This window comes from Hibiscus syriacus, unplaced genomic scaffold, assembly GCF_006381635.1.
Source record: "Hibiscus syriacus cultivar Baekdansim isolate YM2019G1 unplaced genomic scaffold, ASM638163v2 tig00000003_pilon, whole genome shotgun sequence".
NCBI classification, from domain to species: Eukaryota; Viridiplantae; Streptophyta; class Magnoliopsida; order Malvales; family Malvaceae; genus Hibiscus; species Hibiscus syriacus.
In genome coordinates this window covers 2,063,591-2,131,600 of record NW_024061753.1, presented here as the reverse complement: position 1 = coordinate 2,131,600, position 68,010 = coordinate 2,063,591, and the positions used below count along the sequence as shown (strand labels likewise).

The window sequence follows — 68,010 nt, the reverse complement described above, 5'->3', positions numbered from 1 at the left end:
AATTACCGATCTTTATCACATCTTTATAACTTTGGTAAACATCTTCACTTATACAGAACCTCATTCTTTACCATCTCTTGTACTTGTATATATATATTTTTTCTTCCTCAAAGCTCCTTTTTAAAACCTATAAATACTTTTCTCATTGCCTTCATCATATTTATATGGTTAAAATACATAACCATATCTAGATCCATATTATACTTAATTAATTCACTTTATCTTTTCTCCCAATCTTATTACTCTATCACCTTTACTCTTATAGCTAGTCAATAACAACTGTTCAATCTAAGGCATAGACCCTAAATTAATCATATACTTTTTTTTTCCAACCAGAATTATCTCAACAATAGTTTATTTAACTTTTCAAATCCACATTCATTCCCGTGCACCATGAAATTTTCTTTGCTTACACTAAACATTTCAACGTCTTCTATCATATAAAATAATCACTTGATATACTATTTCTTTAAGCTCTTCCAAAACAATATTCACCTCAATGCATCTTCTATTATTCCCATTATAACATTTGTTTACCATATTTTAGCTCAACCGCATAGCAACTAAATTACTTCATCTAACTCTTTCCACTTTAAAATAGTGGATATCCTTTAACATTATTAGGTTGCACATTAAATATTTTTTAACACAATCATTAACTTTTTAATCTAGGGTACAACCCTTATCAACTTGATCATATACATTCTTTTCTATCGAAATTTTCCTCAACGATATCTTACTCAACTTTTCAAACTCGGACTTTTACTCACACACCGTATTATTCATCTGTTTTAAAATCAAACATTATAACTTCCTTTATCTTATAAATTGTTCATCGGCATACTCATTCTCAAACTTTTCTATTACTCTTTATATTCTCTGGAACATTCAAATCCTTATCTCATTCACCACATCACATTACATAATTAAAATATATATTGTATTCGAACCTATTTCATATTTGGTTATCATAACCTAACAATATCTTATAATTCCAATACATTTCCTTCACATTTTTTTAGCCATTGCTAAATATTTCCATCTATAATACAAATCCCTTATCATATCCACACTCTTGCTTATACACAACACTATTTACAATTCTAATATTCCTTTTCACATATCACCTCTTCAACAAATCTTTCATTGCTATCATAATCTTCACTTCATTACTTTAATTCTTTAATTATTTTTTTATACTTTTACATTCCTTTCATATCATTTATACTTTTCCTTCTTTATCTTTTTTTTTAACTTTTCTATAAATCCTTAGTTCTCGTCAAACATACAAATCCTTTAACTTTAATACATTCACTATCACACTACTTTATTAGTCAACTTATTTCTTCAATCAAAACGTAAACCTTCATCAGACTATCTATATATATATTCTTTCCAGTCAAAATAATTCATCATCTATTTCTTTCACTTATCAAACCTTCATTCTCACTCATCCATAATACAATTCCTTTGGTTTGAATTCAACCATTTCATTTACCTTTTTATAATCAGCATTGTCTTATATATAACTAAATCATATCATGTCCTTCATACTCATATGCTCTTGTATATCACATATATTTATCCTTAACTATCACTCCTTATCATATTTTCATAAATTTGATAGTCAACTTTACTTGCACAGAACCTTATTCTTTATCATTCTTATACTTATGTTTTTTCCACTTGTTTCAACAATTACCGGATTTCAATACTCATCTAATTTATTTAAAATACTTTTTCTGTTGTGATTTACATAACTTCTAATAGAACTTTTAACCTAATTCACAAAGGTTATCTTTAACCCTGACTTATTATCAATTAAATCTTTGTTTAATCTTTCAAGATCCAACCCTACTGCTAGAGTCTGTCAAATTCTCATCTGATTTGATTCTCTGACGGAGAATACAACTAATTCATATATGGTTTAAAGTTGAAAACCATAATCTTTATCTTTCTTTGATGGTGCTTAACTTTATGAAGCACTAATTTTCTTAATCGTCTGAGATTTTTGTTCTCCAATCCTTTCATTTCGAGCTTTCTCTCTAGAGCTTTAGCACGATTAACCATTTCTCGAAACAAGAACAAATTCAAAACCAGTAACACTCTTTTAATTTAAGGCGCAAGCCCTAAACAACCAATCACATGTATTTTTATTATGCTTCTTAATCAGAATCAACTCAGCAATAAATCTGCTTAACTTATCAAACTTACTTTCATACACATGCACGTGTAATTCCCTTGCTTCAATCTCGTATATTCTAGCTTCATTTATCTTATAAACTGGTCATCGATGTATTTATTCTTGAACTCTTCTACAAACAATAAACACGTCACTTGATCTTTTAATATTATTATGGTGACATTTGTCCACCATACTCTAGCTTGCCCACGTAGTAACAAAACTATTCAATTTAGCTTCTCCAATTTGGAGAAATTACACCTTCTAACATCTTCTTATCATTTAATCAAATGTCTATAACAATAGAACATTTCTCAAATTCACCCTTGAACTCAGGTGTTCTCAACTCTTTTCGATACATTCATTCTATGAATTATAGAAGTATAAAATTAAAAACACATCATAATACTATTTAACATCATGAAACATTCTCTAATCTTGTACGGCACTCCCTGAGGTTTTCGCTATTCTCCCTGCCTGGCCAGGGCAGGTGAATGCTATTACCTTCATTCTATTGCATTGTGCTTCACTTTAGAAGCTCTCATTATCATACATAATATCCATAGCATTTAATTCTATTAGCAAGACAGTACACTCCTTACACTATCATATCAGAAAATTTTTCACTTTGTGTTCGTATGTATACTTTTTAAAACACTTTTGACTTCGTTTTTAGCCTAGAATCGGCTAAATCGTAGCTATGATACCATTAAATGTAACACCCCAACCCGTATCCGACCCGAATACGAGTCTGAGATGTCACATTGACTTTTCAAAACATTTTTCTTTAGGAAATATCAAAACATTTGAACTTATTTTAAGAAAATACGATCATTTATTATTCAATTGTGTTTGGTATAAAATTTTGAGGTAAAACGTATTTATAAACAGTAAATTACGGTATGACCAATACCGTATGAACAGTGAAGGACAGTACCCTGAATGTTAAAATTTCCAGATTATAAATAGGGAACTGATTCCCTTGCTACAGTACTTTCGTAAAATACGTATAAATTCATAAAAATCCAAGGTTTCATCATTATACATTTACCATTTACATATATACGTTTAAAACCTTTCCAAAACTCGATCAGAGCGTATCTAATATAAATCCTTTTTATTACATGCCAACTAAATTCTTTCTAACAAATACATAATTCGATCTACATTTCTGATCTGATCTTCGGTAAGGAGAACTGACATGTCTTGTTCCTCTTTACTTCTCTTTTCGCTTTCCAAACCTACGTGTGAAACAATCACACGCTAAGTCGATGACTTAGTAAGGTATATAAAACATAATTATATGCTAACTGTAATTTCTACAATGCATGAACATTTGATACTACCTTATCATATCAAAACATATATTATTCTCTGTAATATATACATACATACACATATCATGTAACATAACATCATTAACATGTTTATCATTTTTCATTTTATCATCATTAATTTCCTTTCTATACCATATCAACATATAATATAAAACTCTAAATCACACTCATGTATAAACGATTTCCAATCTCATATCATATAAGTCATGTAACATTTCATATCATCACAAGCATATACATCACATATATTATATTTGTGGGTTATCTCTTTAATTAGCCCATGGTACACTTGTGAGAACTAAGGATATGTGAGTGCATTGAGGTTGTGCACAAATACTGTCACCACAGCTCATAAAATTCCCACTAGGGGCACTAAATTTATCCCAAATGACCACTATGTCCCGTAGGACCATTGTATTGTCCCAAAGGACCACTATGTCCCGTAGGACCACTGTAACCCTCGACTCCTGGCATGCCAACTATACCACTAGCTCTCATATCACATAACATGGGCATTATCATTTATCATTTCACATATTCATATAAGCTCATAGCTTTGTTCACATATGCCTGTAATCATGTAATTCATGTCACTTTTCATATGAATTCATATTCATATGTCACATAGCTCATATCACTTTGCATGAATTCACATAAACATATATATCATTCGATTCATGTCTTATTCTTATATCATCATATATATATCATCTATGTTTCATGTCTTATTCTTATATCATCATATATATATCATCTATTTTCATCCCTTAATCTCATATCACATATAACATGCTCTATCCTCTTATGTTCACATGACATATAATGCATACAAATTATATTCACATATGCCTTTACTCATGAATTCATACAAATCATATTATCTCTTGTTCTCATATGTTTCCAATACATCACATATATCAGTAGTGTATTTTTACATAAACATGTAACTCATGTAACATATAAGAATATATATCCATTTCTATATACTAATATTCACATAATATTTTAAAAGTTACTTCTTACCATAGTAACTCCATTATTGGCTCATCGCAAGCCAATGTTCGTTCTATAAGCACAAATTAAATTGCACTCAGCTTAGCCTTACTTTGATTCGATCCTAATCCTTTGATTATTCCGGAACTTGTTTCGGCTCAATATCTACATAAATAGAACATTTCAAAACAACTATCAGAAGCCTAAACCTTAAACTTGATGTTAATAACTTAAACTAGTTTAATGAACCAAATCCCATTTTTTCATTTAGGGGAGAATCTGTACCCCCTGCGTATTCTAGAAAATCCAGAATTTGCTATTTAACCCCAAAAATCATAAACTTTTCACTCAATTCTTCTATTTTAAGTCCCTATCATACCATTAAACTCAACTACCATCACTTAAACCAACTTATATCTATATAAATCATCTTTATCTTCCATATCTCATTATGATTCTTAAAATTAAGAATCATACCAAATTTTCCACATGTTCTAAATTCAATTCTAATACTTCATACTTCTTTATTTCACTTATGACAAGTCAAATTTGAGTTCCACTTCTAATTATAAACTCTATTCCAATATTTCATTCAAAAACTTAAAATCTTTAATCTCTCATATACCTTCCATCTTGTTGTTTTAGAACAAATTAAGCTTTCCTTAAGCTTAATTATCATCTAATAATCATAACCCAACTTTTAAATCAACAAATAACCAAGAAATCAGAAACTTACCTTTGTCTTTGAGCTCTTACGGGAAGAAGAAGAAGAAAAGAAGATGAAGATGAAATAATTTCATCTTTCCACGTTTTTATCTCCTATTAAAAGGGATAAAAATATCTTTAATGTCAAATGACTATTTTTCCCTTTAATTCATTTGATAATTACTAACAAATTTCAGGAAATATCCTCAATTAAATCATTTAACTATTCAACTATTCTACTTTAATCACCAAATTCTGAAATTTTACAATTTGATCACTAACACGTAGTTTGGGATGTTACAAGAAATTTGGATGAGCAGCCCAAAAATTGAAAAATTTGAATAGTTTAGGCCTATTAACAGGAGATTCTTTAAAAAGCCAAATAATGGCCATACAATGGTTAGAGATGGTAGGGGGCAGGAATTCAACAATAGAATGTGGATAAAAAGTAGCCCAACTTGGATTTATCATTACCCTGTCAAGTTTCCTAGCAAGGAATAACTCTTGTTGCTTGTGCTTCAAGTGTAAGTTGGACCAAAGAAAGGATGGTCCATAATGTTAGTGTCCTGAGTGAGGTCTTGAAAGTCTTTCATATCAGGGGTGATATAGTTGCCTAGTAGCTCATGATCAAAACTTTCCTCAGACTGCAGGAAAATGTTGAAATCACCACCCAAGGTCCAGGGGGACTGATTGACAATGAGATCAACTTTTCTAATAGTTTGCCAAAGTTGTCTTCGAGCAATCCCATCAGTACTACCATAAATGGTCGAGATAAAGACAGGGGAGACCATAAAAGATCCTTTGACATATATGCACTGATCTGAGACTTGGATGATAGATAGGTCGATTTCTTTTCTCCAGAGGACCCATATCCTACCATTAGAGGCAAAATCGTAGTTTGTACAAGCATTCCAATTTGAAAATTGAGAGTTAAGTATAGCTTCAGATTTTCCACTTTAACTCTAGTTTCCATGAGGCAAAGAACATCAATTTTATGAAGGTTGGCTCTCTGAACCACTTTATTTTGTTTTAGAGGACTATTAAGTCCTCTAATGTTCCAAAAACTTACTATCATTGAGAAGGAGATGCCCTGGGACCCCCTTGAAATCCATCAGAGAGACTTTTAACCATGTTTATTTGCTCCTTATTTTTAGACTTTAGCTTGTTAACTAGGCCAATAACTCTTAGCGAAGTAACTCGTGGTTTCCTGGAATTGATTCCTATGTTAATAGGTTCATCTTCAACAGAGTTGAGAAGATCGAATCTTTTTTTTATCCTGTGAGGGGAACCTTAGATTTGTCTTTTAAAGGTCTGCCTCTACCTTTTTTAGAAACTACTGGATGAGAATTATTTCCTCTGTCTGAAGTTCCAATTATTTCTGTGGTAGAGTGATCTCTTACACTAACATGGATATAGAGTGGTCTTCAAAATTAACATAAAGATCATTGGTTGGAACAGTAACATTAATCACAACCTGGGAAGTGTTAGCTTCATGGGATGATAAATTCTTAGGTTTTTCAGAGGCTGTGACTTCAACCTCCACAAACTGTGTAACTTCAGCCCCCTTTGAATCATTGATAGTCTGTTCCTGAAGAACCTCTACTCCTCCAGCATGAGTAGAAGCTAAGTTAGGAATAGGATCACCTTTTTTTCTCCAGACTTGAGAGACAGTAGAGGAAGTAGTAGGCTTCTAGGAGTATCATTTTTCATTGTGGCCATAAACTTTGCATTTCTTGCAGGATTGAGGAAGCCAGGGAACCTCCACGATGATAAAAGTAGTTTGACCATCATTTAATATAACATCGATAAATTTAGGGATGACATCCTCTAGCCTAGTTTTTAAAGCTGTAATAGTGTCCATTGAGAGAGGAAATCCAATGGAACTTGCTATGTAACTAAGGTCATTTCGATTGAATAGTTCTAATGGAACATTGTATAAGTGAACCCACACTGAAATCTTAGATAAGCTAAAGTTCAATCTCTTCAAATTAGGCTCCCATTTTCTAAGAATAAGAGGTTTGTTGTGAACATGCCATGGGCCGTTTTCAAGTACCCAGTCTCTAGCATTTTCAGAATTAAATGAGAATAAGTATAGGTTATTTCCAGCTGAACTGACATGGACTGAAGAACCTTGCAACGCTTTGCACCATAAGCTTTCATAGTTCTTCGCAGTGAGGAGAAGCTTGGAGTAACACTGAGAAATTGACCCACAAGGGACAATTTCCATTCAGAAGATCCGGCATCGAAGATTTCTGGAGGGGAAGCACGGTCGGGACTCCATCGAGAAGATTTGGGGGAAAATATTCTAGGTCATGGACTTCAGGACTCCCAAAAAGCTTACGCCAGTCCATCGGGAAAAAATAAAGCAACACTGAAAGAGAAACAACAACGATGAAGATCTTGATAAGGAAATCAGACGACGAGCACCGACGATTCAACAAAATCTCTGGTTCCATTAGCCCTGCTAACGAGCACCCAGAGGATTTCGTAAACGTGCGCCATTTTGGGATGCTTTAAATCTATGATTTTCACCTGGTACATGTTTGTTAACTTTTTAGTTACAATTGAGTGACTTGATTATAATAATCAATTAAATTAGTTGACCTGATTATAAGGATCAATTAATTGAGTGATTTGTTGTCGTTTATTGTATTTGACTAAAATGTTTGTTAACATTTTGCAACTAAGTGATTAATATGTAATTATGCTAATAATGTAATGACCTTTATTGTATTTGACCCTGTATTAAAATCTAAAACCCTAGCGTTGTTGTCGTTGTTTGTCTGCCTGCCTTTTCGCTCTCAAAATACAGGCAAAGAGGAAAAAGAATGGCTCAACTTCAGGCCATTTCATCAACTTCATCAATCAATATCGCTTCTTACGGCTCCAAAAGAAGTAATTTTTCTTTGCATTCCATACTTTATTGATTGTCCCTTCATTTTCGTTGAAGGTTTAGTGTTTTTGAATGAATTTATTAGCTGATGCGCCGTTTTGATTATTTCATTTTGCAGACACCTTGTTCAACCCTGATAACTTGATCTGCTCGAGGAAGTTGTCATCATTGCAAGAGGTAATTTTGTACTAATTTCACATTGTCATAGTTTCCCCTCTTTTTGGTTCTATTTGTTTGTGTTTTGTTCTTAAAATTTGCCTTTGAAAACGTTTTTGTGATATTTCATTGACAGTTAAGTGGAAAAGCTAGCTCATTTCATGGTCATGCTATTGTATGCAACAATGGGTACATTGCTCGATTATTCGACCATAGAGATGACCCCGTTTCTTCTTTTAGGTTTTTGATTGTGTTTCTGCTTGTTCTGTTTGTTCTATCTGTGAGAAGCTTTAGAAGAATTTCTTCCATTTTGCTATCTGTGTTTGGCCTTGTTGTTGGATATTTCGTCTCTTAAATATGTTTCATCTCTGTTTCATAAGCGGCTTCTGAGATGCTTTTGCACTATTGCATTTTAGTTTTGAACTGTTTTGATTATACGAACTTGCAGGGATTCAAGCTGTTTTGACTAGCAACACAGGGACAGGCATTTCCGACCTTACAAAGGGTGTGGGGCTGCGAGGCAAATTAAACAAAGTTGTTTTAGCCTACAGTGGCGGCTTAGACACTTCTGTTATTGTTCCATGGCTAAGGTAGTTCGACTGTTTTATGTTATATATACATATATATGTACATGTACTACTCTCCATTTCTTGATCAAAAGAGTTATTATTGTTCTGGCATTATTCTTGAAGCATGAGTTTTACTATTAGTTTTTATTGATCTTTAGTAAGGATGGGCATGGGTCGGGTTTTTGATCCACCCGACCCGATATATAACTTAAAAACCCGACCCAACTCGAAATAATAAAAAATATTATTTTTATTCAATAAAAACAGTGATTAATTGAAAAAAAAATATATAGAGGGGTATTATTGTAATTATTCCTAAATATATAAGGTAAAATTATAATTTTTTTCCGGGTCGGGTCGTGTCGGGTATTTTTCACCCTAAACCCGATCCGACCTGAACTCGAAATTTTTAAAATAATCCGACCCGACCCGATCAGAACCTGTCAGGTTCAGGGTCCCATGCCCATCTCTAATCTTTAGACATGCTTATGGAACCTCTGGAGTCTGGTTTAAGCGTTTTGCTTCTGCAGGGAGAATTATGGTTGTGAGGTTGTTTGCTTCACAGCCGACGTTGGCCAAGTAAGTGGGAATAACAAGTTTGCTAAACAATTTAATCTACTCTAGGCTCTTTTATAATGTGGTTTATTTGTGTAATGACATCTTTATTATGTTTGCAATTTGTACGTGTTTTAAACTTTTTTCAGGGCATAAAGGAGTTGGATGGTTTGGAAGAAAAGGCCAAGGCAAGCGGTGCCTGCCAGTTGGTAGTTAAGGACATAAAGGAGGAATTTGTGAGAGAGTATATATTTCCTTGCTTGCGGGTTGGTGAGGTTTATGAAAGGAAATACTTGTTGGGGACCTCAATGGCCTGGTCTGTTATCGCGAAGGTTACTACCAATTTTGGTACTTTTTATGTTCTTGTAGTTATACATTCTGTCAAGCTAACGCGAATACAGATCTTATTAAAGTCTCCATAAAATGCTACCTAAGAACTATTATTTGTACTTTATCTGCTTTATTTAGAATCCTTTTTTTCTTTCTTCGAATGTGATTAAGGTTTGTTATTTTAGGGAATCAAATAGGTGCTTTTAAGTTTTAACTGCATTTTCCTTTTCCGTATTCTTTGATTTTTTTTTCTTACCTTCTATGCTTACGTTCTTATTATGACAGGCCATTGTAGATGTAGCAAGAGAGGTTGGCGCCGATGCTGTTTCCCATGGATGCACAGGGAAAGGAAATGATCAGACATGCCTCTCAACCAAACTGGCTAGTATATTATTCCTCCAGGTTCGGTTTGAGCTCACATTCTTTGCTCTAAATCCCGAATTAAATGTTGTGGCTCCTTGGAGAGAATGGATATTACAGGGAGAGAAGATGCTATTGAATATGCTAATAAGCATAACGTGCCTGTTCCGGTGACAAAGAAATCGATATACAGCAGAGACGGGAACTTATGGCACTTGAGCCATGAGATTTGGTAACTAAGCCTTGTTAGGATGTTTTCTTTTTGCCGTGTTAATCTTTCTATAAGCTCCTTTGCTTTACTTAATGCTATTATGTTTGTTTCGCTCCGATATTAATTTATCTTGGCATTGAAGGGAGATATCTTGGAGGATCCAGCAAATGAACCGAAGAAAGATATGTACATGATGAGTGTTGACCTAGAAGATGCACCTGATGAACCACGGTAAGTTTACCATCCTTTTCAATGTTTTCCATGTGTTCTGGATGTCAATCTAACAGCTTACTCGCACAATGTCTACAGATACGTGGAAATCGGAATTGATTCAGGCATCCCTGTTTCACTTAATGGAAAGATTCTTTCACCGGCTTCTCATCTTGCCGAACTCAATGAAATTGGTGGGAGACATGGGATTGGCCGTATTGACATGGTTGAAAACCGGCTTGTCGGTATGAAGAGTCGTGGAGTCTATGAAACTCCCGGTGGTACCATCCTATTCAACGCTGTGCGTGAACTGGAGTCCCTAACCCTTTACCGTGAAACCATCCAAGTTAAAGATTCATTTGCCCTCAGGTATGCTGAGCTAGTTAATGCAGGAAGCTGGTTCGACCCTCTTCGTGAATCCATGGATGCATTTATGGAGAAGATTACCGAAACCACCCCTGGTTCTGTTACTTTGAAGCTATACAAAGGATCTGTTTCTGTAACTGGTCGGACCAGCCCCTATAGCTTGTACAGAGGATATCTCCTCCTTTGAGAATGGGGACATATATAATCAAGCTGACGCAACCGGGTTTATCCGGCTCTATGGTCTTCCGATGAGGGTTAGGCACGGATCTAGAAATTAAAAAATGGGGTCTAAAATTTTAATGTTTATATTCGAAAAATTTTGGGTGCAAAATTTTTTACTTTTTTACATTTTCATTAACAAATTAAATTAAATTAAACATTTTTCTTAAAATAATAGATGTGTAGTGACCCATAGGGAGCCACATACATCCGCCCTTGGAGTTTGGGCAATGTTCAAGAAGGGTATCTAAGTGCTTTCTTTTTGCATCAATGCCTATAATTTCAAGGCTTAATAATGGTGTATTGCCAATGGATCAAGTTTCACAAATCATTTGAATATTAGTTCAAGTTTTGGTCGTTTTGGATTCGGATTGTGCTATTGATTCCATGTATGATCTTTAGATAAGATTTGTCATCATCTTTGGTTTCCATCACCCCCTTGTCCCTACTGCTAATATCTTTTTGGAAAAATCTACATAATTGAAGTCCAATTACTAAGCCCCAATTATTGAGAACTTGTATGATGTAAGCGAGAAGAGATGAGGTTTTGATAAGCATGTTTGTGGCATCAACCCCAAAACGGTATAAAAAATATACAAGAACAACATATTACAAAATCGAAAAACGAGCAAACCAGACAAACTTTGAGTCCGAAAATCATATGGAGAATCGGACTTGAATAGGTAACATTGAGTTCGAATCCGGACATTTATTAATATGTTACAGCCTCCTAAATAAAAGAATTAGAACAAACTTGTTTTGGTTTCTCAAAATGTAATGAACTATACAGAGCTGAATCTTGGTTCAGAGTCTGCATTTGCTTGGATCTGTGCTGCATACTGCAAATGCCAAAGAATGTCCTCAAAAGATGGGCGGCTCCATAGTTCTGGACAAATGCACTTATTCGCTATGGAAATCACTGTTGATAATGATTCTTGTGATCCTGTAGCTGAAACAACTGGGTTCATCAACCTTGCTCGCCCATCTTGATTGCTTAACGATGCCTGTCAAACCAAAGACAATGTAATAAGTTGGCCATCCATGAACTTGTTGATTCCGATCCGAATTTGAAATTTTGAATTTTGAATCCGACCAAAGACAGATTTGACTGTAAAAGTCAACGATCCGGACTTCACCTACTTCAAACTTGAAAAAGATATGAACCCAAAGTCATACAAACTTAGAATGACCTGAACCTGAAATGACCTGAATTCGAATGTCGAACCTGAATACACATCCAAATGACTTGAACCCCAAAATGATCCAACTCAAAAACGGCTGACAAACCGGATGACCTAAACCTAAGACGACTCATTTGACATGACCCAAATCCCAAATAACCTGAACTCGAAATCATCTGGACCTAAAATGACCCGAATAAGTAATTTAAAATGACCTGGATCAAAGTCGAATGAAAAAAATTCAAGATGGTCCGAACTCAAAATGAAATTAACCTGAATGACCTTAAAATTTTAAAACTCAATTTGACTATATCTAAAACCAACTCAATTTACCCAACTGACAGGCTTAATTAAATATATAGCTTTTACATGACGGATGTGAAGCATTTCTGAGTGCAAAAATATTGGAATTACATACCAATTCATGTTGTAGAGTCGCCTCCATTTTGGCAGCAATGGAGGAACCGAGCATTGTCTCTAATAAGATGAGTCCAAAGCTATAAACATCATCCTCTAATATTGTCATTTGCCTGGAAATATAGTTCGAATAGTAAGTATCTCTGCTTAACACTGCTAATATGCTGAACTGACATTGAACGCAAAATTGAGCATGAAGGTAGTGAAGCAAATGAACAAATCAATATCAGTCCTTACCATGATTTATGAGGATCCTCTCCTTTTGCCTGCACGTAAGAATACGGTCATAAGTTTGTAATCATATAAGGATTATTGTGAAGATAACAAGGGATGAAGTCATTAGCTTCGGTCTGAAGATAAAGAAAAGATTGCAGATGTTGAGTTTTGTGAAATTAACCATTTTGAATAACATAATAAGGAGTATTACCGTATCATTGTTGGTTTCCTCAGAGATAATGGAGAGCGCGTAGTCACCCAGTTTGGCCATCCGATGTTGGTTCAGCAATATGTTGTTGGTCTTCAATCTGTTGTGAAAGAAACCAGGGATAACTCCAGTATGCAAGAACTGCACCGCCTTGCAAACACTGATTAAAATCGCTAATCTTTCCGACCAATTCAGAACTCCTCCAACACAATTCTCTACAGTAACATCAAGTCAAATGTGGTAGCAATGTTACTGATTTGGGATAAAGGACCAATTCGTGCCAAATCAACGTACGGGGAACCAAATTTGTAGGTTGAGTTTAATACAGGAATGAAAACCACAATTTGATCCCATAAATAAAACAATCTAAAGTTACACATCAAGTTTGGAGTCCAAGGATATTTACCAGAGAGATGAGAACGAAAATTCCCATTAGAAATGTATTCATAAACGAGGAACACTCCGTTGACACTGCAGTCATCTTGTTTAACTTCAATGCAATGTCCCAAAATGCAAACCAAATGTGGGTGGCGAATCCTTGCAAGCATATCCAGCCTGAGTTTGAGATTTCTAATCCAATATTTCTTTGTTGTTGGCAGGCATCTTATAGCAACATGAATTCCACTCTCCAATCTTCCTTTGAAAAGCTGGGAAAGAAATTTAGTGAGATTTAGCGACGAAAAATTTGTGTTTAATCCGTTCTTGGTCATAATATATGTTACTGTGGTCGATTGCGGTGAAGAACAATGGTAAAAAGAGTCAGAATCACAAAATGATGATCATAATTTCATATTGTAACTGATGTTTAATCTCACAAAATGATGACAGATAATACTAGTGTATTACCTTTCCATATGAACCTTCACCCAGAAAAGCAGAGTTATCAAAGTTGTTTGTAGCTTCCTTTAACTCTTCCAAGGTGAACGATCGACAAGGTGGGAGACCTTGTCCCCCTAACTTTGCATTGTCAGAAATGTACCCTGAAATCAAAATAGTATGCCTTATTCCAAATAACTAATGTCGTTAACATTAAGTACAGGGACTAAAATCATAGTTTCACCCTTTTTTAACTTACTTGCATTGGTTAGGATCTCAGAAGAGAACCCTGTTTTGGACTTTTCTTGAACTGATTTGTGCAGCAAATGTTGCTCCGATATCAGTCGGTTGCAGTAATGTCTACAAACGATTACAAGGGCAATGGCCAAAAGCACAGAGATAACAGCTATGCCTACTATGAGACCAACTGAAACTCCTATGCCTCTGGCATTCGGATTGCTTTGGTTCTTATGAACTTCATCTCTGCAATACGATTCCGGGTGCTGATTATGACGCCGATGATGTTCATTGATGGATAAACAGTTGCCATCGAAGTTGACAACTTTATTGCCTGATTCAGAGTTCAAACATGAAGGCAAACTCCCTGATAGCCTATTGTTCGATATATCAACAAACCCGAGGTTGGTTCCACAGGTTATATTGTAACCAAGTGATCCACTCAGAATATTTGATGCCAAATTCAAGAAACTGATGTTTGGCAAAGAGAAAAGTGGAGCTGGAATTGTACCACTTAGCTTGTTGAATGAGATATCAATGTGTTGGAGGTGAGTAGGATGGACATATTGTGCTGGGATTTCACCGGTGAAGGAGTTTTTTTCGAGTGAAACCATAAACAATCCTTTGGGAATTGTTGGCAAATGAGAATCGAAATTGTTCGCACTCAAATCCAGCAGTCGAAGTCGTGTTAATCCAGTGAGATCCGGTAGTTTTCCTGAGATTTCATTGCTGGAAAAATCAAGACTAATGAGAGTTTTGATCCCTGTGATTGAAGATGGAAAAGGACCCTTTAACGTGTTTTTCTTCAAGCTCAGACTCGTTAAGTTAGACAAAGAATCAAACACGTTGGGGACTGTATCATTGAAGAAATTATGATCTAACACAAGAGTCTGAAGCTTCACCATTGTTGAAACTTTAGGAGGGATTGAGCCATAAAGAAAATTTGAACTCAAATCTAGAGATTCAAGTGAAGATAATCTATGGATTTTATCAGGGAGAGGACCCCAAATCCCCAGAGAAACAAGAGCAAGAACCTTCAAGCGTGGTAACCTCGACAGAGTTGTAACAAAAGAATCCATTGAAAAAGCATCCGACAAAGTTCGATTTGGTACTGGAAAACCATGGAAGTCAGTAAATTCAATGGAAAGCTTATCACCCATGATTTTGAGTTCAGTTACCGAGTTGAACTCACATGAAACGTTTACATTTGGAGATGGAGGCAAAGAGCAGAACAATGTTCTTCGATCATACCAGATATCAAGTTGTTTAGGGTACTCCAAATGCTTCTTTAGTTGAAGAAGAACTTGGGCTTGTGAGTTCAGCAATTGAGAGTAGCCACCCATTATGAAGAAACTCCATGGGAGCCATAACAGTAAAGGAAACAAGCTGTACATCTCCATGAGAAACCTTAGCTAACCTTTAAAAGCATGAAATTCTTCAATGGCAAAGTAACGTGAGATAAGTTTCACTTGTACACAAGTGGTCTTGCAGAGTAAGTGTTGTTCAATGGCAAGGAATCATAAAAAGCTAGAGTTTTTGGAGTGTAAATCCAAGTATTTTTTTGGTGTAGGTGGTGGGTATTCGTCATTATGGGGAAGAAATGTTTTAATCAATCATATCAATAGGCTCAGTCTCATCAATTTCAGCACCGCCTTTGTGCTGCGCCGACACATAAGATAAAAGATGTGTGATTCCAGCTTTGGAGAAGATGATACCCCACACCACACCATTGACAGCTGAATCTTTCAAAGGAACAGTCATTAATGGACTCAGGATTTGACCCCTTCCCATCCCATTCCCTTCTTTTCCATTTATTTCTCATTCATTATTGAACCTACTCCCTCTCTCTCTCTTTCCTTAATCTCCAACCTTGCATGCCGGTTGTTTGCCCAATCAACCCTACATATGACTGTGATTAGATTCGGTTCTTTATGATATTTTAAAGATATAAATTTTTAAAAATTTATAATGATAAAAATAAGTTATTAATTAAAATTTAAAATTTTTTAAGAATTTAGAATTTCTGGAGATAATTACTCTCGCTAATCCCTTTAGACTTATTATTAATTGTGACTCGAAAGTTATTTGATTTGAGTTCAAAAAGTTTTTACAACCTATTTAATAAGGAGAAAAATGAAAATGTGTTAAACATGAAGGTGATAAGTTTGAGATAGTAACTCAATATTTAATATTTAGTATTTATATAACGTAAAACCTTTTAATTTTATATAAATTTATGACAGTTAAATTTGTTAGGATCTGAAGATGCTCGAATTGAACAACCGAAGGAAATTGTAAGAGGGGTGAATTGGTTTTTGATATTTTTAGGGAGTAAGAAGTAAAAAGAGATAGAAAGAATATTGCACAATGATTTATAGTAGTTCAACTCCCTCAATGAAGTTTACATCTACTACTTAAGTTCCTCACTTATGATTTTCCAACAAATCCACTAATTTTTTCTTTCTTTTTCTATGACAAAGAGATAACCTTTACACTTCATAGTTTCTAACTTGGCTAAACTAGAATCAATCACCTTTACAAAAAGTAAAAAGAAGTAAACAAATAAAACCTCTCAAAGGTAGAGTGTTTACAAATTTTGCTCAATAAAACACTAATATTTACAAGAGAATCGAAAAATAAGAATGGAAAATTCTTCTCTTGTGTTTGATTGCTTGGATAGGTGTTCTAACCCATATTCAAGTGTCTTGAACTTCTATTTATATGTTGGAATGAAGTTGTGGCTGTTTCTAGCCGTTGGGGGTTAATTTCTAGCCGTTTGGGAATAAAATCTCTGCAAAATAAAATTGCTCAGTACAGAGGGTATCAGTACTCCTAAAGGGAGTATCGGTACTACCTTTGTTATTTTTAAATCAACTAGCCGTTACTAGCCGTTGGGGCTTGATGGTATCGATACTATGCCTATGGTATCGATACTACTATGTAAAGTAGTATCGGTACCCCTTTGGGTATCAGTACCATTTTTGCATTCTGGAATTTGAGCAATGTTGGTAGTATCGATACTACCTTGAGAGTATCGATACTTCCTTGAGAGTATCGATACTTCCCTTACCTTTGGTATCAGTACTATATGAACATTATCGATATTGTTCATGTGGTATCGGTACTGTAAGAACATTATCGGTACTACTTGTACAAAAACATATTTTATGCTCAATTCCAAGTAAAATGGATTTTAAATTATTTTTGAAAACTTTGAAAAAATTTGAACAAATTCAATTCAAGTCCAAAAACATTTTGCCTTAATTGTTATATCAAAATATAGTTCAACAATCTCTCCCTTTTTGATATAAGAAAACATTTAAAAATTATTTTGGCAAACCCTTAATAAAATATTTAATGAAAAAGATACCAAATGTTGGAAAATATATGAATATGTTCAGCTCCCCCTTTTTTATTAAGAAATTGATTTTTTCAAACCATACTTCTCCCACTTTTTGTTTTATCAAAAATAATTCAATCTTTAAAGTTAAAAAATAACATTGGAGAGTAAGTGGTAAATTTGATATTAAAAGCATTTGAAAAATCAAAGCTCCCCCTCAAAAAGTGCATTCCAAAACAAAATTTTACTTTAAAAGCTTGACACTCAAACAAAATTGAATTTCAACAAAGAATAACAAACATGTTAGTAGCACATGAAATTCAATATATCCAAGTCTAAAGTACTTTATGCAATACCAAATTGAAATTAAGTGCATATGCATAAAGCTTTCCAAAAATGTTATGCATTTGAAAATTTTGATATCAATTGTTAGAGATATATCTTTTGCATTTAAAACACATGTATAAACATTTAAATTTAGGTCAAAAATTTAAAATTTGTAGAATCAAACATTTGAAAAGTTGATATCAATTGTTAGAGAGATATCATTTGCATTGAAAATCAATTTTGATCAAAAATCATTATGATGGACTAAAAGTTATGAAAAATCATTAAAACTTTAAAATGTTCATCATAAAGCATTTTTCAACATACATAAGATTAAAAACAATGTATAATCATTTAAAACCAAAACTCATGCATGTATAAACAAAATGAGCAACCAAATAACTAAAATAAAAACATTAGGCTTAGAAGTTACCCATTCATTTTCAAGTGTGGCTAGAGCATTTGAGTATCATCACTTTCATCACCATTGTTCTCACACCTACAAGAGACATTTATTTGGATTTTGGTATCCAAATTGCTTTGGATCCTTGGACGTTAGTTTCAATGCCCCTTGTTTCCTTGGGAACCCATACTTGTCTAATTTTAAAAGATTTTTCTTTATGGGACAAGTATGTTCCAAATGACCATAAAAATGGTAATGTGAGCATTTTTCCATTTTTAAACATAATGAGTTATTTTTAGAAATTATTTCTTTTTTTTGTTAAGTTTTCAAGCTTAACTTTTAAATCAAAATTTTCTTTTTCTAAATCATTGATTTTGACTTTTTGAAAGCTCTAAATCATTTTTCAAAATTTTATTTTGATTTTCAAAATCGACTTTTACTTTCAAAACCAAATCATTTTCAATTTTAAGTTTTGAAATTAATTTTTTATATTTGGAATTCATGGTCTCAAATTCCAAATACAACTCATTATAAGCATCTTGTAAATCATCAAAAGAATGTGAATGTAAATCATTTGAGTTAGAAGATACCATTGAATCTTCTTTGATGGTCATGAGGCATAAGTTGGCTACTTCATCTTCATCATTAGAGTCATTTTCATCACTCCAAGCTGCCACAAATGTCTTTTTCTTGGATGATCCCTTCTTTTTTAAGAGGGGACATTCATACTTGACATGCTCCGTTCTTTGACAATTGAAGCACACCGGAGGACTCTTCTTCTTGGTAGATTCATGATTCACTTCCTTGGAAGATATGAATCTCTTGAACTTTTTGAAGAGCTTGGCCATCTCTTCTTTTTCATCAACGTCTTCATCCACCTCTTCATTTGAATCTTGATATTTCTCATTGGTGGACTTGAAGACAATGCTTACCTCCTTGTTGTCTTTTTTTCTTCATCATCTTCCTCTTCCTTCACCATCAACTCATGAGTGAGAAGAGAACCAATAAGCTCGTCGAGAGTAAGAGACTTTAGGATTTTAGGTTTGATAATCACCGTCTTCTTCGATTTCCAAGACTTTGGAAGAGAGTAGTCATCTTCCTCACAAGCTTCTAATTAGGGATTACTTCTTCAAATCCCTTGAGAACATTGACAATAACAAAAAAATCTATCAGTCATAGCTTTGATATCTTCATCGGTTTCATCTTGAAGTTCTCGTAGCTATGGTTGAGAAGACTTATCTTGGTTTCCCTCACTTTTTGGTTCCTTCATGAGTGACTTGGAGCTTATCCAAAATCTCCTTGGCATTGGAAAAAGAGGAGACTCTTACATATTCATCCGGGCCTAATGCACAAAAGAGGATGTGTATAGCCTTAGCATTGAGCTGGAATTTTTTCTTCTCTCCATCACTCCAATCGTCCATCTCACCAGGTGGAGTGGAGTAACCCTTCATGATTGAGTTCCAAGCTCCTAGATCGATAGCTTGAATGAAGAGCATCATCCTATTCTTAGGCATAATTTGCTCTATTAAAGTAGGGTGACTTATTGATCGGTTGTGAATCTTCAATGAAATAGGCACCGGAGGTTGAAGCCATCTCTTTGTCGGTTGCATCAGAAATTGGTAGAGCTTCTTCGAGGATCGTCTTAAGGATGTGAGACCTTCTAACGAGTCAAGCTCTGATACCAATTGTTAGGATCTGAAGAGACTTGAATTGAACAACCAAAAGAAATTGTAAGAGGGGGTGAATTGGCTTTTTGATATTTTTAGGGAGTAAGGAGTAAAAAGAGATAGAAAGAATATTGCACAAGGATTTATAGTGGTTCAACTCCCTCAATGAAGTTTACATCCACTACCTAAGCTCATCACTTAGGATTTTCCAACAAATCCACTAATTTATTATTTCTTTTCAAGGACAAAGAGATAACCTTTACACTCCCTAGTTTTTCATTTGGTTAAACTAGAATCAATCCCCTTTACAAAAGGTAAAATGAAGTAAACAAATAAAACCTCTCAAATGTAGGGTGTTTACAAATTTTGCTCACTAAAACATTAATATTTACAAGAGAATCAAAAAATAAGAATGGAAAATTATTCTCTTGTGTTTGATTATTTGGATAGGTGTTTTAACCCTTTTCAAGTATCTTGAACTTATATTTATATGTTGAAATGAAGTTATGGTCGTTTCTAGCCGTTGGGGGTTGATTTCTAGCAGTTTGGGGATGAAATCTCTGCAAAATAAAATTATCCAATACAGAGGGTGTCGGTACTCCTAAAGGGAGTATCATTACTACCTTTGTTATTTTTAAATCAACTAGCTGTTACTAGCCATTGGGGCCTGATGGTATCGATACTATGTGTCTGCTCTTTGTGAGTACTATAAATGAGTGCGGATATATGTTCAAGTATACACAATCGAATAAGTAATAAAGTGATAAGTAGAGTATCGTCTCCACAGGGAATTGGAGGAAATCAAATAGGTTTGTCAAGGCACTTTACTTTGTCACCTAAGTAAAGTTATTGATGGTATATACAAATGAGAATGCTGTGGGAATATTGAATGACTGATGTGGAAATGGATGATGGCAGTGGGGTAGCAATTGATTATGTTACGGTAAATTAAATTGTGATACATGCAAACAAATGGAAATGTCAAGGCAAAATGAAATGCAATTACTAGATTTAAAATATATAGGACTTTAGTTTTCTCACACGACAAGCTGCTATGGGAATAAGAGGTAGGAGTCACTAGGAAAATCTAAGTCTATTTCTCTGAATGGTATTTCCTCTATGCTTAACCTGCCCGATAGAGTCTACAGAGGTGCCATATGTTATCTCTAGTAAGGGACTCGACAGATTAAAGATGCCCTGGCAAAACCGATTGGCGTAAACCCCTGCAGTGATCCTATTGGTCCAGATAACAAGATATGTCTCGGCAATACCTTTTTACGGCAGCATTAACATCTAACCTACTATTTTTGTACAGTTCCTTTTAGTCGAATGAAATCCTAGCCTTATCTCTAAGGTGGATTAGGCCTAGTTACTATCTAGAACCCCTTGTTTATATAGTTCATCCCTAGCTTCTCTCGAAGACTAAAGATATTTTACCGAGGCATTCTCTCAAAACCCTAAGCATCTTTTAAGAAAAGGCTACTCTCGTAGCTCCTACAATCTTAAAGCATTAAATTTCATAAACAAAACAGATTAAAGTACATAAAAACAACCATTCATTGAAATAAAACTTAAACATCCAAGCGAACTCCCACCAAATAGGATTAGTTCATGGTGGGGTTCGAAATAAACAAGCACAAAGCAAGTTTCATTCGTTCCTTACAACCCAATAATAAAATATGAAAGCAAAGAACTAAGGGGATGAGAGAAAGCCTTCGACGTGCACTGCCAGTGCTTCCCTCGGCCACCAAGAACTACTCCCAGCGGATTGGCTCCTCTCGGACGCTCAGACCGCCACTCCCTTAGACTTGTCAAGGAGAAATGCCATGGCAAGTGAGATTGATGGAAAAAAGATGAGACATTCTCTCTCTAACTTTTTAAGCTCAAATCTAGGTGAAACTAAAGTCTCTAACATTGTGGCTTCATCCTCTATTTATAGGGGAAAATTAACCATTGAACTAAGAGTTGACTTTCCCAAACTATGGTTAACTTGCTTGGGAGTCGGGCAAGACATGTGATGATACAGCCTGGGTAGCTGGTATGAGTGACCGACATAATCCCTTTGCAGGTGCCCAAGGACAGACAAGATCTGCAGGGTCAGGCGGCGTGGTCAGCAGGATCGGCGGTTGCAGTGTCGGTCCCTCCAGGCGGATCTTCGAGGTGGATTTCTAGAGCAGAGCTCTCAGACAGTTGGATACAGCTGGCTTTAAAAATATCTTCTCGCACTTTAAGGACTTTCGAAATGCCAGTCGAACTTAGCATTTTTCTTTAGCTCAACAATCTCCTTATGTCACGTCATTTTCTTTCCTCTTTTCCTTTCTTTCAAAACATGTGCATCATCAGACAAGTACCTTTCCCATAAAGCAGCACCGTTGTAAAAATAAAATGCCACGACAAACTGAAATTCACCACATGAAATTAAATGCTTCTAAATGCATCTATATGTTCCTAAATGAGCCTTTAGACATTCAATAACTTAAGTTAAAAGGTCCCAAAATGTGACCTTTTACGGAGTTATCACACCCCCAAACTTAAGCTATTGCTTGTCCTCAAGCAATGGATAGTGATAAGTAAAACAAAAATACCATGACAAGTTAAGAAGCAAAATAGTCTTATGGGATAAAATTTCAGCCCTCAACACATATAGCTTCAACATGCTAGACTTGGTCGAGAAATCTAGTACTGTCCCCTAGGGCAAGATTCTTTGTGTGGGTGTGTGCGTTTTTGTATCCAGTCCATGCTTAGTAAACTTAAAAATTTTCTAAGCAAGCTTTCTTACTTTGCCATGACATTTTCAAAATCAACTCCCACCTTGCCTTTCTTTTCTTTTATTAGTTCTACTATGAGGGGAGTCAGCCCATCACTCTATCATCCCACACTCTAGGTGAAAGGGAGCATACCTTCTACCCCCAAGCTAGTCAGGTAGAGTCATACCGTGACTACTTTCATTCACTCATATGCCATGGCATAGCGGAGTGTCCCTCTACAGATATGCCGAGGCATTTATTCACAACTTCATTTTTTTCATTCATTTTTTAGTGGGTTTTTCATCATTCAAAATTTTATGCTACGACATTTTAAGAATTCTCTTATAAAAAATTTATAAGTTTCTCAAGCATGGAAAACATACAATCATGTGTTCAAGGATTTCAAAGAAGCAAGTCCTAAAGTTAGTTCTATCATCCTCAATTAGTCATGTACATTCTATCCTAGCCATCAAAATTCATCATCATCGGGTATCCTTAACTAATTCTTGAAAAACTATTCAATCAATTACTAATGTCATGGCATTTTTAATTTACTATTACTATTGTGCAGTGATGCGAGAACCCTACTTCCCTCAAACTTGAGAGAAGCATTGTCCCCAATGCTTACTAAAACTAAGGAAAATAAAACTACATGCTATGAATGCAATGCAAATGCAAGGTACCTTGGCTTAAGCGGGTGGTGGTGCAGCGGCGGCGCGGCGAGTGCGCTTTCTCAACTTGGCGGGGCTGGAATGTTCGGAGTCAGACGCGGGTGCGGCTAGAGGAATGCTAGGTCCTTTTGGAACGGCTGGGAGTAGGGGTTTCTAATGTTGAGATGCCTTCCTAAGGCGACGTCGGCTCCTATGCAAAGGAGCTTGTTGTGGCATCGCGAATTGTGACTCCTCGGTTGCCTCCGTAGGCTGTGGTACCTCAAGGTTTTCTTCCGCCAAGGGTTCAACATGATGGGGAGATTCCGAACGATGAGCGAGTTGGAGGTTGGCTTCTTGATCGGCATCGGGTGATACAACATGGATGGGATCAGGGTCCTCGGCCTCAGCAGGCTAGGGACTCTCTGCACCATGCGATTGAGGGGCATCAGTATTTGCGGGATGAGGTATTTCTGCAGATGCCTCGACATCCTCATTCGGTGGCACGAGTATGTCAAGGAAGATAGGAATGGTGAAGTTAGTGTGTGGGAGGAATTCCATCAAGGTACTGGTGAGAAATTCATTTCGTCATTTGGCATAGGTGAAATATGTCATCAGTTTGTCAAATAGCTACCTGATATGCTCTTGAGTGTGCTGGACTGCCTGTTCCAGGGCGTTTGAAGTTGCCTTGGCATGTGGAAATAATGTAGCGCGAGATGTAGTTGCCTCTTTTTCCTTCCCTTTGGCTTCCTTGTGACCCAACAACAGAGGGATTTTCGCTTTGGTGATTCCAGCAATACTCGGTAAAATCTCATCAAACATTTCTTCAGGGACCATCTTTTTACGGCATAAGGCAGTGATGAGATTTGGAAATACCAGGGCACTTGCAGGTCGCTTCAGGCACAAATGAGTCTGCTCCACGATAATTTTCCCTACATCGATGGCTCGCCTGAATATGATTGAATGCAGCAAGAACATCCGCTGGCAGGACACTGTGGTGTTGTGGGAAGTGGGTAAGAGTTTGTGCTTCATGAAATGATTCCACAACTTCACTTGTGGAAGTAGCCTTTCCTGGTCCACGGTCTTGCGACTCATTTGCTGACAATCCCATTGTGTTTCAAGAAGACATAGGTCTTCCAGGATGCCTTGGTAAGTTTCGTTGTCAGCTTCTTGAGTGAAACGAGCATGGTGGTCTTCAGCAACTTGCAATTTAAAATAACGATTAATGGCAGAAGGAGTAATATAAATAGAAATGCCACGAACCATAACGGCATGCTGGTTTAGCTCGGTGATGTTGGAGTAAAACTCCTTCACTAAAGTGGCGTTGACAGCGGCGGGATGCTTGGCAAATTTCTGCCAATTATGCTTGGTGACAATATCGAGGAACTCACTCCCTAAGGCAGCATCTTCCTCTTTAGAGAAGACAAACCCTAACTCGAAAAAGACACGATAATTTTTAATTGTTTGGAACCATTCGCGGGTAGAATCATCCACAAACCGTGGTGGCGAAGATGGTGCAGGAGGGCAGGAACGAACCATCGTTTAAAAGAGAAAAATGAGAAAAGAAGGAAAAAGCTTGAACTTTGGACGGTTATGACGGTTTTAGTCAAAGAGAGAAGGAGAAGATTAGATAAGAAAAAGTTAAAGGAAAAGTGAAAAGGAAATGATGATAAAAACAAAAATGAGATTATGTAGGGGATAAAAATAAGAAATGGTGGGGTCTAAGTGGAAAGAAAACTAAATTTAAAAGTTGAAAAATTTTAATCTTAGGTAAAAGTGAAAAAGTTACCTCCTTTTACTATTCACTTTTGCCGCCCAATTTTCACAAGTTTCCTTCATACACTTCACGTGATGGTCATGCGGGAAGTCCCTTGCAACAAAAATAAAATAAACATAATTAATTAAAAATAATAAAGACTAAAATAATAGTAAAATAAAAATTATTTATGCACATGAGTAAATTTAAATTGTCAGGGCATCCTTAAGATGCCAGACCAGTGTCGACGTCGTGCAAGAGCAGCGTTGACTTGTCACGCGCAGGTGGGATTCCTTGGTAAGCCTTCAGGCGCTGGCCATTGACTTTAAAGATGGATCCATCGTCCACGTTCTTGATATCAACAGCGTCGTAGGGGTAAACGTGGTGAACTTCAAAAGGTCCCGACCAACGTGACTTTAGTTTACCAGGAAAAAGTTTGAGCCTTGAGTTGAAAAGCAGCACTTTCTGGCCCACATGAAAAATGTCGTGGCAAAATCATTTTGTCATGCCACTTTTTGGTTTTTTCCTTGTAAAGCTTGGCATTTTCATATGCTTGTCCTCGAAACTCTTTCATTTCATTTAAATCGAGCAATCATTTCTCCCCGGTAAGTTGTGCGTCGAAGTTTAATTTCTTGATTGCCCAGTATGCCTTGTGTTCTAACTCAACTGGGAGGTGGCAGGCTTTTCCATATACCATCTTGAAAGGCGACATTCCCATAGGTGTTTTGAATGCCTTCCTATAAGCCCATAATGCTTCATTGAGCTTGGGGGACCAATCTTTCCTTCGAGGGTTCACCACCTTCTCAAGGATTTGTTTGACTTCTCGATTGGACACCTCAGCTTGCCCATTTGTCTGCGGGTGATATGTTGTGGCAATCTTATGTCGCACTCCATATTTCTGTAATGCCTTGGCAATTAATCTATTATCGAAATGGGTGCCCTCATCGCTAATGATGGCTATCGGTACTCCAAATCGAGTGAATATATTCTTGTGAAGGAACTTGAGCACCGTCTTCGAGTCGTTCCTCGGCGTAGCAATTGCTTCAACCCACTTCGAGACGTAATCGACCGCAAGCAAAATGTATAAGTCTCCAAAGGAAGATGGGAATGGTCCCATGAAATCAATGCCCCAAATATCGAAAAGTTCTATCTCCAGAATATTTTTACAGTGGCATTTCGTGTCATCTGGAAATGTTCCCAGTGCGCTGGCATCTGTCACACACTTTGCAAAATTCGTGGGTATCTTTAAATAGCGATAGCCAATAGAAACCCAATTGAAGGACCTTTGTAGCAGTCTTCGAACCTCTAAAATGCCCTCCACAGGTTGTTGTGTGGCAATTGTGTAAAATATCACTTTGCTCTTTTTCGGGGACGCACCGTCGAATCATTTGATCGGCATATTATTTGAACAAGTACGGCTCGTTCCAAAAATAGAACTTGGCATCATGCAAAAACCTCTTTTTGCCCTTCCTGTTTAGTTCATAAGGAAAAACACCACTAACAAGAAAATTAACGAGGTCAGCGTACGATGGAATTGTCGTGGCATATAAAATTTTCTCGTCAGGGAATTCTTATTTAATGTCAAAAGTGTCATGGCATTCTGAAATGTTCTCTAGCCTAGATAAGGGTCTGCAACCTGATTTTCAGTACCTTTCATATCAATTACCTCTAAATCGAATTCTTACAAGAGTAATATCCACCTAATCAGTCTAGGCTTGGCATCTTTCTTGTTCACGAAGTATTTTATAGCTGAATGATCAGTGTGAACTATAACTCTGGTTCCTATCAAGTATGGCCTAAACTTGTCAAAAACAAATACCACAACAAGTAATTCTTTCTCCGTGGTCGTGTAATTCAATTGTGTATCATTTAAGGTACAACTAGCATAATAAATCACATGAAAAATTTTACCTCTACGTTACCCAAGCACACCTCCCACGGCAAAATCTCTTGCATCGCACATTAATTCGAACGGTGCAGTCTAGTCTGGGGGAACTACGATTGGTGCATAAATAAGTCTTTTCTTCAGCTCTTTGAATGCGCTATGGCATTTCTGATCGAACACAAACGGTTGGTTCTGTTGCAGCAGGGTGCACAAGGGCTTGGATAGTGTGGAGAAGTCCTTGATGAATCTTCGATAAAATCCAACATGTCCAAAGAAACTCTGAATGTCTTTGACAGAATTTGGTGGAGGGAGTTTCTCGATCACCTCGATTTTGGCCTTATCTACCTCAATGCCCTTTTCAGAAATCTTGTGACCTAGGACAATGCTCTCTGTTACCATGAAGTGGCATGTTTCCCAATTCAGTACGAGATCGGCCTCCTCGCACCGCTTCAGTACCTTTGCCAGATTACCGAGGCATTTTTTAAAGTCGTCCCCAGAAACAGAAAAATCATCCATGAAAATTTCAAGATAATCCTAAACCATGTCAGAGAATATGGCTTGCATGCAAGACTGAAAAGTTGTCGGGGCATTACAGAGTCCAAAAGGCATTCTTCGAAAAGCATATGTGCCATAGGGGCACGTGAATGTGGTCTTCTCTTGGTCCTCTAGTGCGATGGAAATCTGGTTATACCCCGAGTAATCGTCTAAGAAACAATAGAATGCCTTGCCAGCAAGTCGATCCAGCATTTGATCGATAAACGGCAAAGGGAAGTGATCCTTCTTGGTCGCCTTGTTAACCTTGCGATAGTCCATGCAGATTCGCCATCTGATGACCGTGCGAGTAGGAATCAACTCATTGTCTTCACTCGTCACCACGGTCATGCCTCCCTTCTTGGGCACACATTGAACGGGACCCACCCACAAACTATCCAAAATGGGGTAAATCACTCCAGCATCAAGCCATTTGAGAATCTCCTTCATCACAACTTGCTTCATGATTGGGTTTAATCTTCTCTATGGCTCTATGGATTTGCCGTGGCATTCTTCCAGCAATATTTTATGCATGCAGATTGTTGGACTTATTCCCTTCAGATCTGCCATCGTCCATCCTAACGCTTTCTTATGCTGTGACAAAACACTTAGCAAACTAGATTCTTGGTTAGAAGTGAGAGTAGAGGAAATAATCACAGGCAAAGTTTCATCACTACCCAGATAAGCATATTTAAGATGTTGTGGCAAATTCTTAAGTTCTAGGGTAGGAGCATGCTGTAATGAGGGCTTAGGAGGAACAAACTCTTCAAAGTTCAAAGGTTCAAAACGCGTACCTGGGCTAGCCTTGAGAAAGCTAGCCTGTTGTTCCTCGGATGAAAAATCATTAGGCTCTCCATCCTTTAAGTTCTCTACTAGCCCCTCATCAGGTCCCAGTTGAATGAAATTGTCCTGGCAAAACTGATTTGCTTCTCTTGTAATTACTGTATCTAATTCAAAAATGCTTTGGCATTCTTCAGAATCATCCATGTACTTGAGAGATCGGAAGACATTCACAGTGACTTGTTGATTGGTCACTCGTATGGTCAGCTCGCCCCTCTCACAGTCGATGATAATACGACCGGTAGCTAGGAAGGGTCTCCCCAATATAATGGGCGCAGTGGCATCGACCTCACAGTCCAAAATAAAAAAATCGACAGAAAAAATGAACTTGTCAACCCGCACGATGACATCTTCAATTTGCCCCTCTTTTCGAACATGTGAACGATATGCTAATTGCAGGATGACCGAGGTGGGTCTCACATTTCCTATCCCGAGCTTGACGAATATTGACTTAGGCATCAAATTCACACTTGAGCCAATGTTACATAATGTCTTCCCAACAAATTTGTCTCCCATTGAACATGTGATGATGAAGCTGCCCGGATCGTGTCTCTTTGGTGGCAGCTTACTTAAGGAAGAGCAAAATTCTTTTGCCGTGGCAATTGTTTCGTACTGTTCAACCTTTCTCTTCTTGGTAATAATTTCCTTAAGAAATTTGGCATAGGTGGGCATTTGTTCCATCGCCTCCAAAAAAGGAACACTGATTTGCAGTTGACTCAGAATGTCAATGAACTTCTTAAACTGGATATCTTTGTTATGCTTCTTTAGTCTTTGTATAAAAGGAGGTGGGGGTCTAGCTTCCTGTACTGACGGGGTGCGAACAGAAGTTGCCTTGGAATTTTTATTTGCCCCTTCAGTTTCTTCACTTAACGAATCCTCAATCTTTTCATTTTCTACTGGTGCTTCTTCTTGCACTTCTTAATCAGCTTGCTTGGTTACAGGGGGTGTCTCATCCTTCGGTTTCCCCCAAACTTATCTTCAACATTAATTTGTGTACCACTTCGGAGAGTTAGCACGTTGTAGCCCTCTTTGCCATGAGGTTTGGTGACTTCAGTGTCACTCGGTAACTGTCCTGGTTTGCGTTCTTGTAATACCGCGACAATTTGACCAACTTGACTCTCCAGCGCCCTCAGCGATGAACTATGGCTCTGAAGTAGGGCCCCTTGATTTTTGATGGAGGTCGCATGGTCTTGCAGCATTGTTTTTATTGCTGCAATAAACTCTTGCATTGTGGCCTCCAAAGAACTGGTATTTGATGAAGAAGACCCTCCCTTATTAGAATTATGCCATGGCATAGTCGATTGATAACTCTGGGAATCATTGTAATTCTGCTACCGAGCTGGTTGATAGGCATTGTTGGATCCTTGATTTCCCCACGGAAAGTTTGGATGCTGGCGCCATCCAGGATTATACGTGTTAGAATAGGGTTATTGTTACCTCGATTAAAATTGCCCATAAAGTTTATAGATTCTTGATTTTCGTGGCATAATAGACACGCTGAATGGGTTGCCTTCACTTCTCTCACCTCTCTTGGCCTTTGCAAAATTTTTAGCATGTTGGTGATAGCAGCAAGTTGGGTGGGCACATTATCTTTAGAATCTAGCTCGAAAGCTCCGTGTGACTTGAGCCCAGCTACAAGCCATGTGGATGGAAACTGATAATCATTAGTGGCAATCTTATCCAGAATGTCAAATACCTTTGCTGGTGATTTTTCAAGCAGCGTCCCATTTACCGAGGCATCTAGCATCATCCTCGTAGGCGCGTTAACTCTATTGTAGAACATCACCACTTGAGTCCAATCTTGAAAACCATGGTTTGAAAACTTGCGGAGCAATGCCTTGTATCGATCCCAGCATTCATTGGATGTTCATATTCGGAGGATTACGCCGCAATTTTTTTTTTTTGCACAGATCTGTCCACGACTCCATTGAACCCGCTGGAACGCCACTCAACCATGCCCTTGCTCGGTCGCGTAGGGAGTATGAAAACAACTTTAATTTCAGAACATCTTCGTGCACCCCTTGTTGGCGAAAAAAATCACATACCTCCAAGAAGTTACAAATATGTTGCCTAGCATCTTCATTTGGCATGCCCCCCAACTATCCTATGGAGTTCAACATATTGAACATGACAGGTTTGAGTTCAAAGTGGGCAGCCTGAATATCTGGGGCCACGTGAACCTGTAATGGACAATCTTTTACAAAATTCTTTCATTCTTTGATAAAGAAAGGAATAAAAACATTTTCAAACAGAACAATCTCATATGAAAAAGTTTAAAGAATATCAAAAGAATCAACAGCTCTTCAATGTTTCAAAGTTATAGTTCTTTTGACAAGTATCAAGATTTATGGATTAGTTCCAGTTTGGCTTTCCTATTTTCTAAGGTTTCATCTTATTGAAGATGTCACTCCTCTCTTGCTCTTTGTGAACATTATCACATGCCTCACTTTATTGACTTGGTATTTTAACCGGATGCGGACAAAATGACATAACTAGCATAGCCAGTTACTAGACCTTCCAGAATACCTCTATTTCAGTTCTTTGAAATCTTCTATTCTAACCAAAGTAGTGCGAAAATATTGGTCTAAAAACAAAATTTCTGTGTGCACGTGTGTGAAGTTTGACTATAACATGTATTATTTAACAACTTCTTATTTAGTAACCTTTTGTCATTTTGGCTAGCTGAATTCAGCTTTATTGACATTTGCCTTTACTGGACTAGCTGAAGGGTTCATTTCATCACAAAGTCTTCGACTTGACAATCACAATAAAGCAAACACCGAAGTACCAAATACCCGAACAATGTCATATTTTGAACATAGTCTATTCATAAAGCAGGGCTTTTGAGTTTCCTCTAGAACCAATTGCCTTAGTGGAATAGCTCAGCTTTATATGATAATATAACATGGGTATATAACTCCACCCTCTTAAGCTTATTAAGAAGAACCTGTTATAGCCTAGGTGTTTGGTGGAAATCAAAAAATCTCATCGTTAGAGTTCAATTTCCAAGCAACTGACTTAGATTAGATTTGTAAAGATTTCATCCTCGAACCTCAGTAATAGAAGAGTAATCTAGTTAGTTTCACGATGTCACACAAAAGATGACCCATGTTGTACGCTCTTATATGTAAATATCAAGCCTTTTGTTTAATTCCTTGCACTGGAGAATTCTCATATTTGTAAGAAGATGATATAGTGTTTGGGTGTATTTCATCTAAGGTAAGGTCAAGGTCCTTGTTTTACCAGTTTTGAATCTTGATACTTTGTCAAAGATGTATAACTCTAATCATAAAAGAGTTTTTAATTTAGTGATATTCAAAGAACTGCAAGATTGCAAAATTGATTCAATGCTCATAACCTTAAAAGCAACACAATTTTATTCATTACACAAAAGGTGAAAAAAGGAATAAAAACATGTTCAAACAAGATACTAAAAATGAAAGGTACAATGGTAGTAGATAACAACTTCCATTTATTTATCTAATTGTCCTATTACTTCTTGGATATTGGTTGTGTAATCAGACCAGAATCTTTGTCCTTGTTTGCCCCCATTTCTTGATCATTTCTTGGGTAAAACCTTCAGATGTACAACTCTCTACTTTCTCCTTAGCAGTCTTTTTCTCAAATCTCCTCATTATCTTTTCCTTCCCTAACTGTAATTTGGGCTCAAATTTAGTTCCAGAATAATTTTCCTTGGTGATGATAATTGTGTCTTGGTTCTGGACGCTCATTGCAGTTACCATTGGATTAGTATTCATCAGACTCCTTAAATTACCCCATGCCTTGCTTGTTTTCAAAAAACCTGATGTATGTGTTTGAGGTGTCTTTAGGGTTGTATCTGCAACATTCCTTTGTAAACCTATAGGCCAGTCTCGAATTACTTCTTCTTTATGAGTTTTGCCCTTTTTCTTTGCAATATCATCCGCTGTATGAACTTCACTTGCTTTGATCCTAACTTTATTTTTGGGGTTTACTCCTAATTGTTTGATCAAAATGGATTGATTGTTAACATCCACTTTTATAAATCCATGAGTCACAAGATCTTGGATTCGCCGTTTGAAATTACTGCAATTCTCAATAGAATTCCCTCGAATTATCGCATGATATTCACAAGAGACCTTCTCATTATACCAACTAGGGTATGGAGGCAACAAATGTTTAGCTAGACATGGAGCAATAAGCTGGGCTTGAAGTAACTTGGGATATATCTTGCGGTATGAAACTGAAGGAAAGTTGGGTAGAAGCTCTTTTGACCTCATTATCTCTTTACAATTATTTACTTTTCTTTCTTGAAGACCTTTAAGACGATTACTTTGAATGTTTGACTTTTTATCAATATCATAAGAAAGACTATAATTTAAAGATTTCTTTTCCTTGACCAACTTTGAATTTATAAGGAATTTAGGTTTCACTTCTTCAAAATATAGCAACCCTTCTGTTATAAGATCTTGGACTTTTAATCTCATAATTATGCAATTTTCTGTAGAGTGACTGAAATCTCCCGAATGATAATTGTACGAATTTTTGACATCTTGATACTCCGGGCGCAAGTAAGTACTAGGAGAAATGGGTGTTATAAGGCCACTTTCAAATAGAAAGGGTAACAAGTCTGAATATGAGATTGGAATTGGAATAAGATGTGTTCTTCTCTTTTTAGCCTTTTTTAATGTCATTTGATTCTCTTCCATGCTTCTTTTCTTTTATGATAGCTCAACTGATTCTTGGATTTGTATTGGATTTCCACATTCTTCTACAAGTTCCTGATAATTTATTTTCCTTGCCTTGGTTACAACACCAGCGTTTATAATCTCATCCAAATTCTTTGTAATTGGATCCTCTAAGGGCTTTTCTCCATGAATCACAATATTCAACATGTCCATTAACTTGATCATTTGTATTCTTGACTCATTCTGGAACTTTTTCGCTTGATCAATCATCTCTTGTTGGGTTTTTACCAATTGCATTTGAATTTTCTCAATACTTCTCACACGTGTTGATATTACATTCATTGCTTTCAATCTTTTAAAGACTTGCCCTGATTCTTGAATGCACTTTCATAATTGATGATATTAAAACCCCTCACATATTATTTCCATGTCTTCATGATTGACACATGTTAAAACACCATGCAAAATGTGAACATAATGCACAAATAAAAATGCAAATGCAAATGCATGTATGAATGAAAAATGTATGATTCAAGAGTGATCATCTTAAAACAACTTTCATTGAACACAAAAGTTTTAATACAAGACTTTACATATAAATAATAACTTTCACTCCTAACTTCTCTATCTCCTTAAAAAGCCAATTTAATTTCCATTTATTCTCTAGAGTCGAGTTGTCCATCTGCTTCAATTCCCTTGTAAAGCCAGCTAAGTCTACTAACTTATGGGCTACATTACTTGCTTGGATAAAGACTTTCTTCATGTCCTTGTATTTTTCCTGAATCTTACATGTCATCTCCTAAAATTGTAGACAATATTGCTCATTTTCACTCATAAGAGAGCCTTTGTGTTTAAGAAGTTCTTGTACAAGATCTCCATAGTCTTCTACATCTTTTTTTAATACGTTATTTTTTGCTCTAGTGGATTCCAGTTCAGCATTAATCTCATGTTGGCAGAACTGATATGAAGTTTCTATATTGGCTATAGTCTTCTTCAATATTTGGTTTTCATCTTGACATTTTCCTAAATTGATGATGGTTGTATTGTACATTTTTTTTGCAATTTGTATCATAAGAAAATTTTCTTGCCTATTCTTCATATATCTTTTCATTTTTTCTCCATTGCTCAGTATCATTTTTCAGTTTAATGATCCATGTTGTCCATTCTTCTAGGGTATTTCCTAGGCCAGCATTTCCAAAAGCTTGAATGATTCTTCGAAAATCATTAAGCATAGCTTCAACCTCTATGCTCAATTTCTTATTTTCATTTTTCCAAAAAAGGGCTTGAGCTTCATAAAAACTTTCTCCTTTCTGAATGCTTCTATTGATGCTCTTACCATAAAATGCTTTTGGTACCAATCTAACAGGATCTTTGGGTACATAGCTTTCAACATTTTTGAGAGCTTCTTCAAGATACCAGTTCTTAGTTGTGTTATAGTTCACTTGATCATGAAACCCTTTATCCATAATAAAAACCTTTGATGACCACTCTCGAATCAACACCTTTGATTATGCCATGATTATGGAATGTAATCAAAAGAAATTAATATAAACAAGTTAGAGAAAAATAAAATATATTTATAGAATAAAAAATAAAGAATAATTAGTATCAATCAATGGAAAGAAAGGACCCTATTTATCATAGTATATATATATCATAACCTCATGCTTTCTAGTTCCATGCTTTGTTTAGAAAAATAACCTAACCACATGATTTCTAGTTCACATGCATTTATTAGAAAAGTAAAGTAATACTAAGTAAATTAAAATACTAAGTAAATTAAAAAACTAACATGCTTTTCCTTGTGTACTAAGACTCACTTGGGTTAGGCTTCACCTAGACACAAGCTCTAGGTAGTCTATATGCTGAGTTTAGGCTCTAAGGTAAAAAGGATCAACGAATTGTCCTTTGTTGGTGCCCTCTTGGACTGTCAAGCCCTCTATCCTGGTCCATTATAGACTTTCGGATCAAGTTTAATTCGAAGGAACAAACTTCCTTATGTCCATGCGGAGGTGAAAACCACATGAGGAACATAAGGTGTGAGCTCAAAGAATGGTCCCCTATCTCATACGGAGGTGAAAACCACACAAGGGAGTAGTTTCTCATTCAAACTAAATAGGATAAGAGTGAGGTTTTAGCTCATATCATGAATACAATGCACAATGGGTGAGGAAAAGCATAAACAAATAAAATAATATACACCATGTAAATTTATTCTAAAGACTTTAATTAAATCTGTAAACATAAGAAAAACAAGTTAGTATAATTATTAAAATAATTAAAAGATTAAAACAAAATTAACACAAATTTATAATTTTATTGCAAAGATAATTAATTAATAAAATGGTGGCTTGACTCTCTTTAAAAATGATCCCCAGCAGAGCCGCCAAGCTATTGAGATGTTTATTGCCCGACGACAGAAAAAACAAATAGTACACCTAGGTGTAGCTTGTCTCGAAAAAGTAAGTGTTTTTCTTCCTTGAATAAGATAAAACACTAATTTGAAGAGTCACCACCAATCATTTATTAAGGTGTGATTGGTCACCAAAATGTTATGTCATTTTAATAAAATTCCTAAGAATGATATTAAAATAACACAACAAGGGTCTTCTTACCAGAGAATGAGTTCGGGAGTCGATTACGTATGGGGAAGGATTAACACCCCCATAACGCCCAAAATTGATATCAGTGTTTATTAATTAATATCTTTGCAATAAATTATAAATTTGTATTTAATTTTAATTTATGATCCTATTGACTAATATCAAGCATATTATTTTATACCAACAATTATTTAAAATATCTTCCTAATCAGTTAAGGAGATATTTTTCAATTCATTGTATAAAATAAAATAACCCAAATATGTAATACACTTAATGATTAAAACTTGAAAATATCAAAATACTAGGTTACTAGTACAAATATTATGTATTTTAGGTACTAAAATATAAATAAAATAATAATAATATTAAAAATTAAAGATATCAAAATATGGTGATTAAATTGTAAAATAACAAAAGTATTATCACTAATTCGAAGTATTATAAAAAATTAGGTACTAGTAATGTAATTTAATCAAATTATTAATACGGGATTAAAATATAAATTACTAAAATAATAGGGACTCAAATGGATATTTACCCTAAATATATATAAATATACTAACAATGACTAAAATATAACAAAACAAAATGTGAAAACCGAATTAAAATATGCAAAAACTTGATTTCGGGACCAAAATGAAAGGTTTATAAATTACAGGGACCATAGGAGAGATTTACCCATCTTTGAATTACACAATAGCCCCTCCCCAAAAACGACGTCATATGGGAGAGGGTATAAATGGCCCAAAATCGGCTTAAAAAGGCCATTTCTCTCATTTCTCTCAAATTGCTTGCTCTCAACTCTCTCTAGGTTTCCCTCACAGGAGGGAAACTGTCCAACTGCCGGCCACCATGCACCGTCGTTAATAGCCGCCGCCGGCCACCACTCACGATGGCTGGAATTTCACAAACTATCCCAAAAAGTATATCGTAGCACCCCCTACCCGAATCTGAGCCTATCTTTTGCTAAAAACTAGTCAATCTAACTAGATCTGAAATTTTACCTTCGGTAAAATGGTTTCTCTGATGACGTTTTGGGTTTCACCGGTTAGGTAAGTTCCTTCAATCTCTTCTTCTTGCTTTCAATTTGTTGCTAGCTGGTTGCCTTGTTGGTTGCTCTCCCTTTATCTCTCTATTTTTGCCTCTACGTTTCCTTGTCTCTCCGTTTTTCGTATAGATGCTTGTTGTTTTTTCTTGCTTGCAGGTTTGGCCTTTTATAGGCCTCGAAGACTCGACCGAAATGATGATATTTTGGTGAGTCACCGGACCTACGATGATGACTCACCATAGATCGATGTGTTGTGCGATCCTTGTTACTCTTCTGGAGTCTTCGGGAGAGCTCTAATGAGGCGGTGGAGGCATGACAATTGTGGGTTGAAGCAGTTGGAGGCGGCGGCCGGAATAGGCCCTAGGGTGTAATGAAACCCTAGGGTTTCTGCTGGATCATTTATGGCCCTTGATCTGTGTTTGGATCAGACGGTTGAGAGCTGCTGACAGTTGGAGAAGATGAGCAGAAAACCCTAAATGAGTTTGGGCCTTCTCAGGCCTACTTTGATTTTGGGTGTGGCACGAATTTTGGGCCTATTTTGGTTGTTGTAATCGGGCCTGAATCTTGCTTTGTAATTGGGCCTTCGAATCTTGTGATAATAATAATAATATATAATATATAATATATAATATATTATATATATAATATAAATGTCGCTCGGACGAAAACAACTGTCGACAATATGAATTAAAACAATAATTTTTGTTGGAGTGGGACGAGTAGGGATAGGCATAGATTAGGATGAGTTGAGTTTTTATCTCACCCAACTTAATCCTATCTTTTTAAAAAAAAAAGTTTAATATAATTTGAGTTGAGTATACTTTTTTCAAAAAAATTATTAGTATCAAATCAAATTAAGTTAAAATCCGTCAAATTTTATGATAGAGGTTCAAAAGTGAAAAACCAAATCAATACCCACATAACACATCATCATAGCCCAAAAACGAACCCAAGATTCGGAGGAACACACAAATAAGGACTCAATTGAACAAATGAGAACAAATAAAACCAATTTCATATTGTTACTAGTAAATGCAGGAGACACTATAAAATACCTTAAACCCTAATTACTTGCCCACTGTCATTCCCTAAACCCCCCAGAAGCCACCGAACAACTTGAACCCAATCCAAAGACACCGCCATTTTTCAGTTAATTTGATTGTTTCGAACCAACGAAAAACGTGGGTTTTTGGAACCTTTAGTCAATGGCTCTTTACTTATTGTACGAATCATCTTCTGGGTTTGCGCTATTCCAGGCTCAGGGGCTCGATGAAATCGGTCAAGGAGGCTGTCAGGAACTCGGTTGCCGATCTGAACCGGTTCGGTAAGGTAGTTCAACTCACAGCTTTTCAGCCTTTTGAATCCGCTATTGATGGTCTAAACCAATGCAACTCTGTTTCTGAAGGTATAAATGTTTTTGCCTTTATTTTGTTTTTCAAGCTTCTGCCTTTAGTTTTGTTTTGCCTCCCAGTAATTTTATTCAATCTATGTTTTTCGGCTTGGGTTTTTGTTAGTAATACAAGTTTTTACAGTTTAAGTAATTTTTTGGTAAATTATTATGTTTATTTTCTGCTTCGATTTGGGTTTTGCTTGAAATAATATATTCCTCCATTTTTGGTTTTGTTGTATAAGTGATTTTGTCTTTTAAAATACTAGCTAAACAAACACGCATTGATAATGACTGCCGTTTCATATGAGGTTGCTTATTACTTAGGTTAACAATTGGATTATGTCTGGTTTCATTGGTGGTTTCTGCTCATATTTTTTTGTAAGTATATTTACTTGGTGGTTTGATTTGGATTGCTCGAAATAAAGGATTCTTCCTTTTTTTAGTGGTTTGTCAGGTGAATTAGCCTTTCAGAATACCAGCTAAAGGAAGACACACACACACAATGACATAGTTTGCCATTTTGTATGAGTTTGCTTGCTGTGTAAGTTGGGTTAACCATTGGTTTATATCTGGTTTCATTGATAGGGCTTATGACCGATGAATTAAGGAGCTTTTTGGAGCTTAATCTCCCCAAAGTCAAGGAAGGCAAGAAATCGAAGTTCAGTCTTGTAGTTGCGGAGCCTAATCTTGGTTCCCACATCTCCGAAACTATTAAAATTACATGCCAGAGTGGAGAGTTCATACTTGAGCTTCTTCGTGGTGTGAGGTTGCATTTTGATAAGTTCATCAAGGACTTAAAGGTTTGCGAGTAGCCTTTATGTTTCACATTTATTTTTCTTCCCAGAAAACGGCTACAAGCTTGTGTTTTTCCTAAAACTTTGTAGCCTGGGGACTTAGAAAAAGCTCAGTTTGGTCTGGCACACAGTTACAGTAGATCAAAGGTTAAGTTCAATGTCAATCGAGTAGACAATATGGTTATTCAAGCAATTTTCCTTCTTGATACTCTTGATAAGGATATCAATTCATTTTCCATGAGAGTGAGGTTCGTATTTACTTTAATCTTTAAACTAGCATTTTTTTAGTTTAATATGTAACCATAACTAGTATGGGCATGGATTTTATGTAATGGATATACTTTGATTGGTGACTTCCTGCAGGGAATGATACTCATGGCATTTTCCGTAGTTGGTAAAGATTGTCAATGACAATTATCTGTATTCAAGAGTTGCTAAGCTTATAGAGGATAAGTCGAAGTTGTCTGAAGAACACTTCCCTGCCTTAACCGAATACTCGCGATGAGGACAAAGCAAAAGAAATTGTTGAAGCTGGAAGGCGTCAATGGGTAGATCTCTTGTATTTATACCACAATTCAACCTTATTTTCTCATGCCCCCATTTATTAACTTTTTTCTTTCTTTTGCAGGACAGGATTTGACTCCAGTTGATTTGATTAATGTTCAACTATTTGCTCAGAGGGTTGGAAATTGCCGAGTACTGAAAGAATCTTTATGATTATTTAGTGACAAAGATGAATGATATTGCACCAAATTTGGCATCATTGATTGGGGAGTTTTTGGGGCACGGTTGATATCTCATGCTGGTAGTCTCACAAATTTGGCGAAGTGCCCCTCTTCCACTCTTCAGATTCTTGGTGCTGAGAAGGCCCTTTTCAGGAATTTTACTTCTCACCTTGTCTTACGACTTTGTGGGGTCGTAAAATGTGCGAAGAAACAGAGTTCTTGATAAAATTATCTCCCTTGTTGAGCTATGCCATTCAGGTCTTGCTTTCAAGAGTAATCGTCTTATTGCCCTATTTAATTTCTTTTCCGATATTTTTCTAACATTACTTTTAAGGCATTGGTCTCACTCATTAGCTTGCTGCTGGTGGCTTCAGGGCACTGAAAACACGAGGAAACACACCCAAGTATGGTCTTATTTTCCATTCATCTTTCATTGGTCGGGCATCTGCTAAAAACAAGGGCCTAATGGCAGGTTATCTTGCAGACAAATGTTCCATTGCATCTCGAATCGATTGCTTTGCAGGTAATTATCATTTTTGTTCACTCATATGCTGTTTTCCATAATTTGATCAATTCTCGTGTGCAGAGAGGGGCTCCACTGTTTTTGGGGAGAAATTACGAGAACAAGTCGAGAAACGACTTGAATTCTACAGCAAAGGTGTTGCACCTCGAAAAAAGCATTGATGTTATGAAGTCTGCAATTGAAAGTACTCAAAACAAAGGTACACAGAGATGCCAATCCCATTCTTTTTGTACAAATTTTGAATGTATTTTTTTCCAATTTTTAGATGTTCGTTAGAACTAAGACGGTAACACGATATCTTGCACCCAAGGCCTTGGAGAAATTGATGTCAGTTGATCTCTGCTCCTACTGAAAGTGTTGCTTATTTCACTGCAGTTAGTCGATCAGCTTCGGTAAGTATGATTTCTATTTGAAATTCTTATCTATTATCATGTTTAATGCAGATGTGGAAATGGAAGAAGCCCCCACCTGTTGAAGCTTTTGCAAAGAAAAGCATTAAAAAGAAGTCGAAACCTGAAGACGCCCCAGTTGCGGCTGCAAATGGAGATGCTTCAGAGGATGCTAAATCAGAGAAGAAAAAGAAAAAAGAGGAGAGAAAGATGGAGCATGAGCAGGATCTCACACCGGAGAAGACAAACGCTTAGCAAGACGGAACGGCGAAGAAGAAAGAAAAAGAAGAGCAAAGACGAAGGAACTGCTGCAAGTGAAACTAAAAAGAAAAAGAAGTCCAAGGAATGAATTCATCACTGTTGTGCTCAATTTTGTGTAATGGCGTTGCTAATAGTTTTTTTATAAGTGGTGGTGTAGGAATATGGTTTATTTGCTCGTCAAACTTTTTTTCTTCACAAATGAACAAATTTGGCATTTGTTGAACTCCCTTGGTATTGAAAGTGAGATTTATTTTTACTCGGTATTCAGATTCGAGGTCTTTGAATTCACGTGAATGTCGAAAATAATAAGTACTGAAATGATAATTTAGTTAAATTATTTAGTTAAATGTTAAGATTTTTTTACTCTAAAATAAAAAAAATAGAATGTTGAGATTATAATGCTCTAAATAATATGTATTAAAAAATTATTTAGTCAAATTTTAAGGACACATTTTGACATTATACATTTCAAGTATTCTAATTTGTCACGTGTATAAAAATATATGGGTAATTACACGGGTGACCACCGAACTATAGTCATAAACATTTAGACCATCAACGTTTGAAAACGATCAAACAGGCAACTCAATTATTTAAATGGCTCATTCAGCCACTGTCCGTTAATTTTAAAGAGGTGATGACATGGTCGTTAAAAATTGGCATAATTATATATTTAGTCTTTAATTTACACATTCTATCAATTTAGTCACTATTTTAATTCAATTAAAATTAATTAATTTGTCCTCCAATCATATAATAACGTGTCACCAAATGTAAAGGGAAATATAAGAGAGATGCTTTAAGTATTCTAATCTGTCACATGTGTAAAAATATATGGGTAAATTACGGGTGACCACCGAGCTATGGTCATAAACCATTTGACCATCAACGTTTGAAAACGATCAAACATACCACTCAATTATTTAAATGGCTCATTCAAGCCACTTCCGTTAATTTTCAATAGAGTGGTGGCGTGGCCATTTAAAAAACTGGCATAATTATATATTTAGTCTTTAATATTCACACATTTTATCAATTTAATCATTATTTTAATTCAATTAAAATTAATTAATTTTATCCTCAAATTATATAGTGACACGTGTCACCATCGGTGTAAAGGAAAAATATAAGAAATATGCGTGGGCGTGGGTTGAATTAGAGAACTCTTTTGTCCCTAGCATATTCTTGCCACTAGACCAAGCAATTTATTTAGTTTTAATTGCACAATATTTTATATATTATGGTTAGGTTATTTTTGCACATGTGTATATATATATATATATATATTATTAAAATAAATTTAATAATAAATTATATTTACATATATGTTAATTTATAATTAATGTAAGACTTAAAAATAAAAATGAGTTTAATCTTTTATTTTAAATTTTTTTACAATTATTTTTATACAGGTGGTGACACGTGTCACTATATGATGTGACACTTTCAATTGGAGGGTTAAATTTATTTAATTAAATTAAAATAGTGACTAAATTTATAGAATATAAAATATTAAAGATTAAATATATAATTATGCCATTTTTTTAACGACCACATCATCACCTCCGTTTAAAATTACGGATAGTGGCTTGAATGAACCATTTAAATAGTTAAGTGGTATGTTTGATCGTTTCAAACGTCGGTGGTGAAAATGGTTTATGACTATAGTTCGGTGGTCACCCGTGTAATTTACCCAAATATATTTATTTGTAAGATTAATACTTTTTAATATGATTTGATCATGCTTATGGCGAAGGGTTATGTTTTTAATAAACTCGAATTTAAATATTAATAAAATTAAAATAAACAAATTAAGCAAAATAAGACTAAAAAAGATAAAAGAAAAACCAAACACTAACTGAGATATGTTGATAACGTTATGGTACGTTGATGATGACTATTGATTCTTATCAGCTACATTTTCTCTCTCAAGAATTTGATTTTTTTTAGTTAATTGCATAGTATATTTTCAAACTATGATCTTTATATATTTAAATATTTCAATGTTGTTTTAAACTATAACTTTTATTTTAAATTAATCTTAATACTTTTGAAAAAATTAAACTATGACCCTCATTTAAATTGACCAGACATTTTGAATCTTTTAATTTCATCCCCGAATCATATAAAATATAATTATTTCAAGCATAGTTTAACCAAATTTATTTTAAATCTAACTTTTTTTACACGAAGATGACTAAAATTATAATTTTTTAAAACTATTTGTGAACTTAATTTAATTTGAAGTACTTTTCTTAAAAATAAATATCTTTAATGTTGAACTCTTTAAATGTTATTAATGGTAAACGAGTATTGTCCTGAATTTGAATTTGTATATATAGTTAGTGATTAAAAAATTCTAAACAAATATATCTGTAATAACTCAATATATATAGTTTTGTTGGACATGTAATTAGCACTAAACAACGTGAAGGCTATGCTGATATTAACTATTTGGATTTGTTTGCAAATTACTAATAACATTAAAGTATTGTAAAATAAAATTATTAGTATTGACTATTAATTTATTATTTAAAAATAAATTATTTTCAATCAATCATATAATAAGAGAATCAGGAAGGATCGTCAAGAACCCCGTTAATGAGCTTAACCCCGAGTCCAAGATCATCGACTCAGCTCCTTCTCATCAGTTTCACCATTACCATCACTATGTTCTTCCAAGGAAACATCCCCTTCCCTCTCAATCTTTCCTTTCCTTCCTATTTCCTATCTTCCATGATTCAATCCAATTTCCGTTGAATCTCCAACAATCTTACCCTACTCTAACATCATCTTGGCATCTTTGCTTTCTGGCTTGAACTCCAACAACGGGATGAATGAGGAGACACGGTTCTGCTTTTCTGATTTGTACATCTATTCCCCTATACGAATAAAATCGAAGATTTAAATTTAAATATTGTAAATGAAAAAAAATAGATCAGAATGATCACTTTTAATAAATTACAGTACTTATTTTAAGTTAGTTGATTAATAAATTATATATTATAGTTAAAAAATAGATTTAGGGATGAATTAACTTTATTTTAGGATTTGAAAGAGTATTTTCAAGTTTTGTATTTAAAGATGAATGATATAAATTGATAGTTAGCACTTAGAGTGTGCATAGTTTAAGATTCGGTTTCACAAATATTTAAAGAAATTTAAATGATTCGACGTATAATTTATTTGAGGTTTGTATTTAAAGATGAATGATATAAATGGATAGTTAGCACTTAGAGTGTACATAATTTAAGTTTCGGTTTCACAAATATTCAAAGAAATTTAAAGGACTCAACGTAAAATTTATTCGAGGGTAAGCTATTTTAATTTATTAAAATTAGGATCAATTGATAGAATATATAAATAACATTGACCAAATGTGTAATATATCAAATATTTTAATTGTCACATCAGCTTCTCCGTTAAATATTAACGATAAGCAGCTTAATTGAATGCATTTAAATAGATGAGTGATCTGATTGACAAAATTTCAAAAATATTGGTTAAATGAAAAGGGGCAATGGTTAGACGGTCACCGGTATAGTTTACCCTTTATTTTAAATAATTTATCTTTAAAATTTTAACTAATTTATAATTATAAGTCGAGTCTTAAGAATTTAAATTTTTACGAGTTAAATTAATGGTGATCGTTGTTAGTGGTGCTCATGGCTGCTAGTCGAGCATTGTAGAATCTTCCTTTAAAATATATTTAAAATAAATAATAAGATATTTGTTATCATATAAATACTACTTATATAAAGTATAATCCTATTATTGCCAAATTTTTAAGATAAAAGTAAAAAAGATACTTAATTTAAAACTTGAAGTTTATACATATAAGGCAACAATTTAGTTTATAACCCATCCATGGGAATACATAAAAATCTTGAGAGTACTTACTTTTTGTGGCCCTTGATAAAATTGTGATACCATACAGAAGATTGTTTGGGAATTCGTTTCAAATTATTAACGAAATCAACATAATAAGCCCAAATCGAACTCTATACCCTTCGGTCCATTCAAAGTCATCAAATAAACTCCAGTAGAAATATCCCTTCACATTCACGCCATCCCTAACCAATATAAACCACATTTATAACTCAGTATATTATATTAATGTAAATTTAAGTGAAATTTCATAATTTGGAGATCTCCTACGGAAGTTGTTCTCAACCTAGTGTTGGGGGCAGCCTACTATCTTACCTCCCCCTTACCCCATTACATATGGGAACAAGGGACAACCATTTTTTTTAGAGATTATGAGTTCAAGTAATTTAAAAATATCTAAAATTGTCATAGATTTTCTATTGAAAATTTGTTTTCACTCCCTAAAATTTTATAAGTTCAAGTTCGCCCCTCCTGAAATTTTATAAGTTCAAGTTTCCTGCTAACTTAAATCTTGTGTCCGCCCCTGAATGTGATAGATATCATATCACTTTTTTATTACATAAAGTTTAGGTAAGGGAGACTCCATAGTATATGGTCAATGCATACCTAAAACTCAACTAGGATTTATATAGAAATTCTACATATTGCCCTCCAAGAGTGACGGTGGTAAGATTCAAACTTGACCTTACAAGCTCAATTCTGAATCTCAACGTTTGTGCTAACCCTCATCGACATATATCATATCACTTTAAAATATTACGTGCAAAATAATTTGATAAATTCACGGGTTCAATTACTAAATAATCAATCATAAAAAAGCGTACGAATTATATAAATATTAAAGATAATATAATAATGATATTCGATATACTTACTCAATTGCCTTGGTGATTTCTTTGAAATGTTTTTGAACAAATTCAATTCTATGTTGATCGTTTAGAACCTGATTGATTATACGGTGTCGTTCCTTTCTCGGTAACACCTAAAAAAATATTATCGAAAATAAGTAGTAATTATAAAATAATAAGCATTTTACAAGCAGAGGTTTCATACCATTCTCGGAAATGTAGATTGCAATGTTTTCACCGTAGGTTCTTCACAAATCTCAAGATTTTGTGGAGTCCTTTGGGGTAGATGTAAAAGAAAGAACTTCCTCGGCTTTTGGACCAATCAAAACTCATCTTTTTCCGCTGCCACAACAATAAAAACAATGACATCTTTACATATAGGTTATGTTATTCGAATTCGAATGTATGATTAATTCGATTAAGTCATTTACTGTGAGATTTACATGGTTGTCGGTGTAGGCACTGACCGGTGTGCCTTTGGGAAGGTCGGGATGTTCTTGAGTATCTTGAGGGTAGTAATTCAAGCCAATGAATCCAAAGATCCTTTCACAATTTCTTCTCTTCTTTGTGAAAACAGGCAACCTATCTTTTACCAATTTTCTCATGATTGATGGGTATTTTCTCGCACTAGTGGTTCCATATACCTAAAAAAACACACCACTTTGAACTTATTTTCTGGAAAAAATACCTTATAAATTAGGTGAGACGAAAGGAATATTGTAATTGAAAAAATAAATAATGAATGGCATTAGCTCGAGATTATTTAGGATCTAGGATTGATTCTATAGTAGTACCGAAGTCGTTGTGCAGTCTTGACAATTACGGTAAAATCGTAGTCCCTTTCCAACGATTATATATATTAGTTAAAGATAGGCTGTCATATCGACCGATCCAACAAGCAACAAATCTAAGACTTCCGCTGACAATTTATAGCATTTTAATACTCTTTTTTTTTCAAAAATTGGATATGCAGTAGCTACTGGGGAGGCTTTACGCAGCTGTCTTGTCTTGAATATTTTTAAAGTAGTAGCTGATGCACATGCTTACAATGAGAAACTGGAATTATACGATAATCTCTGTTTAATATTAAAAATACATTATGAGAAATTAATCGGAAAGTAACGATGAATTCCTTCAAAGGTGGGGGGGGGGAAGTAAAATCGTCGGGAAGAAACGATGACTTGTACCTCAAATCGTCAGGACTCCAAGATAACTTCAATACACACAATAGAATAAACCCCAGACTCTTAAATAATCCCAAGACAGCCCCATTCACTATTTTTCTTCCAACTGCAATAGTTCTATCATTTTGCCTATAAATTACGTAAGAGATTGTTCAATAATAGAAAAAAAAGTGGGGTTTACTAACCATCCCAAGTCGAAGTCCATGGCTCTTTTTGCTGCCCTTTATCAGCAAATGTGTTTGAATATGGCTCGTAATACTGTGCAACATTGCTCATTCCTACACCTCCTTGTTCTGCCTGTCGAATCAAATTAACCATAACAAACATTAAATGTAAACAGTTGGTGGACTCACACTTGTTTAAAGTTCAAACCATCCTTCAAATTCTAATATCTGTCTAACGTTCGAAAAAGTTTAAGGTTTAGAATTCGAAGTTTATAGTTTAAGATTCAGGGATTAGGGTTACACATTTTTTTGGGGGTTAAAAAATCCATCAAATGAAGTTTTTGACATGATTATTACCTGATATTTCTCCTTGTAAAGTTTAGCAGCCGTTGCGGGCAAGAAGAAGGTTATGGATAGCAATATAAGGTTCAGTGGCTGAGTTACCATACTGACATGTTTTTCTATCTGAACATCTCCCTGGTGGAGCAATTCCTACGGTATACCCGAATTTAGCAATGATGTATGGCTCATTGATTGTAATCCAGTGTTTAACTCGATCTCCAAAGTTTTAAAGCAGATTTCTGCGTAGTTCTTGAAATTTCCCTGAAAGTAGAAAGACCCGAAATCATGGTATCACATTGTATATGTTTCTTAATTTGTTTCATATATTTCGAGGGCCATACTTTAAAACAAGGATGAACCAAGAGGAGTTGAGAGTGTTTGTATCCTTTAAAAATTTTAAATTTAGATAAATCTTGACAATCTAATTCCAATCTTCCTGTTCAATACTCACATCCGAATATATACTGGATAAAAGAAATAAGATTAAGTGGAAAGAGGCATACAAATGTTGGAATAAAACTTACACAATATTTCGATTTAAGAAACCCCCGTACTTGTCTTCAAGGGCTTTTCAAGAATAAACTACTACTTTTATGTTTATGTTTTTGGTATCTTCACAGTGTAGTTTTTGGTATATCTAATTGGTATGTTTATTGTTTTGTAGAAATTTTTTTCGGCTCAATTGACCTTGAGAAATAAAGTCAGCCTGGCCACTACAATTGCAAAGAAGCTTTTCACCTGCTCAAAGACAATTGTTGAGGAAACCTGCTTCGGGCCATGGCTGAGAGTACAGCATCCGGGTGGAGATGCTAATTTGACCCATTTGTGGCTTCAGACCATGACATCAATCTACCCACAGTATACAACGTGGTGAGGAAGAGATATGGTTTCATTTTCCACCAGCGTATACTTGCTTTGGGCGGAAGGAGTTCTGCTTAATCACTGTCTAACGATTCGGACACGATGATGTAGGCCGTACACTCGTCATATCGCCCGCCCATCATGGTTATCCCGGGTTTTTCCGGAGAGTCAATGGAGAAGCCGAACCTACATGTCGACGACCGAAGAAATTATTAATAAGAAAGCTGGTTTCACTCGGATGGAAGACGTCGATGTTGTCCGAGTATGCCTCTACTACTTGTGTATGCCGGCTTTTTAGGCAGAGAGGCCAGACAACCTATTCATCGGGAGCAATATATTGGTAGAGGACCTGAATGCATGGAATCTGTTTCCGTGGGGTTCGTATATATGGAAGCTACCTGGACTAAGTTGTCGTCTGCCTTTGATGACCGCAAAAGTTTGCGGGGCGATGGGTCCAAATACACTTTGTCAGGCTTTGTTTGGGCCTTTAAGGTAAGAATTTCTATATAATGTTTCTAAAATTATAATTATTATTAACAATTACTAATTTGTTATTATATTGTTTGTAGATTTGGATATTCGAGGCTTTCCCCAGCATGCGTACATATGCAATAAAAACGTCAAATGATATTCCCAGGGCTATTTCCTGGAAGAGGAAAACTCTGTTGGATTGGGAAGACTTAATACCATATGCCACAATAAATAATGTAAGTTAACCAAATACTTTCATATATATATAACAAGTTATTAATAGTAGACGTTTAACTTTGTTGAGTTTTTATTTTAGGAGGCCAACATTCCATTACAAAGACTGACACCCACGGAGGAAGAGCTGCCACTGATTGGTGGCAAGCTAGTCAGAATTTTTTTGATGGCACGGATGATGAGCAGCATCCACTTCCTCCAATTCGAGAGCCATCACCTCACCTAGAGCCATCACCGATCGACCCGACTATACCTTGTTTCGAAACGATCTTTGCTTGATTTGTTAACTTTTAGTTGATAGCCATCTTCCACACATTGCGTATATAAAGCTATCTTCAAGTCTTCCTTTGTATCAAACAATCATCTTTCTTGATACGAATAACTTTTGTGTAACAATCAACTGCTTTCTTTATCAACTCTTCTTCCCGGTATCTGAAGTAATTCTGGCATATTCCAGTTATACGCCCGTGGCATTTTCTTTTCTTCGGGGACTTTTTCTTCTTCTTTTTCTTCTTCAGGATTATATGAATTACAGAATGGATGTTCAACATGTTCATTCACAGTCGTAACTTCCTCCTCATTATCATCAACATTACATTCTTCGGCAACGGCTGTTTCATCATCAAAATTCGGGTATTGACCAATATCAATATCATTACACGCATGGTCTGTTTTCTTCTTCTGAAACATCATCAAAATCCGTGTATTGACCAATATCAAAGTCCGGATATTGACCAAGACCAAATTTCGAATACTGACTAGTACTCACAATTTTTTCTGTTGGCTCTCATCGTCTAACTGGTCAATACGAAAACCGGAATTTGGTGCTGAAAGTTGATTGGATTTGGATTAGAGAAAGGTTGTGGGTTTTGAGAAAAACTTAGTTGATTACTACCCGCTACTGACCCAACATACTACTTCTAGGTTCAACAACATACAATGTAACATCATCTTGTGAAACCCTAATGTAAGCAATGAATCGTTCAACATCTTCATTGTCGGTTAACAAATAAACTTTACCATTTCTCTGATAAGATAGCCTAAATCCACTTAGGGGCTCTAAATTCAATTTATTTGAAACACGTAGCATTAGAGTTTCATAAGTTAACTTTTGTAAAGACAATTTTAGTTGAAGATTCATGGGTAAAGGCATATATTGTAAAACACCATGAACATTATCCCATGACCCTCCAAAACACAAATCTATCCAAACATGATCAAGATGATTTTCATGGTTGTAAATTAATTTACTAAACAGACGAGCTGCGAAACTAAAACCTGTTGCCGGATTGGGAAGGATGTCGTTGGATATAGGAACGGATGTCGCCGGAGAGAGTGATAGATGGAGATGGAATGATTGCGATTTAGGGATTTAGTTTATGATTTCAGTGTTATATACCCAAAATTTCAGTGTTGTGATTTACAGATTCTCGTTGCGATTTACGGATTATCGTTGCGATTTACAGATTCTCGTTGCGATTTACGGATTATCGTTGCGATTTACGGATACGCGTTGCGATTTACGGATTATCGTTGCGATTTACGGATACGCGTTGCGATTTACGGATACGCATTGCGATTTACGGATACGCGTTGCGATTTACGGATACACGTTGCGGTTTACGGATACGCGTTGCGATATACGGATACGCATTGCGATTTACCCATACGCGTTGCGATTTACGGATACACGTTGCGATTTACGGATACGCGTTGCGATTATGTGTTCGCGTTGCGATTTTCATATTCGCGTTGCGATTATGGAAAATCGCAATGCGAATTTGTACTATCGCATCGCGATTTCAAGAATCGCGTTGCGATTTTGGAAACTGATTTGCGATTCTGGAAACTGATTTGCGATTCTGGGGATCGCGTTGCGATTTTTATTTCGCGTTGCGATTTTGTTGGTCATTTTGGCAAATCCAAAAAAGTTAGTTAAAATCGTATATTATAACTTTTGGTCACTGAGGCGATTTTCTCTTAAAAATTTTCATTTCCCATAGGCGCACAATGGAAATGAGAAAAAGAGAGAGAATTGGGCGGCAAATGAGAAAAAGAGGGAGGATTGAGCGGCAAATGACAATTTAATATAATAAAATAAATATTTTTCCGTAAACTATACAAGTGGTCATTATATCTTGAGTAAATTTTGTTTTTTTACTAAAGTTTTAAAAGTAATGAATTGGTCATTAACATTATCTATCTATGATAATTGTCACTAATATTATTGATTTATAACAAAGGTCACTCACCATTATTTTCTAATGCATGTATAATGTATTTATTACTTCTTAGTTCTTAAAATTATATTTTCATTCAAAATCGGCACAAAATTATTTATATTTATTGTAACTTACTCCGAACCATATAAATCACATCATAAACTTTATTTCAAATCCTATAAACTTTTATTCATCAACTTTCAAATAAGCGCAATTTTATCCATTTTAATATTAATTATAGCTTTACATTTTGTAATTGTTTCAATTTGATCCTTATGGGTTATTTAATTTATTTAAAGTTTACTTTGTAATTTCATGTTCATTCAATTTAGTCCTTAAAAGTACATTTTATAAGTATAATGTATACTTATATGTATTATATTATAAGAATAATGTATACTTATATGTATTATTATAAGTATAATGTATACTTATATGTATTATATTATAAGAATAATGTATACTTATATGTATTATATTATAAGTATAATGTATACTTATATATATACTTATATAAGTATACTTATAGAGTATGCATAAGTATAATGTACATTATATATACATTCATCATATATATATTATAATTGCTTCAATTTTTTATCAACTTTTGACATTAATGCAATTCAGTGTATTTTATAATTATTTCAATTTGATCCTTGTGTGTTATTTAATTTATTTAAAAAAATTGTAATCTCATATTTATTCAATTTAGTCCTTAAAATTATATTTGTATCTAAATTGGCCCATACTTTTTATATATATTTTAATTTACTTCAACCCTATAAATCACATAATAAACTTCATTTCAAATTATATAAATTATATCATAATCTCCAAACCCTATAAACTTTTGTTCACCAACTTTTTAAATGGATGCAATCTAGTTCATTTTTTATATTAATTTCAACTTCATATTTTATAATTATTTCAATTTGATCTGTTATTCATGTGTGTTGTTTAATTTATTTAAAATTTTGTTTGCTATTTCGTGTTTATTCAATTTAGTCCTTAAAATTATATTTTTTTTATCAAAATTAACCCATAATTATTTATATTTTATAATTTACTCTAAATCAGTTACAATTACAAATTACAATTCGACGCTCATGAAATGCGAAAATAATTAACCCCAAAATGACACAACCTGAAGTCAATCTGTATCCTGTAAGATCCGACCTGAATTTTGTATGTCAATGATGTGACCTGATCTGAACGAAATTCAATTGAAGTCCATCTAAACTTGAATTAACCTGGTATTTAGCTGCTTCACACCTTAACTGTTTTGATATGAACTGAAATCGATCCGAACTGAAGTTAACTTGACCTAAACCCGAATTGAATCTGATGTCAAATCAACCTGAAAATGACCCGAATTGATTTGACTTGAACCCAAAATGACGCAACCTAAAGTCAATCCGTATCCGGTAAGATCTTACCTGAATTTTGTATGTCAATAATGTAACCTAATCTGAATGAAATCCGACTGAAGTCCATCTAAACTTGAATTAACCTGGTATTTAGCTACTTCAGACCTTAACTGTTATGACATGAACTGACATCATTCCGAACTGAAGTTAATTTGACCTGAACCCGAACTGAATCTGATGTCAAATCAATCTGAAAATGACCCGAATTGATTTGACATGGACCCAACCTGATCTGAGTCAAACCATTAAATTAACCTGACATAACTTGTATTAGATTTGATCTGATCTGACAGGATCCGACTGAAACATGAAGATTACCTTATTTCACATCCCTATATGAAATATTATCTTAATTTTTGTGAGTAAAGCATATAATGGTCCCTCGATTATAAAGTATTGCTTTATTAACCCTCTAACTATTGAAATTTATAAATTATCCCTTGACTACAATGTGTTGCTTTGTTGAGTCTTCTAACTACTAAAAGCTACAAAATATTCACTCGACCATTCATATGTTCTAATTTCGTCCTTTTATGTTAAAATATTTACAATTGTCTGAGCTAGACGTTAACATACTGACTGAGATAAGCTAAAATATGATCCTATAATCTTAAACGACTGTACAATACAAACATTTCTAGGATTAAATTTTATCATATCAGACTCAATAGCTTAAATCTAGGTCAGAAGTCTGTCATTTTTTAATGATAAATATGAGTTTGGAACATATGAATAGTCGGATGAGCAACTGTACTTTACCTTAATTTTTTGTATAATTTCTAAAGGGTAAAGTACCATATTGGTAATTTTATTTCAATTCTTTTTAATTTTAATCATCAAATTTTAAAAATAAATATTTTGATCATTTAAGTTATGAATTTATAACAATTTAATCATTAAATTGTTAAGTCTCCTTATTTAAAAGATGTGATAAGTTAACAAATTAACTAATCAAAAATTAATCTTTAAATTTTAAATAAATCATCAATTTAGTCATAAGTTTATATTTCATTTACTCTAAATCTTTTTAAATAAAAGGCTTAATAAAAAACAAGTGATTAAACTATGCCTTGAAAAACGTTTTAATGGCTAAAGAATTTTTCGCTAAAAATACGTGCCTAACGTTTTCTCAATTATACTTTTAGATGTCTATCGTTTAATTTTTATTTTTAATAATAAAAATATTATTTTTAATTAAAAAAAGAAAAAAGTTTGATTTATTTAAAAAACATATGTTTTACTAAAAACATAAAAAACTAAAAAATAAAATCTTTCATTTCAACCCTATTATCAACCGTTGTCGGCCATCTCTGGCCACCATTGTCATCGCCGAATGGTCGCTCACCCTTCGCCACCCACCTATTGACCAATCATCGTCATTTCTGTCACCCAAAATCCATAAATTTAAAATTCCCAATATCCAAATCCCTAATTCCAATTTTTAATTTCTTAACCAAAACTATCGTTGGCCATCTCCGACCATCGTCGTCGTTGAAAGGTTGTGTTTTGATCGGAATTGCATAGGTTTGAATGGTGGTTGCAGTGTGGCTTATAGACGTCGAAATCAACCAGAATTGATGAAGAATGACAACAGTGACTTAAAAACCAACGAACCTTTGAATGCTTCTCTACGGCAAACGGCGGCATGTTACGACGAAATGTCAAATGAAATTTGATCGGGGGACGACGTCGATGCCAATGATGGTGGCGGTGATGGTCATTGTTAGTCGGCCGGCCTGTCGACATAGAAGAGATGGGGAAATAGGGGAAATGAGGAAGGTGGTTGCTACATCGGGGGGATTTATTTACAAAAAATATATTTTAGTTTTTAAATTTTTAAAAATTCTCAAAATTACTAGAATGTGACCGTGACACTTGACGAAAATATTTAACAACGGTTAACGTCCGAGCACCTGAAAGTATAACATTGGAAACATTAGACACCTATTTTTTAACGAAAATTTCTTTAGACACTAAAACATTTTTCGAGACATAGTTTGGACACTTATTTTTGTATTAAACCTAAATAAAAATCCTAAGTCTCTCGTAGTTGATAATCATTAACTATAATTGGAAGTGACCTTTGGTCTCCTAAACTTTTCACTCACTCATTTGTTAGGGAAGTTCTACAGTGCGACACCCTTAATATACATCTAAAAAAAAAGGTGCTACAGGTTTTGTTATTATTTAAATAACAAAGTCAGTAAAAAAATTACTTAAAACATTATTATTTCTACCTAAAACATCAATGTTTTTTAGCATTTCCGGTAAAGTTCCCAACAATAACAAAACCGGTAGAAATAATAATGTTTTCGGTAATTTTTTACCGGTTTTGTTATTTAAATAATAAAAAAACTGGTAGCACCTTTTTTAGCCGTATATTAAGGCTGTCGCACATGATCATTTCCCCATTTTTTATTTTTTAAAAAATACCCCTTTCCACTTTCATCCAAAAAAATAGAGGGTAAATTACATCAATCATCACTGAACTTTATTCTCTCTCTTATTTCACCTACTATACTTTAAATCTGTTCAATTTCCTTATTAAACTTAATACATTTGATTTTTTTGGTCACTCCGCCGTTAAATAATGACAGTGTTAAAATAATACTATTTTAGAAAAATGAAATTTTCTCCAAGATGATGTCATTTTGCATCTACACAACAACCAATTTATAATGTCGTTAGTGAGAAAACGGCTGAGTGACAAAGAATATCAAATGTATTACATTTAATGAGGAAATTGAACAGATTTAAAGTACAGAAGGTGGAATAAGAGAGATTAAAATTCAGTGATGATTGGTATAATTTACTCAAAAATAAATTTTATCTTACGTAAAGTTGTGAAAGTACAATTTACTTTCGGACTTGAAATCATGTTTATAGACTCCCTTTGTCCCATTAAAATTATCCTTTTTGTGTTTTAAAATTGTCCCATTTAAAATTGTCTCCTTGAAAAATCAAAAACTTTTACTAGGCACACCTTTTTTTAATCTTTTTTTAATTTCTCGATAAAATAAAATTTAACTTTTTGAGAATAAAATTGTCATTTTAATTTTTTTTATAACACGTCTCTTACACAAACTTTTTCTTTCTAAAACTATGTAAAAAGTTAATAATAGACAATGTAAATGGGACGGAAGGAGTATTTGGTATTGACAATGAGTCGAAAACGTCTAAGGAAAAACATGTCTTATTACGTGTGTCGACACATGTTTTCGTCCGACTTTAGTACATAATATTTATATGTTAATTTATACTATTATTATAGTATATAGTGTATATGTATTATATACATAATATGTACCTGCTATATATACTATAATTATATAGCATATATATACATATTAATTTATTTTCATTTCATTTACGGAATCGGGCCCTAAGTCCAAATACAAATGTTACACAGTCAAGCAGCAACCAGAAACCAACAACCCATAGCCTAGCAGTAGCCAACCTGGATCCACTGGAGCAACCCGAACCGGTCCAGACTAAAATCAATTAAGGTTTCCAAAACCCTATCTCTCACCCATATCCTCTCAGCGTCGCAACAGTCGTTCCAGCCGCATCCAACAATCTCTCCCCGGGATTTTCGGCACCATCAACAAATTAAAACAACAAACCAAAGAGGTTCAGTGCGCATGGGACCTAAAACCGAATAAAGGAGCATTTCAGTTTGTATAGGACTCTAAAAATCTATCTAAAAATAGCCAATCCCAAGGCTATAATGGATGTGAAAATAGAGAGAAAAATACACAAGAAATTACACCGAAAATAAGAAGAAAGCAAAGGCAATACATAAGAGGACCGAACATTTGTAACGTTTCGAACAGAAATAAAAAAGGGTAAAAATATCACCTTTTTTCGATTTCGGTACTTGCATGTTATTTTGCTTTTCATCTTCTTCTTGATTCAACAAAAACATAAAAAGGAACGAAAAGCAGATGAAAAAAGGGGGGAAGATTTCAAAAGTTCTCACTTAGATCTAGTCTCCCCTGAGGCATTTTTGAAAAAACCAAGTTGATTTTCTAAATGAGGGGGAAAAGCTTTTTAAAAACGATTTTTTTAGGTTTCGTCGCTGATGAACGACGGCCGGCGAGGCGGCGCTTGGCCGGGTACTGGGTTTCACTTAAACCCCGGCCGTGTTCTTCATTTTGGTGAAGAACACTTGAGAGAGAATGGGGGAAATGGTTTTGATATAAATAAAATGGAGAAGGATTATGGAAATTTGTTTTAAATTTTGGGTTTAATAGTGACCCATCAACCCATATGTTGACCCACATACCCGACCCAGGGACTCAAGATCTGGGTGTTTTCGTACTAAAAGGGGGAAATCCCCATTTCGATCCCTTGTTGTTTTTAAAGACCTATTTTGTCCCCAAAAATTGATTTTAATCCCTAATTTCCTTTCAAATTTTACAACATTTTTTTTCTTCAATTTGGTCCCTTTTTATTTTGTTTCCACGATTTTTAAAAAATATTATTTAATATTATATTCCATTATATGTATATTATATATATATATATATATATATATATATATATATATATATTATTTCATTCATTCCATTTATTATTCTTAGTTTCTTTTGAGTTTCATTTTGTTTTTTTATTATATTATTATTTTCTTTCTTTCTTTTATTTCTAACGTTTTATTTTTATATATTAAATATATGTTTTTTATTATTATCCTATTTTTTCTTTTTTTTATTTATTTAAATACTATTATATATATGTTTTACTGTATGTGTTTTTTTTCTCTTTTCTTTTTACTTTTTTTTTTTTATTTTTTTATTACTGTTTATTTTGTTTTATGTTTTTCGTTTATTTGTTTATTTTTTTCTTCTTCCTTATTTGTTTTTTATTTTCTTTAATTCGTCCTGTTTTATTTTTATTTTTTAATTTATTTTATTTTTTTCATTTCTTTTTTTCTTTATTTTATTTTTCTCGTGAATTTTAATATGTGCACTTTGTCTTTATTTCAGTTAATTCCTCAGCATATACATTTTTTAATGTCGTAATTTAACCCTTTTCTATTTTTTGGTTCAACCTTTTTATAAATCTAACGTTTTATCTTTTAAGGGTATTTTCGTAAATTCATTAAAGGTAAGCAATTTGGGATCATTATTTTACCTTTTACTTTAACTTATCACTTTCTTAATTAAAGACAAATGGAAATTAAGTAGTACCGAAAGGGCAGTTCAAGGGTGCTAACCATTCCTTGACTGTAACCGACTCATGAATCTGACATATCGCTGGTAAGATGCAAATCATGTAAGAAATCAAGGTATCCGATCAACCCATTTGTTCTTAAAATAAATGATCAGTGGCGACTCTAACCATTCCATTTAAGTCGAAGTCCAATTCCGAGCCCACCCAAAAGACGGTTACGACAGCTTGGAAACTCCACTGGGGACAAGTAAGTGAGTCAGGCTAAAGGTTAATTTCCAGTTGTATTTTTAATGAAATGGGTAAGTTTAAATTTTAAGGTAACTTTTCGATCCTTATTACTTACTTTTGATTATTTTTTTCAAACAAATAGTTGTACTGACGATTTCTTTTAGTGGTTTCAGCTTATCAAACTTGTTTTTCCATCTAAGGCTCTATTCTTGAGCTCCAAACCCATTTTTTAAGTGGGGGGTAAAAGCGATGCTTTCGTGAGAATTTATTCTCCGTATGGGCCTAGCAAGTAACCTTCGGGATTCATATACCTTATGTCTTCGTGTGAATTTATTCTCCATATGGGCATAAGGGAATGTATCCTCTCGAGTTTAACTTAGTCCACATAAGCTTGTAATGGGCTTAGGACTAAGGGTCTGGCAAGCCCAAGTGGGCACCAACAAGGAGAACTCGGGTACCTTCTTTAGAACCTAAACTGGGAGACTACAGGCAATTAGAGCATACCCCAAGACTCCATTTCAAAACCTAAGATGTTTTTCACCCTAATCATGCAGTTTGTCATTTTCATTTATTTTTACTTTCATCGTTATTATTTTTATCTTACTAACTTGTTTTATTTCATGTTTGTTTTTTAGCATTTACATCATAAAAAGAGGTCATTGATCCATAAAAAGGTGTTTGTTACACAAAAATAATATGCATTAATGGACAAAGGGATTGTAATGCAAGAGGTAAAAAATGTCGAGGTACGACTATTATCCAAAAAAACTCAGAAAGAGAAGGGAGACAGTTTTCAAGGAAGCTATGTGTCAGAACTGGTTAGCTACGCCTCTGTTAGCCTAAAGCATAATGATGTCCAAGAGCTACAAAGCATTTGGGATTGTTGGAAAGGTGACCGGAAGTAGAAGTTCAGCCAACGGTACGGTGATATCGCACTCCTGCTCTATGTCAAGATAGATGAGCCCTTAATCAGAGCCTTGATTCAATTCTGGAATCTGGGGTACAACTGTTTCACCTTTAACCAGGAGAACATGGTGCCTACAAATGAAGAATATACTACACTGCTACACTACGAAAGCATCAGATTGGAGCGGGCCTATATCAGCACATCAAAAGTTAACCCTTCAAAAATGGGTTGACAAAAGTTACAGGAGTAGACGAGAAATGGTTAATTGACCGGAATCAACACAGAGGTAGCGGGAAGAAATTCCTTGGTCTAACATCAAGCAACTGATGAAGAATCACCCTAATGAATGGAAGGCAATAGATCTTTTGTACTAGGCCTTTATGGTTTGGTTATCTTCCTGAAGACTTTGGGGTGTATCGACGTAGCTGTGGTGGAACTGTTTGAACTATTCCCGAGGCGAGTAAATCAAGCGCCAACAATATTTACTGAGACCTTATGCTCTCAACCACTGCAGAAAGACTGGCAGAGGAGGGTACATAGGGTGTGCTCAACTTCTCCAAGTCTGGATTTAAAACCATTTTTGGAAGACTAACGGGGTTGCCTACCGTCGATTCAGCACCACTTATTCATCTTTTGGAGAATTCATCACTCTGAAATGACATGAAGATGCCTAAAAAAAATGGATGAAAGTTATCACACATCTTCAGGACTGGGATATTGCCTGAAGAGCTCATTGGTTGACCCATAGTGACATTCTCTTCCGATGTGGGGATTCAGACACTATGACCCTCCTTTGACTATGGGGAGGAGTTGGGTATTCTCCTCTGTTGAGTTAATCGATCGATGGAATCGGCCAAGAAGGGGGTGAATTGTCAATAAAAATTTTGGTGGAAGTTTTTGCAAAAAATTGAAAGTAATTGCACAACGATTTAGAGTGGTTTGACTTTATCAACCAAAGTCTACGTCCACTACCTTAGCTATCCACACTAAGGATTTTCCAGCAAATTCACTAAATTTTTCTTTCTTTTGAGGCCAAAGAGATAACCTTACAACTCCCTCAAGAATATACCACAATTCTTGAGAACACTCTTTTCTCAAAGAGAAGATTAAAAATTTGCAAACTTACAAGAAAAACCTCACAAGGCAAATATGTTTGCACAATTTTGGAACAAAGAAAGAACAATCAAGAATAAATACAATTGAGCAAAATAAGTGTTCTTGAAAGCAAAATGAATATTGAATGAAAAATAGGCTTGAAATGCTCAAACTTGAGGTTTGATGCTTTCTCTTTGATTCTCTCTTGATTATAGTTGTTTGTTGTTTCTTGTTCTTGATCAATGGCTTCTAAGCTTGTTTAAATACACCTTGAATCACTTCTGAACGTTGGGGGATCATTAATGAAGTTATTGGAGCCGTTTAAGTGTGAAAACAATTAATATTTCTGCTTGGAGCGTGGGGGGAATTGGTACCCCTCATGGGGAATCGATTCCCTAAGTGTAAAATTCAAATATTTCGACCGTTGAACAGGGGGGAATCGGTACCCCTGGGGGGGAATCGGTTCCCTCCGAGCATACTGGAATTCTCAGAGCCAAATCATTCAGGGGGAATCGGTACCCTCTGGACAAACTGTAATTTTTGGCTTTGAAACGGTTCGAAATACTTTGTAAAATTATTTTGAAATTATTTTACTATTAAAACTTAATTTTACACTTTAGTAAGGATTTAAAATAAACTTTGAAATACTTTGAGTAATATTTTGATATTCGATTAATATATCCAATATGCTTAGAAAAAATCTTTTTCAAAATTAAAATTCTTTTAATTTAATTTGTATATCGAAACATCAAAATGTTTTCAACAATCTCCCCCTTTTTGATATAACAAAACATTTTAAGATTTTCTAATTTCAAAATGAATTTTGATTTTGAAAAATATTACTCCCCCGTACTTTAACACTACTCCTCTTCAAAAACGCATTTAACATTTCTCCCCCTTTTTGTTAAATCAAAAAGACTCGTAAAAGATTTTAAACAAGGTTTTGAAATCATTTAGCCAATTGATTATATATATAAACATAAGTTGCTAAGAACACAATCAAAAAAGAGGTTAGCCATTAGTTTCATAATCAATATTCATAAACATGTAATGGATAATTGGTCATATATGTCTAAAGATACAAAATAAACACTAAATCCAAATTAAATGTATTAAACATAAGTTCGAACAACCAAAAATAAATAATCCAAAAGCATTCAGAATGTTTTAACAATAAGTTCAATTCAAACAAGAAAAGCAAAGATCAAAGTTCAAACATCCGTAGGAGGATCGGGAGGTGAGAAATGAGCTCGCATGGCTGCCATTTTATGAGTGAGTTCATTAATTCGAGCGTTGGTTGCTTCATTGTTTGCACGCATCTCCCGGAGAATTTCCAATTGTTGAGTTTCCATAGTAGAGAAGTGAGATTCTATGGAAGTGAAGCGAGAATCCAAGGATGCATAACAGAAATCAAATGTCTCCATAAATGATTGAAATTATGGAGGCACATGATCTTCTTGCTGATCTTGTTCCTCGTGTTGTTCCGGCTCATCGTCGGTTTCGTCAATATCTTGCATTAATTGTTCAAGCTCGGGATCGTCGTCAGCTTTTGGTGGAGCTTGAGAAGAGCTAGCTCCCAGAGTATTTTCAGAAGATCGAACCCATTCACCGGTGTCCTTATTCTTTATCGATCCTCTCATTAAGGAAAGAAGATTAATTTATTTCTTGAGAGGAAAGACGGCATCTAGACTTACTCTAAGCCCGGCTTTAGAAAATATATTACTTAGAATGCAACCGTAAACTAGAGATGAACAGAGTTTCTTATTAGGAATAAGATTTACGGTTTCAACAATTTCAGCAAAAATAATCTGAGGTAGGTTTATTTTAATATTGTTTTGGAAACAATGTAACCACCAAAGATCTAAAGCACGAAGAGTAGAGTAACGACCTCCGGATGGTCGAAACCACCAAGAAATCATTAGATGAAGAAAACGATCATGAAGATCTAAGACACTCGCATTATCCCTTCTTTTATAACGAGAACCTAAAAACTATTTTTCATTTGATATACCATCATTATCTAATCCTAATTCATTAGCTATGTAAGCTGAGCCAAGATGGATGAATTGTCCTAGGAGATAGGAACGAACTGCTATGGTTTTGGTTTGAGCTCAGTTTTTAATACAAACGACATTAGAATAGAATATGCAAACAAGTTGATGGTAAACTATAGGTTCAAGATCACAAAGTTTATCAAATTTCCCCTCTTGTAAAAGAGGAAGATATCTAAAATCGATATCTATCATAGCTTGACGAGAAGAGATACGTTCTTCTCTAATTTTGTAAGAGTCAAAATATTGATAAGGACCAGAATGATTGAAGCACGAGTTTTGGATAGTCATATTAGGATCAACGGGATTAGGAATAGGAATTTCAAGAATAGGAGGAGGATTTGGAGGTGGATTTGGTTGTTGGTTTGAACGACTAGATGATGACCTAGCATGTTTAGGATTGGACATGGTTTAGGAAATCGAAATAGAATGGATAACCTACAATTTAGAAAACACATGTATGCAATTCAATTAATCCAAAAACTCAATTGAGTTCTCAATATTTCAAGGTTCTCTTAAACTAATCCTAATGGGCAAAGTTTTCGAAAAACTTATTGAAAAATAAGGTTTTGAAAATCAATAAATGTATAGTTTTCATAACAACAACGTAATTTAATCAAAACACAATAATAAATATTTTTTTTATTTCGAAAATTTTGGAAAAATCTTGTGTTTTTGATGAAATTAGTTGTAAAAATTTAGTTTCTAAACACTAATAAGCAATGCCCGATCACTTTTTCTATCTAGAACTAACTGAAACTAGTCCTATGTTCAAAATCAATGAAATAGAGAGTTTAGAAAAATTTACCTTGAAAGATGAGATTGAGTGGATTTTGATGTTGTCTGGACGATTTTAATGATGCTAGCAGGTTTAGAAGATGATATTTGAAGTAATTTCGATAAGAAATGTTGATTTGAGGCGAAAAGGAGATAGGGAGAGAGTAGAGAGAGGAATGACGGCAAGAGAAGAGGGTTTTAACATTTTTGGGTGTTCTGCTCGGTTAAAAACCAGAACCCCAGGGGGTATCGATTCCCCTAGGGGGTATCAATTCCCCTAGGGGGGAATCAGTTCCCATTCAAAGGGGGAATCGGTTCCCCTTCAAGGGGTATCGATTTCCTCTGCCCTATAATTAAAAATAATGTATTTTAAACACTCAAAATGCTAAAATAATCTTTTCTAGTGGTATTGGCAACTCATATATAAAAAATTAATTATGTTCAATCAATCAAATTAATCCTTAAACTACATTTGAACATAAAGTTAATTTTTCATCAAGAATCATAAACTCCCCTAACTAATAGCAATGAATGCAATAAAAAAATTACTATTATAAGCATTTTTCATTTAGTCTTAAAAGTGCTAAAATTATTTTAAACACTAAGTGAAGATAGGTTGTTAAACCTAATTCTCTCCTAAGTGTCCAAAAATGTTCCTTGTCTAAAGGTTTTGTAAAGATATCCGCTAATTGATGCAAAGTATCAACAAATTCTAGAACTACATCTTCCTTAGTGACATGGTCTCTAATGAAGTGATGTCTTATTTCATTGTGCTTATTTCTAGAGTATTGGATGGGATTTTTAGTGAGACAAATAACACTAGTATTGTCACACTTGATAGGAATGATACCTACTTCAATTCCATAATCAAAAAGTTGTTGTTTCATCCATAAAACTTGTGCACAACAACTACCAGCTGAAATGTATTCGGCTTCAGTGGTAGATAATGCAACACAATTTTGTTTCTTTGAAAACTAAGAAATCAGCATATTTCCAAGGAATTGGAAAGTACCGAAAGTTCTTTTCCTATCTAATTTGCATCCTCTATAATCCACATTAGAAAAGGCATGCAAGCTAAAGCTAGAGTCTCTAGGATACCAAAGTCCTAAACTAGGAGTGTCCTTAAGGTATCTAAAGATTCTCTTAACATCTAGTAAATGTGATTCCTTAGGGCATGATTGAAGTCTAGCACATAAGCAAACACTAAACATAATGTCTGGTCTACTTGCAGTTAGATAAAGTAGAGATCCAATCATTGACCTATATAATTTAACATCTACAAATTTACCTCCTTCATCTAAGTCAAGCTTTGTTGAAGAGCTCATTGGAGTGTCATGAGGTTTGCCAATTTCGAGTCCAAACTTCTTGAGCATATCTTTATCTTTGACGTACTTATCTTGATTGATTAAGATGCCATCTTTTCTTTGCTTGATTTGGAGTCCCAAGAAAAATGAGAGCTCCCCCATCATGCTCATTTCGAATTCGCTTTGCATTAGCTTGGAAAATTATTGGCAAAGAACATCATTAGTAGAACCAAATATTATATCATCAACATAAATTTGAACTACTAATAAATCTTTACCTTTATGCTTTAAAAACAATGTAGTGTCAACCTTCCCTTTTGAAAAACCTTTTTTAATTAAAAAGTTTGACAATCTTTCATACCAAGCTCTAGGAGATTGTTTTAAACCATAAAGTGCTTTTGTCAATTTAAGAACATGATCCAAAATTTTGAATCTTCAAAACCTGGAGGTTGTTCCATATACACTTCTTCTTTTATAAAACCATTTAAAAATGCACTTTTAACATCCATTTGATATAGTTTAAATTCATGAAAATATGCAAATGCTAATAACATTCTAATTGCTTCCATCCTAGCTATAGGAGCGTATGTTTCATCATAGTCTATGCCCTCTTCTTGAGTATACCCTTGAGCAACAAGTCTAGCCTTATTTCTCACTATATTACCACTCTCATCAAGCTTATTTCTAAATACCATTCTAGTACCTACAGTAGATTTATTACTAGGCCTTTCAACTAATGTCCATACTTTACTTCTCTCAAATTGATTTAACTCTTCTTGCATAGCCATAATCCAATGTTCATCATTTAATGTTTCTTTAATGTTCTTAGGCTCTATGCATGAAATAAATGCAACATAATTACAAATATTTCTAAGAGAAGATCGAGTTGTTACCCCTTTGGATGGATCACCTATAATCTCACCATCCTTGACATAGTTGTACTCTCTTGGATAAGATACTTCCCTCTCTTCAATGGTTGGATTCTCAAGAGGATCACGAGTTTCCTCATCTTTCATTTCTTCCTTTGATGATGATTCTCCAACGTCATGTCTAACGTCATTTGTATTTATAATACCTACATCATCATTCAAACAAGAATCATTCCTCGGAAGGAGATTATCATCGAAAACAACATGTATAGACTCTTCTACAACCAAAGTTCTTTTATTAAATACTCGATAAGCTTTAGAATTTAAGGAATAACCCAGAAAAATTCCTTCATCACTTTTAGCATCAAATTTGCAAGGTTTTCTTTACCGTTGTTTAAAACAAAACATTTACATCCAAAAATGATGAAAATAGCTAATGTTAGGATTTTTATTTTTGAAAATTTCATATAGAGTTTTCTTTAAAATTGGCCTAATCATTACTCGATTTACAACATAACAAGCGGTATTTGTGGCTTCCGCCCAAAAATATTTTGGCAAATTATTTTCACAAAGCATGGTTCTAGCCATTTCTTCTAAAGTTCGATTTTTCCTCTCACCAACTCCATTTTGTTGAGGGGTTCTAGGTGCTGAAAAATTATGACTAATACCATTAGAATTACAAAACTCATTAAATCCAAGATTTTCAAATTTAGTGCCATGATCACTTCTAACACTAGTGATAAAGTAACCTTTTTCGTTTTGGATTACTTTTGAAAATGTGATGAAATTTTCTAATGCTTCATCTTTAGTACTTAAGAATAGAACCCAAGTATATCTAGAATATTCATCTACCAAGACAAATGCATATTGTTTTCCACCCAAGCTAGTAGTCCTAGTTGGCCCAAAAATATCTCTATGGATCAATTGTAATATTCTACTAGTTGACACATCATTAATGGATTTAAAAGAAACTCGCTTTTGTTTTCCTTTAGCACAAGCATCACAGATTTTATTATTATCAAATTTTAGTTTAGGTAGCCCTCGAACCAATTCTCCTTGAACTAACCGTTGCAAAACACTCATGCTAGCTATCCTAGTCTCCTATGCCATAACCAACTATCATGCTCATCCATAGCAACTAGGCACAAATTAGTCATATCAATAGAATCTAAATGCACCATGTATATGTTTCCTATTCTATGACCAACAATCATAACCCGATTAGATGCAATGTCAATGACTTTACAACCATTAATTTCAAACATGACATTGAATCCCTTATCACATAATTGACTAATACTCAATAGATTATGCTTTAATCCATTCACATATAACACATTTTTAATTTGTATAGAAGAGGTATTACCTATAGTACCAATACCTTTAATGTGACCTTTTGAATTATCACCAAAAGTCACTTCTGCTCCATTTTTGGCGTTAAGCTCTATGAACTGGCTTTTGTCTCCGGTCATGTGTCTCGAGCATCCACTATCAAGGTACCATGAATTTGGATTTGTTTCCTGTGCCTTGTAACAATGCTCATTTTCCTACAAACATAGATTAATTTCTAATTTTTGGTACCCAAATTGTTTTGGGTCCATATTCATTAGTTTCCAAAATCCTAGTCCCCTTAGGTATCCATTTGTGTAGGATATCTTTATCTTTAGTAGTAATGAGTTCTTTAGGAACCCATATACTTCTAACGATTTTTCCATTATAGGTTCTTCGGGGACCTCTATGATTGTAGTTTTTTCTAACAAAGTTGGATTTTGAATTTTCTCATTTTTCAAAACGTTTTGTTCCAACTTTATCAAAAGAAGCTTTAAGATCATCAATTTTATTTTGATGATCATCATTGACCTTTGAAAGTAAATTTTGCAAATCCAAAATTTTCTTTTCAAACTCTTCTAGTTTGATTTGCAAATCTTTGATTTTACTCTCAAGATCGTTGTTGGTTTTGGATATGAGTTTATTTTCAATTTTCAATTTTGAAATATCATTTTTATGTTTTAAAAACAATTTCTCATAATCCAAAGCCAACCCATTATATTCCTCTAATAACTCATTATAAGATAAATCATTAAAATCAGATGAGTTAGAGGTTACCTTAGAATCTTCCCCGAATGCCATCAATCACAAGTTTGCTACTTCTTGTTCCTCTTCATCGGAACCTTCTTAATCACTTCATGTAGCCACATGAGCCTTGTGCTTATTCTTTGATTGACCCTTTCTCTTCAATTGTGGGAAATCATATTTGACATGCCCCGACTTTTTGTATTCATAGCAAATGATTGGGTCATTCTCTTTTGGTTCATTTTTTAGGCCTTCATTTCTTTTGAATTTTCTTCCTTAGTAATGTCTCATCATTTTTCTGAATCGTTTGACAAACAATTCCATTTCCTCATCATCGTCATCTTTATTCGAATCACTCTCATCTTTTGTGGATTTGAGAGCAACTCCAATGGTTTTCTTCTTCTCCTTCTCCTTGGGTCTCGTCAATCTTATCGAGGTCCACCTTATTTTCAAGCATCATTTCATGAGTGAGGAAGGAACCGATTAGTTCTTCAAGAGTTAAGGACGTTAGGTCCTTAGACTCTATGATTGCCGTCTTCTTTGATTGTCATGATTTTGGAAGGGAGTAAACTAACTTCCTCACAAGCTTTTCATTTGAAATGATCTCTCCATATATTTGAGACCATTGACAATCGTTAAGAATCTATCCGTCATAGCTTTGATATCTTCATTTGGTTTCATCCTGAAATTTCATAGCTATGCGTTAGAATACTAATTTTAGATTTCTTTACCTCATCGGTACCTTCATGAGTGGCTTGAAGTTTGTCCCATATTTCTTTGGCAGTTGTACAAGATGAAACTCTTCTGTATTCATCTGGTCCAAGAGCATAGAATATGATATGGATGGCTTTGGAATTGAGCTGGAACATTTTTGTCTCTCCTTCACTCCACAATCTTGGATGAGTGAGAGGCTTGATGTATCATTCTTCTACGACATTCCAGTTACTTGCTTGAATGAAGTACATCATCCTATTTTTCCAATATGCATAGTTAGCCCCATTGAAGAAAGAAGGCTTGTTGACGGGCATCGAATCGAGACCGAGTCGAAGTTTGAAGTAGATGCCATTGATGACTTTGATTATCGATGTAACTCTTCCCGAATCGACTCAAGAGGCGATTAAACCTTCAAATGAGTTAGGCTCTGATGCCAATTGTTGAGTTAATCGATCGATGGAATCAGCCAAGAGG

At 34.7% G+C, this 68,010-nt stretch overlaps 1 protein-coding gene and 3 pseudogenes across 1 annotated transcript; 2 read left to right on the top strand and 2 right to left on the bottom strand.

Moving 5' to 3' along the window:
• Positions 1–8,045: 8,045 nt before the first annotated feature.
• Positions 8,046–11,173, top strand: LOC120218080 (annotated as a pseudogene).
• Positions 11,174–11,794: 621 nt separating this feature from the next.
• LOC120115174 (probable inactive leucine-rich repeat receptor-like protein kinase At3g03770) lies at positions 11,795–15,798 on the bottom strand. Its single transcript, XM_039135971.1, has 7 exons — positions 14,184–15,798; positions 13,955–14,088; positions 13,515–13,755; positions 13,112–13,323; positions 12,922–12,950; positions 12,686–12,797; positions 11,795–12,090 (listed from the first exon to the last, which is right to left on the bottom strand). The coding sequence occupies exons 1-7, from the start codon at positions 15,559–15,561 to the stop codon at positions 11,869–11,871; spliced, it is 2,328 nt and encodes a 775-aa protein (XP_038991902.1). The 5' UTR covers positions 15,562–15,798; the 3' UTR covers positions 11,795–11,868.
• Positions 15,799–37,677: 21,879 nt separating this feature from the next.
• Positions 37,678–40,903, top strand: LOC120115091 (annotated as a pseudogene).
• Positions 40,904–44,601: 3,698 nt separating this feature from the next.
• LOC120217972 lies at positions 44,602–52,413 on the bottom strand (annotated as a pseudogene).
• Between the last annotated feature and the right edge of the window lie 15,597 nt (positions 52,414–68,010).

Bases quoted from the DNA above. Each gene is read 5' to 3' on its own strand.
- LOC120115174 (XM_039135971.1), bottom strand. From the start codon at position 15,561: ATGGAGATGTACAGCTTGTTTCCTTTACTGTTATGGCTCCCATGGAGT. The intron at 13,756-13,954 runs GTAATACACTAG...TTTCTTTCCCAG, and splicing joins GTGAAGGTTCATATGGAAAG to CTTTTCAAAGGAAGATTGGA. The intron at 12,091-12,685 runs GTATGTAATTCC...TTGGTTTGACAG, and splicing joins CGACTCTACAACATGAATTG to GCATCGTTAAGCAATCAAGA.